This window comes from Grammomys surdaster, unplaced genomic scaffold (assembly GCF_004785775.1).
Source record: "Grammomys surdaster isolate TR1022 unplaced genomic scaffold, NIH_TR_1.0 267, whole genome shotgun sequence".
NCBI classification, from domain to species: domain Eukaryota; kingdom Metazoa; phylum Chordata; class Mammalia; order Rodentia; family Muridae; genus Grammomys; species Grammomys surdaster.
In genome coordinates, this window is record NW_021604708.1 from 4,021,899 (window position 1) to 4,091,884 (window position 69,986).

A 69,986-nucleotide genomic window follows, 5' to 3' on the forward strand; every position below is an offset into this window, starting at 1 on the left:
AAGTGGCTGTATGGGATTTCTTTCTTGCTCACAACATTGCAGAAATGTGAGTTCGTTCTTGTTTATTGAACATGTAGATGAGAGACACATTTTCTCAATGTCTCCCACTGAGCATGCCAGCATTCAGCCAGAAGCCCGTCCCTGTGAATCAGAATAAGGGGGCTGAAAATCACATAACCAAGGGTCAGAAATTCATGAATATTTATCATCAATGAATAATCCCCTAAAGAGAGACTTAGAAATAGAGAAAAGGCACAATCTGTCCAGTAGAAGAAAACAAAACAGAGCATCAGAAGGAGGACACTTTTAGCAGCTCTCAGCTCAGGGGGAGTTCTGTAGAGAAGCTTGGAGTTCTGAAGGTAGAGGACATTCTGGTGGTGCTTGTAGAGAAGAAATACCATGTAGCCACTGGCCCCTCCCATGGCACCCTGAAACACTGCATCTCTCAGGACCATGAGGATGAGAAAAATCCATTTTATTTCCTGGCTTTCTAGCACAAAATAACAATAGTTGTAGCCATTCCTAAGCTGTGACATATTCAGATCTGTACTTTTCATGGAGTGGATTAGGTTCACACTTATTAAAGCATTGAGTATCCAAAAGAATGAGAAGAATGGAAGGATGTGCCATGCAGACTTTGGCCTGAGCCTGCTCCACCCAGATGCTCTGGGACTGATGATGATGGCCTGGACCACAGTGAGGAGACTGCTGGTGCAGAGGGAGAGGCCACAGGCCACCCTCTCCAGGTACACAATGATCTTACAGCCTATGTCATCCAGGAAGTTTTTTAAACCAAAAGCTGTTATTGTCTTTCGAAATCCTTTTGCAAGAAGGATTAGGATGTTTATAAAAGCCAAGTGGATGAGAATGAGGTGTACGGGTTTCTTCTCAGCACCTTCTAATAAACTGAACAAATAATTCACAGAAACAGAAATATTTCCCAGGATGCCAATCATAGTCATGAAGAGAAAAATTGTTTCCTTAATAAACTGTAAACCCATTTCTACTTACTAGGTTGAAAAATTTGTGTCTAAGACGTAAAGACTTTTTCAAGAAAGCGTCAGTAATGCTAGACTTGGATCTAAACAGTACATTTTACATAATAACATTTTCTGGCATGCAAGATACAGTGGTGGACACACGTAATGTTGCAGAAGAGGTCCCTTAAACTCCTTCTTTCCCTGGAGACTCTAGAATATTGTGTGTGCTCAGACAGATGAGTTTGGTAACTGGTATTCAAATCTAAAATTTTAAAGGAGAATTTTTTTTTAGTTGTACACTATAAAAATTGACTTGTTCCTCTCTCTGTCTCTCTCTCTTTCTCTCTCTCTCAGTCTCTCTTTATGTTTGGGGGGGCAAGTGTGTGTGTGTGTGTGTGTGTGTGTGTGTGTCCATGGGTCTGTCTGTCTGCATGCATGGATTATCCTTGTAAGCTCTCATCATAGCTAAATTGAATACCAAGTTTCTCTAAATGAAATTTCTTCTTCTGTTCCTCATTCTAGTTCATCATATTTCCCCACCTAATTTCCAAAGCCCAAGGCTCATCCTGACCCTGTCTGTTTTCTCCACATTACCCACAGACACTGGGAAATCCTGTGTACCTGTAGCATCTCTCAGATCTGGTAACCTTACCTTTTACACTGTCTCCTTCATCCTATATTCTTTTCTTATTTTCTTCTTGATTAGTATAACTATTTCTATATCATTTTAATTTAAAGCTTTATAACTTCAATTTCTACATCTTATTTTTAAAGCTTTTATATTAAACATTCTATTATTTCATCCTATGTAAGAGTTCACTAGATATTTTTTAAGGTAGTCCTCAATATCAATTTATATTGAATAACTTATCCAGACAGGGCCCAATAGTTAAAGCTGAGTCATCAAAAGATGTCCTGGAAAAGACTGTTGTGTGAAAATATCATGTAAGTGCCAGGTTGCAACCAGTGAAGGTGTCTGGCAGAACCTTAGGTGCTTTCTAGGAGAGAGGGTAGCAGAGCTATGATCCCAGTGGATGGTTTCAGGGAATCTGTGACCCAAGTGAGTGATCAGGGGATCAAAGGGAGCAAGGAACAGCTCTGGACCAGGGGATGATGACTAAGTAGACGGGAGACAGAATTAATGAGGTGTTAGGTGCTGCCATGGGATGAGTCCAATTTTGTAGTTCTCAATATGGCTGCATGCAGCACAGTAGGTTGTTCCATGCTCTCCTTCCTGCTAAGCTCACACAGTTACTTTAAATGTCTATGTCCTGATGATAGCACACATAACCTGCATTAATTCAGCTTTGTGCCCAGGTTTGGGTCCAGATAACCTCCTGACTAGAAATGTCAATTGCTTCCTTTCAACTGCTCCTCTGACAAAGAGGTAATTATCACATGTATCAGTATATCCTAGAAATCACAGTACCATCCTACATATCTACATATAATAAAATATGCTTCAGACATTAGTAGCAAGCTCATCAGCCTTAGTTAACATATTTATAAGTGTTAAATGTTCAAAGATTAGAATCTGTAACAATCCCTGATATCAATTCACCTCAAATCCTGATGAAAACTATTAACATTTTCTGATTGTTTAATGCTTGCTTTCCTGGGGATTCCTACTTTTCTAGTCCTCTATTCTTATTTTGACACTTTAAACTGTATTTGACACCAGATTCTGATCTTTTGTTAAGTGATTCCTGTCTCACTGACATGGACTGTAGAGGGAGGTCGAGGTAACTCATCTTCAGCATTATCTTGGAAAATGCTATATAAAATTAAATTAAAATACAGGATAGACTTTGTGTAGATAGACAGATGAGCCTGTAATGTGTCTAAGCCCCAAGAGCCTTAGGCAGGCTATATCCATCCAAACTGCTTTTCTAAAAATTAAATGATCAAGAACAAAACAGATTTTTTGCTCTTTGCTGCTTAGCACTAGGATAAAGTTAACATGAATTGATTCAGGCTGTACTGGGTCACAGCCTGAATCCTTTATAGCAGGAATTCTCAACATGGTAACCATAAGTGTTACACTTAATAGTTTATACTTCCACATAGCCAGCAGGCATACAATGACTAAAGTTGATATAGCTAGTTATAATATCATGTGGTAGCATTGAGAGATTTTTAAGGATGGACATAGAAGGAAAACTTTCCATTTAAGAGTTACAAATTTGAGCCTGGAGAGATGGCTCAGTGATTAAGAGCACTGACTACTCTTCCAGATGTCCTGAGTTCAAATCCCAGCAACCACATGGTGGCTCACAACCATCCGTAATGAGATTGGATGCCCTCTTCTGGTGTGTCTGAAGACAGCTACAGTGTACTCATGAATAAAATAAATAAATAAATCTTAAAAAAAGAGAGTTACAAATTTATTGTAAAAGAAAACATGTATCAATACTTCAAAAGTAGAAATATATAAACATTAAACTTTAAAATATCAAAAGAGAAAAATATAAGCTTTATAAACATTAGTCACACTGTTAAGGCACAATGCTGACAAACATGGAAGCAAAGAAAAAGGAGAGAATTTGTTTTTGTTTGGGGGTTTGTTTGTTTCATCTTGTTAGTTTTGAGCAGCAGTCTCCCTAAGTAAACCAGAGTAGCCTTGAAGATAATTGTCTTCCCTCAGACTCTCTAGTGCTGGCATTACATGAGTGAATTATTATTGTCTCAATTTTTTATAGACATTTGAAAATCTTCTGTATCTTATTGACTCCTTTTTTTTTTAAAAGATAACCTTAGGCAAAGACCCACTCAGAGCTCTGTCATGACACTAGTCTGAGGATGACTAGCAATCCCTCAGCATTTCTGTCCCATTTCTATATCTTGAGGAGTTCATCTCCTATGATCTTTTTGGACCCAAGGATCAGCCTTTTCAGGGCCAGAAGGAAAGTGGAGGGTGCAAGGCTCACAGAGTCTCTCAACTACTCCCTGTCTGAGACTTCAGCTTAATGGATCTCTCCATGGCACAGCTGAGGGGATCTAAGGTCTCACCTCCATGTACTCACCTGGACCTCTGTGGTGCAGTCAGGCTCTGGAACAGCTCTGGGAAGATGACACTTGCCAGGTCATATTTGTACTGTCTAGATCTGTGGGGCTCTTGGCTGCCATCAGGTACTCCAGACTTCAGGTTTCATGTTGTCACAGTGTCAGAGGTAAGGAAGGCCACTGCAGGGCCTTAGTCCCTGAAGTACAGCTTCCCTCTCTCCCACAATTACAACATCTGTTTTGCTCTGAAGTTATTTCCAGCTTAATTAGCATTTAATTATTTTGAAAGGAAGGATGTGAGGTGAGAAAATTAATTACTAACCAAGTTGCTGTGTACTTAGCTTCCTGTATCTCCTAACTGGTAGATGAGCCAAAGTGGCAGCCTGTTACCTGACAGGGCACTGGGTTTCGACATACAGACCAAGTCTCTTTCTTCTCTTTCTTAAATGCTTTGCTAAACAGAAATATAATAAATGGTTCTCAGAACCCTAGGATCCTACTTCCTGTGCAAATCCCAAACATGGAGCAGAGCAAGTTTAGAGTCCATTGTTCTACCTATATCCGTCAGTAATGAAGGGTTTTGCTGTAATTGATTGTGTCAAACCTGCAGACTAAGTATCTTATGGGACTGGAAATATGACTGTGTCCCTGACAATCCTTACTTATCACAAACCTTCAAAATCATTTCTAAAACTTATATGTGCTCAAGACTTCCCGATACTTTTCATTTTAGCTCCTAGGAGGCCCTTCCTATTGCAGATGCAAAATGACAAAATAAATGTGTATGCAGGGCTGAGCTTAGAGGTGTTGACATCATCATCTTGTTCTTGAGGAGAAGGCACTACTAGGTTTCCTGGGGAGATTAGTTTGAGGTCACTGGCTTCTTTCTCTTCTATGCATGATGGTGTCTCCACATATGTGGGTGAAGCTGACACATAGTAGCCATTGGAAATGCTTCTGCTACAAACGAAACGTAAGTTTTGAGGAAGCTAGGATGTTCATAGCCTCTGTTAAATGTGGAAATCTGGGTGGAGGGAAACTCAATTGTACCTTGTATAGGAAATAAATAGAAATTTAAAAATGAGACTGGTTGGCACAAAGGGCCTTATGGAAATCTCCAAATGTCCCATACAGTTCCCAAGACTATAGGTTGCTTCAGAAACTGAAAGCAAGTCCTCCTTGCAGAAGACAATACCTACAGAACTCATTGAATTCCTTCGTCCCTCTGTTTTAATGTATTTGGTCTAGGAAGCTACTCTGCATCCTCTCAGAAGAAAAACATAAACACCAAGAGAGCCACAAACTTTTAATCTATAATGGTAACCAAGAACCTGAGACTCAATAACCCAAGGACAGAGGGTAGAGCTTAATAACTCTAAAAACAATGAATGTATGCAAATATAAAAAGTTGAAAAGGTTGCTTCACAAAAGCAGCCAACTGGAGAATAAGATTTCTATATCACTATAATTAGGTAAGATCTCTCTTAGCTCAAGGCTCTGAGTCATCAAGATTATTGTCTAAGAATAAACATACAATTAAGTGGCTGTATGGGATTTCTTTCTTGCTCACAACATTGCAGAAATGGAATGAAGAGTAAGTGATAAAAATGACTCCTAATGATATTCTACTGTACTCACAGATCATTGCCTTGCTCAGCTTTTAGCACAGAAGCTTCCATAGAAAGTCCCATGGCCAGATATTAAGCAGAGAGTGAGGCCCTGAAGCAATCAGCCCTAAATTGGATATCCCCATCAAATACCTTCCCTCAGAGCTCAGGGAACCCCAAAGAGGAGAATGTGAAAAGAGCACTAGAGCCAGAAGAAATGGAGGACACCAAGGAAAAGAGAATCTCTAAATCAATCTGAGGAAAGCTTGCATGAGTTCACAATGACTTTAGGAGCATCCACAGGGACTGCACGAGTCTCGTACTTCTCTGACTAGGTTACTCAATAAAAGACAAAAATAAATATGTAAGAGAGACCTTCATGTAGTTTCCATCCAGGAAGAGGTCTGTAGAGAAAAGTGATCTCCCACAGACAGAAAACATACTAAAGAGTCCCTGGTAACCTCTTATTTGTCCCAAAAGCTGACCTCATATAAAGGATATTCTCTTGTAGCACAGTGGCATTTAAGATGAACAAACCCTGGCTGAAGAGATGGCTCAGTGGTTAAAGTGGCTTGCTACCAAGTGTGAGTGCTACCTCAGTTAAATGCCTGATGGAGTGGCCACTTCACTGTAATTCCAGCCTCAGAAGGCAGAGATAGGCTATTGTTTCAAGTTTGGTAGTAAGATTAGCCATTTTGCTATGCTTTGTCTGACTGAAATATTCTGCATCAATATTGTGGAAGATGAAGGATAATTCCTGATATTCACTTCAGTCTTATGCATGCAGATAAGCACAAATGTGCACGTACACCACCTTACATACACATGTGCTTACCTGCTTGAAAACACACTTGAGTGTGAGTGTGTGCATGCACACACACACATTCAAAACCTACACATATGTTTGAAACCTATACACACATGAAAAACTTCAAAAGATTTCATTAAAGCCGCTGCTTCCTTAAGGAAACTAGGAAACAAGCTGACAAAGCAAATGGATTTATTTATGGTTTGACAAATCCAGGGGAAAAAAAGACTCTCTCCCCACTTCTCTGTAGCAAGGTTACAATTTTATAACAGAAAGAGTATCTAGGAAAGTTCTGGTGTCATCAGTGCTTGCTCTCTGGGAAGGCAAGTTTCTCCTCTGACAGTAGGACTTCAGCCTGACTCCTCCTCAGGGATAGAACTGACTCATGGGCAAATATTAATCTTTGCATTTATTGATTCAATACTCTGATTATGAAAAGGAGGGAACAATGTCTCTCTTTAGAATATCTGCTCTCCCTCCAGGACAGTTGCATCCTGACACCTCTTTCCCTGTTGGTCTCATGCTTATGACTCCAGGGAGAGCCCATGGCAAATAGAAGGTGCTGAGAACTTCCTTGACCTGATAACCGTGGAAGTACACTCAGGGGATATGAATGTGGACAATCATTAGTATTTATTTATTTATTTATTTATTTATTTATTTATTTATTTATGTCTAGCTTCCTGACAATGTGGTCATCTCCAGTCTTTTTCCCAAGTAAGCAAGAGATCCAAAGCCACATGATGAGCACAGTGCAGAGGGTGGTGGGTATTTGTACTTTCATCTTTCTAGACCCCTCAAGTAGGTCTTTCATTGTCAAGGATCAACTGTAAAAAAATAACAATGCAAAGCAATTTTTAAAGGGCTTGATTACCTCAATGACTATGCTGGAACGTTAGGGAATTGCAATTTATTCTATACATACTTTTAGTTCACAAAGGAACAGGTATAAACAGTAACTAATGCATTTGTCAGTGTGCCCTTCATCCTTTATCGACATCCTTGCTGATCAAGACAAAGGGGCTGAGAACAGCAGAGCCACGGTTTAGAAATATCTAACATTCAGTGTTGTAGAAGTGTGTATCAAGGTAGTGACATGTTTTAGGTTTAAGAGCTAAAGGATGACACTGAGGTGGATTATCTTTTCATGGTTAGATGTTTATCAGAAGCATTATTAACACTAGGCGCAGACAGCAGCATGCAGGGACTCTGAAGAGAGATCAGGCCCATAAAGCGTATGAAGACTCTGATTAGACTTTTTATACAAAGAGAGATGGGAAAGAGACTGAAAAGTTTTCTTTCTTACTTACTTTCATTCTCTCTTCCTTTCTTCCCTCTATTTCCTCCTTCCTTCCTTCCTTTCTTTCTTCCTTTCTTTCTTTCTTTCTTTCATTCTTTCTTTCTTTCCTTTTTTTTTTTTTTTGATGTTGTTGTTTCAATTGGCTTTTGCTAGGGTGAAGCAGGGTTAGTCATTACTGAGGATTCATAGAGAAGGTACACAAGAACATAGAAAAATAATCTACTCTATTTCTAGAACTTGACTATAGGAATTGTCACAGTTTGGCCAAAATGGAGAAGCATTACAAAATAGGATAGCCATGGTGAACAGTTAGAACTCATGTAAGAGGATGAAGTGAAACTTACTTGATAAGGAAACAGGTCATGAGAATGAGAACACTGTGCAGCTTTGACATCTGATCTGGGACTGCTGGGACAGAGGACACAACTAGGATGTCTATACAGGAAGGGAACCATTGACCTTCATATGAACCAGTACATAGTACATTGACTGACTGGGCAAACCCATGAGACTCTAAAAGATTATGCCACAGAGAAGAGAGAGGGAGGAAGACAAAGTGAAGAGAGAGAGAAGAAGAAGAGGGAAGAGGGTACAGGTTGAGGGGAAGGGGAAAGATTGGGGAAAGAAAGAGGAGAGAGGAGCGGGGAGGGGAGGGGAGGAAGGAGGGAAGGAGAGGGGAGAAGGGAGGGGAGGGGAAGAGAGGAGAGGAGAGAAGAGAAGAGGAGAGGAGAGGAGAGGAGAGGAGAGGAGAGGAGAGGAGAGGAGAGGAGAGGAGAGGAGGGAAACTCCTCACCTCGCTATCTGTGAGGATGGCACCGAGGACAGGAAGTTAGGTCCCTGACAGGCAGACAGATGAGGGCCAGTAATAGATAATAGAGAATGCAAACATCCAATCCAGAGACAAAGGCTTTAAGGCCTGGCAGGCTTTTTCTCCTACCAGGAGGAGCCCCTGCCTGTGACTGGTCTCAGAAGCTTAGTGTTGGATTAGGACATATTTACACTACAGTTGTGGGCCTATCAGTTTTCCTTTCTTCATTCAAATTAAACAAGCTGAAATTAAGGCATGAAAACCCCACCAAGACCCTTAGAACACCCGACCCTCAAGCAGAACTGGTCTTTGGCTTCCCAAGTCATCTCCCCACCTCTGTTTTACAGAAGCTCCTTCTCTGTGTCCAACTCACTGTGTGTAGGCTCATCCCTAACAAAAGCCTTCCTTCATTCTCTCTGGTTTCTGTCTTCCATATTTGATATTTTTTTTGCCTGCCTGTTCATGTTTTAACTGGCAGAGAAAATGAATTCAATCAATACTCCCAGACAGTAATGTGATGACTAAAGTGACCCCATTTTATGCTAGGCATTCCTCATGTTACCTATTAGTTTGTCTCTAACTCTAGTTCCTAGTAGATAAGTTCCAGTGTCCTAAGTGACCCCCTCCACCCCCCTAAATTTACAGCTGTAACCGTGTACTTGTTATAACATAACTGACTGTCTTTTGACTTCTTTAACATGCTTATGCAGACATTCAAGGACTATTCTGAGGTCTCCTTGACTACATAAACTTGGCAGAGCAGAAGAGTTCTTAGTTTGCTTACGGAGAAGCGCAAGGTTTTCCTGTGTTTTCGCCTTTAAATATCCTTCCCTCACCTGCCTTCATGTGGCAGGCTCAAGTTTGGCTCAAAGATTGTTGTTCTACTAGCAGCTTTGATAAATTACAGTCCTATTGCTTACAAACTCCGTAACAGTAACAGTAGCATAGTACAATACCCATACTACATTGCAACGCCAGATCTATCTGATCATGCTACTGAATGCTGTGATATAGTAGAGAGATCTGGAGCTCATCAAGTTCCAAAAGAAAAATAAATAGGCAAGGCTACATTGTCCGGTAGTCTGTGGTTGAAGCTTTCTCCAAGGACAGTCCTGGGACTGATGGTGACAGCAGGGACCATGCCAAGTTGACAGGCAGAACAGGTGGAAAAGTTCAGAGACATCTTTTCCAGGTAAACTATGCTTTCACAAACATATCTAGGATTTTCTGAAAGAAAAAGAAACTGTAGTCACATCTCTGACCCACTGAGTACACAGAGATTGAGAGCAAAATTGTGCTTCTCTTGGACAGGGAGATGGGGAGTAGGTGAGCTGTTGGTCATAGGTACAAGGTTGCCCTCAGGTAGAGTAATTCCACAGATGTAGTGCACACATGGTGCTGTGGCATGCACTGGGAATTCACTGAGATGTCAAGGGCTCTCACTTTACCCAGAAAATGAGAAGAAAGGACATGGATATATTAATTCAGCTCATCTGGGAGATTTCAGAATCGATCAAAGCCATATCTATTGAAGGCTAATTATATATCACTTTTATTTTTAATAACACACGAGGAAGTACAGACAGCAAATCACTTTGGACAGTAATGTTCCATGAGACACTGACCTCTCATTCTCACCCACATTGCCCACTTCATAAGAAAGATGGTGAAACACACTGTAAACACACACTTCATGGTTAGAGAGAGATGGTGAGACCCCTTTTTTATTCGGTTCTTGAGCCTGTAAGCCTCACCTGTTGGAGTAATCTCACCATAGCTGTCTCTCAGTGGAGGCCACAACTGGCACTTAGTTCACAGACAGTGCCTCAGTAGTCCTAATGTGGCTCCAGAAGCCTGGACGCTTCCTAGAGAGCCCATGGTTCTGATCTCAGCAATGGAATCATCCCCAGAAGCAGGAACACAGCAAATCAACTCAGTGACAAGAGGGAAGATCAAACAAGCACAAGACAAGACAGTCTTCCCTCTGACACATACTTTTGGCCTGGGTTCTTACCATTAGGGACCATCCACAATCGGGTGGTTCTTCCTGCATCGATCAAGACAGAACTCTAAGTGAGGCTCCTTACTCACGCAATTCAAATTTGTGACATGTTGACATAAAATCTAAACATACTAGTAGTCTTTAATCTATATTATAAAACATTAAGATCTAGTTTATCTTAGCAAAGAGCAATATTTCAGAGACCCATAGCCTAGCCTAGCTCTTGCTTTAGTATATAGAGTCTCACTCTTGGACCAGGAAAGGAGCTCAGACAGCTTGCCTTGGGTCCTCTCCTGGCACAGCTCAGCTGCAGAGAGAGCCGTTCAACCCTGCTTCTTGAAAGAACTGTTTGGGTTTTTCCGTTTATCTTGGGGAGAAACTGCAGTGAGCTGATGGGCAGCTTTGGTGAACACCCCTTCCTGGCTCTGCATCCCTTCAGGAAAGGCACTCACACAGCTCAGAGCAGTGAGGAGTTCTCTGCGATGCAGTACAGTGTCTTGAGAATATGGGGTCCATGAAATTTCTGGACTCTCTCAGTCCTCCATGTTTGTCAGCACCAATGTCCTGCTGCTTGGCTTTGCCAAGCAGATTCCCAATGTTTCTATGGTTTCCTTGTATAAGGACTAATAGGGTGTTCCTGCACAGCATAAGGGAAGACAATCTGAGATTCAGGGGACAAGGAGGCCTAGGAAACACTGGGATGTTCAGTACAGGCCATAGGTAGTGACCTGGAGCCACAGCTGAAAGCTTGACTGTTAATGATCTGTCAAAGAGATATTTACACATCAGTGTGCCAGTAAGGCCTAGCCAGGAGCATGTTCTCCAGTCCTGCCATGACACCATGTGAGAGAAGTTGTTTCCCAGGCTCTATTGTGTTACTTTAAGGTCTTACCTGGTTATAACTGTCCCTCTGCATTAACATTAGATTTTTCAGCTGTTTTGGAACCTGGCTCTGTCATACAATTATTGATCCCATGTAGCAGGATATTTATCTGCTACATTGTATATAGCAGTAGAGCTCAGTGATTGGACAGTAGAAGAGGAGGAGGAGCTGGGAGAAGAAAAGAGGAAGAAAAGGAGAAAGGGGAGATGTAGCAACTGTGGAGGAAGATAGATGGTCCAAAGCAGTTTATATCTAAAAGTTAGATATTGGGTAACAATTCTAATTGTGTGGACATCTTGTTGAACATTTTCATATTGAACATTTTCAAATATATAAATCTATTGGATAATCTTTAAGCATTAAGAATCTTTATTCTACAGGGTACCTCTGGTATGGCAGATATTGTCTAGGGCTCAACCAAGCTTTGTGGGGGCAGCATGATGGATTGGCAGAGCCAGCCTCCATGCTGGCATCTTATGGGTGCCAAGGCTGGTGCTTCTAGCAAGCTGGAGCCTCAGTCTGCAGCTTCCCATGGCAGCTTCCTGAAAACAAGCTGGACCAGACCGAGCACTGTTTTATAAATATCTCCCATTTCAACCCCACGTGTCCTCCAGTGACTTCACTTGTATCACTGTTGTCTTCATTCTGCCCTGCGAGCTCAGCTCAGAGAAGTCACCTCCTCACCTCCACCTACTCAATTTTGCTCTCATGCTCTGGCCTTGATTTCTAACAGAAAATTACCTAAGTAATATCTTCAGTGCTATTAACAAGCAAAAAGTCACATGGCAAGAATAGTGAAATGGGAAAATGGTAAGAATCTGCTGTTCACCTGTCTAGAAACCCTGTACTTAAGAATGTATGGTGACAGACTTAAGAAAATAAATGTGCCTTTTGGCTGGGGTAGACACCTAGCTGGTCTGCTTCCCTGAAGATACCATATCCTGACCCATCCTAGAGGAAACACTACACTCAGAGCAGCAGGTAAGAACCCTCCACCAAACCAGAAGCCCTAAAGCTGCAGCTGGGAGCACAGCTCACTCAGGACCCATTAACCATCAAAATCCCATCTTGCCGAATACCACTCCCCTTTCCCCCTCTGCTTGGTCCTTGTTGCTGAGCCCTACTCCTAGCTGGTCTGCTCCTGTAAAGATACCATATCCTGACCCATTCTAGAGGAACCACTGTACTCAGAGCAGCAGAGAATTTACTGCACTCAGAGCAGTTGAGGAAGCTGGACTCCCAGGAGTTCTAACATGCCCAGGATCATAGCTCTGCACCTGATCCGACAACAGTCAGAAGAAGCTGGGCTCCCAGAAAATCTAAAATGCCCGGGATCATAGGATTTCAGGATCCCAGAGGAAGCCTGAGTCCCAGCAGCTCTTCTACCCAGGAGCTCAGGGTCACAGGATCACAGAGACGGGTGGGATAGGAGGAGTTCTGGCACAAGCAAGATAACAGGAGAGACAGGCTCCAGTCAAAGACAGTGAGTAGAGGTAGCACTAGAGATAACCAGATCATGAAAGGCAAGTGCAAGAACATAGGCAACAGAAACGAAGGTTACTTGGCATCATCAGAACCCAATTCGACCACCATAGCAAGTCCTAGACACCTAATCACACCAGAAAAGCAGGATTCAGATTTAAAATCACTTCTCATGATGATGATAGAGGACTTAAAGAAGGACATAAACAATTCCATTTAAGAAATACAGGAGAAAACAGGTACACACGTAGAAGCCCTTAAAGAGGAAACACAAGAATCCCTTAAAGAATTACAGGGGAAAAACCCAAACAGGTGAAGAAAGTAAACAAAACCATTCAGGTTCTAAAAATGGAAATAGAAACAATAAAGAAATCTCAAAGGGAGACTACCCTGGAGATAGAAAATCTAGGAATGAGATCAGGAGTCATAGATGCAAGCAAGCATCACCAACAGAATACAAGGGATAAAAGAGAGAATCTAAGGTACAGAAGATACCATGGAAAACATTGACACAATTGTCAAAGAAAATACAAAATGCACAAAGCTCCTAACCCAAAACATCCAGGAAATCTAGGGCACAATAAGAAAACCAAATCTAGGGATAATAGGTATAGATGAGAGTAAAGAGTCCCAAATTAAAGGGCCAGTAAATATATTCCACAAAATTATAGAGGAAAACTTTCCTAACCTAAAGAGAGAGATGCCCATGAACATACAAGAAGCCTACAGAATTCCAAATAGACTAGATCAGAAAAGAAATTCATCCCATCACATAATAATCAAAACATCAAATGCCCAAAACAAAGAAAAAATATTAAAAGCAATAAGGGAAAAAGGTCAAGTAACATATAAAGGCAGATCTATAAGAATTCTCACCAGAGACTATAAAAGCCAGAAGACTCTGAACTGATATAATACAGACCCTAAGAGAACACAAATGCCAGCCCAGACTACTATACCCAGCAAAACTCTCAATCACTATAGATGGAGAAACCAAGATATTCCATGACAAAACCAAATTTACACAGTATCTTCCCACAAATCCAGCCCTATAAAGGATAATCGATGGAAAACTCCAACACAAGGAGGAAAACTACAACATAGAAAAAGCAAGAAAGTAATCTTCCCACAAACCCGAAAGAAGATAGTTACACAAACATAATTACACCTCTAATAACTAAAATAACAGGAAAAAACAATCACTTTTCCTTAATATCTCTTAACATCAATGGACTCAATTCCCCAATAGAAAGATGTAGACTAACAGACTGGATATGTAAAGAGGACCCAGAATTTTGCTGCATACAGGAAACAGACCTCAGTGGCAAAGACAGACACTACCTCAGAGTAAAGAGCTGGAAAACAATTTTCCAAGCAAATGGTCCCAAGAAACAAGCTGGAGTATCTATTCTAATTTTGAATAAAATTGACTTTCAACCAAAAGTTATCAAAAAAGATAAGGAAGGACGGTTCATGCTCATCAAAAAAAAAAAAATCTACCAAAATGAACTCTCAATTCTGAATATCTATGCTCCAAATGCAAGGACACCCACATTCATAAAAGAAACTTTACTAAAATTCAAAGCACACATTGCACCTCATACAATAATAGTGGGGTATTTCAACACCCCACTCTCATCAGTAGACAGATAGTGGAAACAGAAACTAAACTGAGACACAGTAGAATTAACAGAAGTTATGAACCAAATGGATTTAACGGATATCTATAAAACATTTCATCCTAAAACAAAAGAATATACCTTTTTCTCAGCATCTCATGGTACCTTCTCCAAAATAGATCATATAATTGGTCACAAAACAAGCCTCAACCAGATATAAAAAGATTGAAATAATCCCTTGTATCTTATCATATCACCATGGACTAAGGCTGGTCTTCAATAATAACAAAAAAAAAAATGGAAAGCCCACAAACACGTGGAAACTGAACAATGCTCTTCTCAATGACAACTTGGTCAAGGAAGAAATTAAGAAAGAAATTAAAGACTTTTTAGAATTTAATGAAAATGATGGTTCATCATACATATTATTTAAAAAAAAAACTTCAAGTCTCAGTAGAAAGAAGTCAAAAAAGATCTCAGAAGATGGAAAGATCTCCCAAGCTCATGGATTGGCAGGATTAATATAGTAAAAATGACTATCTTGCCAAAAGCAATCTACAGATTCGATGCGATCCCCATCAAAATTCCAACTCAATTCTTCATAGAGTTAGAAAGGCCAATTTGCAAATTCATCTGGAATACCAAAAAGCTCAGGATAGTGAAAACTATTCTCAACAATAAAAGAATTTCTGAGGGAATCACTATTCCTGACCTCAAGCTGTATTACAGAGAAATAGTGATAAAAACTGCATGGTATTGGTACAAAGACAGGCAGGTAGATTAATGGAACAGAACTGATGACCCAGAAATGAACCCACATACCTATGGTCACTTAATCTTTGACAAAGGAGCTAAAGATATCCAGTGGAAAAAGGACAGCATTTTCAACAAATGGTGCTGGTTCAACTGGCAGTCAGCATGTAGGAGAATGAAAATCTGTCCATTCTTATCTCCTTGTACAAAGCTTAAGTCCAAGTGGATCAAGGACTTCCACATAAAACCAGATACACTGAAAGTAATAGAAGAAAAAATGGGGAAGAGCCTCAAACACATGGGCATAGGGGGAAAGTTCCAGAACAGAACACCAATGGCTTATGCTCTAAGATCAAGAATTGACAAATGGGACCTCATAAGATTGCAAAGCTTCTATAAGGCAAAGGACACTGTCAATAGGACAAAAAGGCAACCAGCAGATTGTGAAAAGAGCTTTACCAACCTTACATCTGATAGAGGGTTAATATCTAATATATATAAAGAACTTAAGAAGTTAGACTCCAGAGAACCAAATAAACCTATTTAAAAGTGGGGTACAGAGATAAACAAAGAATTCTCAACTGAGGAATATCAAATGATTGAGAAGCACCTAAAAAAAAAAATGTTCAACATCCTTAGTCATCAGAGAAATGCATATCAAAACAACCCTGAGATTCACTGGTCAGAATGGCTAAGATCAAAAACTCAGGCGATAGCAGATGCTGGTGAGGATGTGGAGAAAAAGGAACAATCCTCCACTGTTGGTGGGAATGCAAGCTGGTACAACCACTCTGGAAATCATTCTGGTGGTTCCTCAGAAAATTGGACATAATGTAACCTGAAGATCCAGCTATATCACTCTTGGGAATATAACCAAAAGGTACTCTAACATATAAAAAGGACATATGCTCTACTATGTTCATAGCAGTCTTTTTTATAATAGCCAGAAGCTATGAAGAGCCTAGATGTCCTTCAACAGAGGAATGGATACAGAAAATGTGATATATTTTCACAATGGAGTGCTACTCAGCTATTTGTAAAACTGTGGAAGGATATCTTGATTCTTGACTGGGCATGGGCTTTGAACCCCAAGTCCCATGGAGAAACGGCAAGTGTTTGGCCACGCCTCCAGAATCCAGGCTCCCAAATGGGGTCTAGACTTCCATTTAACCTGCACCTTGGAGTCATGTTTGGCTAAGCAGCCCCTCCCAGAGAGGTTTGCATCACCATCCACACACAGGTAGAGGGCGTGACTACAGGCTTCAATCTGTAGATTTCCGTATTCATGAGTTACCTAAATGCCGGAGGTCGTAGCTAAATTAAGTTATTCCTTTTCCCAGCCCCTCCTCCTTTCCCCCTCCCTATTTAAGCCAGCTTCCCTCCTGGCTTAAATTGGGAAGTGTGCATCTAGACCATCTATCACACACCATGAACAATATAACTCTTGGAACTCTGGATTTCCTGTGTTATTGGGCCTGTCGCTGTGGAAAGCTACCCTGTGTTCCGCCACCGGGACCCACAGCTATTAAAAACAATGACTTTATGAAACTCTTAGGCAACTTTATGAAACTCTTAGTTTCTTTGGAACTAGAAAATATCCTGAGTGAGGTAACCCAATCATGAAAGAACGCACATGGTGTGCACTCACTGGGAAGTGGATATTAGCCCAAAAGCTCAGAATACCCTAGATACAATTCACAGACCACATGAAGCTCAAGAAGAAGGAAAACCAAAGTGTGGATACTTCGGTCCTTCATAGAAGGGGAAGCAAAATACCCATGGGAGGAGGTACAGAGACAAAATGTGGAGCAAAGACTGAAGGAAAGGCCATCCAGAGAGTACCCCACTTTAGGATCCATCCCATATACAGTTACCAAACCCAGGCACTATTGTGGATGCCAAGAAGTACTTGCTGGAAGGAGCTTGATATAGTTGTCTCCTGAGAGAATCTAGCAGAACCTAACAAATACAGAGGTGGAGGCTTACAGCCAACCTTTGGACTCAGCACGGAGTTCCCAATGAAGGAATTAGAGAAAAGACTGTAGGAGCTGAACAGGTTTGCAACCCCATAGGAGAAACAACAATATCAACCAACCACAGCCCCCAGAGCTCCCAGGGAGTAAACCACCAACCAAAGAGTAAACATGAGTAACCCATGGCTCCAGCCACATATGTAGTAGAGGATGGCCTTGTCAGGCATCATTGGGAGGAGAGGCCCTTGGTCCTGTGAAGGCTGAATGCCCCAGTGTAGGGGAATGCCAGGATGGGGAAGCAGGAGTGGATGGATGGGTGGGGGAACATCTTAATAGAAGCAGGTGGAGGAGGAATGGAATAGGGAGTTTTCAGAGGAGAAACCAAGAAAGAGGATAACATTTGAAATGTAAATAAAGAAAACATCTAATAAAAAGTATTTCTAACTTTTCAGGCTTTTAAACATATGCTGTGAATCTTCAGTTATTTCCCATTTGGGGAAAGGAGTTTTCCATTTGGGCATAATGATGATGGGACTATATATTCTATTTTCTGATGGTTGCAGTCTAAAGATTTTTACCAGAGCTACACACGTGGCCTTTGAAATTACATAGAAAAAGGAGTCAGTTCATCATTCTCTTCTTCATGGTCATATGTTTTATAACTTCTAAACTATGATATTCCAAGAACAAACTGTCATTATTAACTATAATACTCTTGGTTATTTTACTTTATCCACATAATATACATTCATAACTTTACATATTAAGATATGATTTCAATGAAAGTAAGAAATTTATTATCTCTTTAAAAATATTTTGTTCTTCCAAAAAAATGCCAAGTGGATGAGAATAAGGTCTATGGGCCTTTTCTCAGTTCCCAAGGCAGAAGTGTACATATAGGTCACAAATACTAGGATATTTCCTACAATTTCAGGTCCAGCTAGAGAAGGGAAGACTATTGCCTGTGTAATGTTACTCCACTTCATCTTCTGACTTTATACACAACATTAAGAAAAATCATTTGAGAAACACACATAATACTTTCTCTCCTTATTCTGATGAAAAGAATGGTTTAAACTATGTAAACATATATGGTTCTTTACTTTATGATACCTGATCATTGTTTGTTGTGGCTGTTCTCTTTTGTTTTGTTTTGATTTGATTTTGTTGTTGTTTGTTTGCCTTTTTTCCATTCCCATGGGAATGATTATGGCTACAATCAGATCATAAACCTGATAGTTTTCTGCCTTTTATGATGAATCTTCATCCCTCAAATTCATATGACCATGCTCTTCCCAGACAGAAGCTAAATGTATGGCATCACTTGGGCAGTTTTCAAAACAACACAGTCCTGAGCATTGGCCTGGCGGGCTCCTTCCTCTTTCTTCATCTCATCTAGTGTGAGCTCAGGCTACTGGACTGTGCTGTTCTTCATCCTAATCCTCTTCACTGCCTCATATGCAACCAATCATTCAAATGATGTTGAACTCATAAAAAGCTTGCAGCTTCTCAGAAAGTTATGCTTGGACAAGTGAACCAATTTCTCTAGGAAGATGATATGGTATCTTTTCTTCCCAAGACCTTTGATCATAAATTATACAGACTTAGTGTTAGTGACTTAGAGTATGAAAGTCTAGATCACTGGCCTCAAGATGGGACTAACTGTGATTAAAAACTGTGCTCCCCATCTTCATGGGTAGAACCATGCTGTAGGTAATTTCCTTTTAAGTCTTATTAACTCTGGTTTTACTCTTTCTTCTGGGGACATTTCCTCCAACAAAACTCTAGGAAAACTGTTCTTGTAAAGTCTTAACAAAGGCATGTCTTCCTGATTGTTTTAAGTTTATTTCAGGCTAGTAATGTTCTCAGTCAAAAATCTCTTCAGCTTGTCAGTCCTCCCCAATATCTTACACCAGGAGTGTAATCATTTTATAAATGGTTTCTTTTTTTCTGTTTCTTTACTTTTTATTCCAGCAAAAATAAGCCTTTGAAGGAGAAATGTATTCAATTTTGTTTTACTCTTCACAAAACACACAGAACATCACATGACAGCCTTAATTTCTATCTGTCCTCCACAATTTGACATCTTATCTACATAAAAATCAGTTCTGAATTACTTTGAAACTCTCCCAAAGGCATGGTGACATTGGTGCTTACAGTTCCACAGGGATATTTGTTATATTATCCAGGGCTGATCTTTGTCCTTCCCTCATGTCTCATAGCACCTGCTTAAAGTTTTATCACTTAAGCTTTCCCTGTCCTCAGAAGGCCATGTTGCCTATGTATCTTCTCCCTTCCTTTACTGGGCAGTGAACAGGCCTCAGAGATACTGGTTTGTATGTAGTCTGTAAATATTAGCATAGTGCCTGCTCAAAAGTTTTAAGTTTCTCAAGGAAACTGTTGGTTTTAAAACCATTTTAATCACAGAGATGTTCTGACAAAGCAATTGAGGAACATTTGAGTTGGACACTTTTATGATGATTAATAAAGCTCAGTATCCCAAAGAAGTCTATTCACCTTGGATGCCACATTTGGTAAGTATCTAGCACTTTCTCATTTGTGCAATAATGTGAGCTTCCACCTTTCAACCAATTTAGCGATGGACATGGGCTTATCCATTGTTGGGAGCCGACTCTTAGCCGAAAGTGGCTATCATCTTTACAGCCATCTCGAGCCATATACCCTGACAAGAGACTTGTTTCAACAGCCTGCAATAGCTGAGCGCACTCTGATAAACATCTTGTTACACTGTTTAGTGCCCCCAGCTGCCAGGTGCTCCTGGTATCCATGGCTACAAGGCACGTGACGTAGTGGCTTCAGTTGAGATTGTCCACGAGGGCAAGTCACGTGGTAAAGGGTATAAATACCCAGGATTTCCCTTCTATAGGGGAGTAGAGAAGTAGAGGAGTCGAGGAGGTAGAGGTAGAAAGTAGGAGGTAGTAAGTAGTAGGAGATAGTAGGAAATAGGAAGTAGAGGAAGGAGAGAGAAAGTGAGAGGTGTCAGGAGACTGAAGGAGTGAGAATATAGTAAGAAGAGAAGAGAATAAAGAAGACTTGAAGAGACTCCACCGGACTCTAGCTTGTATCTATCTTTTGCGTCTCTCGCCCCCTTTTTTCCCCTTCCTCCGTCCCCACTTTCTCTCTTGCTAGACCCTGACCTGCCGACCGGAGCAGCAGAACCGGCCGGCCTTTACAAAGTAACAGAACCTGACGGCCGTTACAAAAGAAACGGCCGTTACAATCCATCAAGTCAAGAAATTTATCAAAAAAGCTTGATTTTTCTCTTGAAATCTGTCTATATTAATCTAATTATAATTTAGTAGCTTTTCACATGTACCTAGGTGATCACTGAGATGCCAATAGCAAGATTTATAATGATAAACTTGTCTTGGATTTCCACCCTTGGCATAACTTAGTTGAATAAGCTGTACACACAAATGAAGAGAGGAAGAGTGGCAGAGACAGACATACACACAGACAGACAGACAGACAGACAAGCACGCACACCACACACACACACATATATATAAGATAAATACACAATACACACACACACACACATATATATATACATATATATAGATGTATATATATGTATATGTATATATATATATATATATATATATATATATATATATATATATAAAACCTTTAATAAGCTTTCTCAACCCTCACTTCTATAGTTCGTAAGAAATAACAAAGAGCAATCTGTGTGAAACTAATCAAGTCAGGATATTCTTTCAGACATGGATCATGAAACTTAGGGGTGCAATACATTGTCCAGATACATGAGAGAGAAAAGGCAGTAAACCTGAGGATTAAATTGCATAATCAACAAGCTCAAGCTTTGTACTATTCTGTCTGTTAAATGCTGTTTTTTCCTAGTTACTATATGCTGGACTTTGAACATTTTTATTGGCCTCTTTAAGACTCACTAATGTAGGGAAGGCACTTTGTACCATGCAGGTGTATTGTGAGGAGTCAGTGGAGCAGAGGCACATAGTACTTAGGACAGTGTCTGCCCAGTGTTAACATGCTCTAATAGCCATTGCTCTAGGATTTTGTGTCATGTCAGTTTCTCCCACAATTCTCTGTAACTGCACACTGTGTTATTTTCTGAATCAGGAGAGAGAAACTTTGGAAAAAAATAAAACCATAGGAAAGAATGGCAAAGTTCCCCATTCTGAGAAAGCTAAAGGACACCTGATATAAGATACTGTCAGGTAGAATGTTTTACTCCTGTGAGGACAAACACACAAACTGGAGAAACAGCAAAGGAAATCTTCTCTATACTCAAGCTGAAATTTCAGCCCATGTCTCCTGTACCTGTCTGAGCTGTAATGAGCATCTCTGGCTCAGAGCACCACACGCAGCTGCACTCTGCTCCCTCATGGACATGGAAACAATTCTGGATGGCAGGTGGGAAATGAGAGACTGCTTTTCTTCCTTTATCTTGTCACTTTCCTCTTTCATAGTGACAGAGAAACCCACACCCTCTCTTTAACCACCTCCCCTAACCATCCCTAACTCATACTGTCTCTCTAAATGTGAAAGGCAGTTTCAGTCCACTGTGACATGATGGGACACTCACTTGGGAAGTCTGTGCAGGGCTCAGGGCAGGTGTCCTCACGGCACAGACAGGCCCTGTTTATCATCCTTGAGCCCTGGGCTCACAGCAACTGTCACTGCTAATAGGATGTCACCAGCAGGAGTTTGGTTACTCCAGGGCAAAGGACTCCTTCTGCAATCTCTATCCTGGATGCCAGCTCTGTGCTTTCCCTGATGTCCTGTCATTTGCTGAGCCAGAAACTTTCTGCTCCTCACTATAATACCTGAGTTTCCTGGCTCCTGGGGATTTTCCCTCCTTTTACCATGAAATTAGGAACTGAATCAGTAGAACATCTGAGAAACTGAAATGTTTGCTCTTTGAATATTTTAAAATTCAATAGCACTATGTGAGAGAGGTGGTTGGTTAAGAGCAATTGTTGCTCCTGTAGAGAACCCATATTTGATTCTGGGCACACACACACATATGGTGGCTCACAAACATCTGTAACTCCAGTTCTAGGACATTCAATGCCTTCTTATGATCTCCATGGGCGTGAAGCATACATGGAACACACACACACACACACACACACACACTTCTATATGCAGACAAAACACACATAAGATGAATCAATCTAATAAAAAAATAAAAGTTTAAAAAAAAACTCATCTGTCCCCACCCCAATCTCCTGCCTGCCAGTCTATCAGCAGTCAGCTTGTGTCCTGTCCCTTGCTGGCCCTACTTTCTAGCCCACATCTCTGCCTGTATTTTCCAGAGGTCTGTTGGCACCATGGACAACCAGGTGAGATCTCTCACTCCAATCTCTTGCCTGCTGGGTCACCCTAGGGCATATCCAGTAATAATAACCAGTAATGAGTTTTTTGAGCTCCATTTCAAGACCCACACCTCTGCCTGCATTCCTGTAGACCTGCCAGCACCTGTGACAAGCAAATAGGATCCCCTCCCAGGCCCCCTGCCTTCCAGGTTCCCTGGGGCACACCCAACAGGGTTGAACTGCACCCTGTCCCCTGCACTGCATTTTCCAGCCCACAACTTTGTCTGCATTGCCAGAGGCCTACCTGTACCAGAGACAATCAGATAACTAAAGGACAGCATAAGAACATAATCACCAAGAGCCAGAGCAATGTGGCACCACCAGAAGACCCCGGCTATCCTACTACAGCAAGCCCTGAATATCCTAACATAGTAGAAGCACAGGTAAATTACCTTAAATTCAATCTTATGAGGGTAATAGAGGCCTTTAAAGAGGAAATTAATAAAAGTCCCTCAAAGAAAAACAGGAAAATACAATCAAACAGGTAAAGGAAGTGAATAAAACTGCTGAAGGACTGAAAATGAAAATAAAATCAATAAAGAAAATACAAACTGAGGGAATCCTGCAAACTGTAAACCTATGGAAGAGAACAGAAACTACAGATGCAAGTATCATTGACAGAATACAGAGATAGAGAGAATCTCAGGCATACATCAGTCCAAGAAAATGTTAAATTTAAAAACTTCTTTAAAAACAAAACATCCAGGAAATCTGGAACATGGTGAGAAGACCAAATCTAAGAATCATAAGAATAGAAAAAGAAGATTCCAATATCCAAGGCCCAGAAAATATTTTTGACAAAATCATGTAAGAAAATATCCGCAACCTAAGAAAAAAAAAATAGAGATGCCCATAAACATACAAGATTACAAAACACCAATTAGACTGAGTCAGAAAAGAAACCCCTCCTACCACATAATAACCAAAACACTAAATGTGCAGAACAAAGAAACAATATTAAAAGCTACAAGAGGAAAAGGTCAAATAACATATAAAGGCAGACCTATCAGAATTACATCCAACGTCTCAACAGATACTCTAAAAGCAAGAAAGGTCTGAGAAGATGTTATGCAGTCCCTAAGAGACCACAGAGGCCAACCCAGACTGTTAGACCAAGCAAAGCTATCAATCACCATAGATAGAGAAAACAAGATATTCCACAACAAATCCAAATTTAAACAATATCTATCCATAAATCCAGCCCTAAAGAACTTAATAGAAGAAAAACTCCAACCTAAGGAAGTTAACAATATCCAAAAATACACAGAAAATAAATAATTCCCCAACAAAACCAAAAGAAGGGAAGCACACACAACAACCACCTCAAAATAACAGGAATTAACAATCATTGGTCATTGATAGCTTTAAACATCAATGGACTCAACTCCCCAATAAAAAGACACAGACTAACAGAATGGACGTTAAAACAGGATCAATCATTCTGCTATCAAGAAACACATCTCAGAAAGAAGAAAATAAAAATAGATATTACTTCAGAGTAAAGAGCTGGGGAAAGATTTTCCAAGCAGCAAGCTGGAGTGACCATTCAAATATCTAATAAAATAGCTTCCAACCAAAATTAACTCAAAGATATGGAGAAGTGTTGGGGTATGGTTTTGTACACAGAGTATTCAGATGCTGCATTTTATGCCCAGATATCTGTTTGTGGTCTTCATGATGTCATGGTGTTGTAGAAAATAATCTCAATCAGGGTTTCTACCCTGCCTTTGAACAATCAATTCTCAGAAAAATAAGACACACAAGTTTTATATTTATAATAAGCCTTAATAGCACAAGAGCTGGACAGATAGATACCCTCTACGCTATTAGAACCTATTTCTCCACCAATAACCCTAAATTGTAATTTGCCATGTTCTGCCTGGGCTGCTCTAAACTTCAATTGGCCAGTCCTCATGGTCATGCTTTCACGACTCATCTAAACCATGGCATCTTTCTTCTCTGCATCATCTCTCTCTCCTCCTCACGGTTCTCCTCAGACACCAAGCCTAGGAACCCCATCCCTGCCTATCACAATTCTGCCCAGCTATAGGCTGTAAGTATCTTTAATAATCACTTTCTGAATAACTTTTAAGCATATTATTTAGTAATAATAATAGATCATTGAATACTACAACCAATGGCTATCTGCAAGCTTACATAGTGTCACTTGAATCTACATATGGAGCCTGTCATCCCTGGGGGCAACCAGGCCTTGGGGGGCCAGTATTTAGCATCACAATACATAGCAAAACCAAACCTCAATAATTCCTCCTTTTAAGTCCAATAAAAGGCTTTTTTCTTTCAAAAGTAATACAAGTTAATAGTCAGATAGTCAAACTCATAGTCATATATAGTAACTTAGTTAACTACAATAAAATGTTTTAAAGGTTATTCAGATACTAAATACCTAAGAATAAACAATGTTTTGACAATTCAGATAAATAAATGGTCTTCAAACCTCAGAGATCCCTAGAATATGGCATTTAAAATTATTTCATTATTAAAAGATCTTTTAACTATGATACAGGTCTGCTCCTGACAATACCCCCATTCTACTTCAAAGAAGATGATGCATTTAAAAACCTTCATAGTTGTGTCAAGCTAGCCACTTGGGAAAATGTCCTAAATTTATCTTCAGACAAAATGATATCCAAAAGGGACAGATGGGTGCAGGGTAGTCAACTTCCAAGCTATGCCAAGTCAGGGTAAGCAAGTTCTTCATAATTCCAGTTTCATATAAGGTCTGTCAGATATTCTGGGCCAGAAGGCTGAAGATAGATGCTCTAATGTTATAGAGAATATTGGGGACACTCCAGAAAGTCACCTGTGCCTGTCATTTCTATAATTTTTAGAAGCTGCATCCCACACTTCCTGCAAACTCAAGTAATATTTATTCTTTCTCAGGTCTCTGATTGGATTGAAGAATAGATAGTATTACTACAAGCTTAAATTGTTTAGGATTTAAGAAAATGTTCTAGGTCTAAGAAGATGTTTTTAGGTTAGTAATACAATTAATATAGAAAATGATCAGTTTAAAAAACTGTCATAGCAGCCATTAAAAGGACTGGAACCAAACCTTGATTCTTAAAATGAGTTGCATAGGCATAAAACATATACAAGAGTTGAACCATACATATGTAACATGTTACATGTTGTAACAAAATTAATCTTAAATTTTTATCAATATACAAAGATTTATACATGTGAAAAGCTTTAAATATCAATATGCAAAATTCTGAACCAATGTAATAATATAACCTCAAATTTGGATCAAAATATAAAGATATGTATTAATGTAAGATTATGGCTATAAATGTTTTTGGTTCAAGAGTAGATTCAATAATCTACCCCTGTTTGTCTAATTTCTTGTAGTACTTCTTTTTAACTCCCTTACCTAAGCAAGAAAGAAGGATTGTGAAGAGGAAAGGAAATATAGAAATCCCTGAGTCTATGTTCCCTATTTAGTTTCCTCCCCATCCCAGACTATAATTATTTGTAAATCATCTCTCAAATTGACAATTTACAAAATGACAAAAACCATCCATGCCAAGTTAAGGGACTGGGATGCCGGTCTTCTTGTAAGTGCTTCCTGCTGACAAAGGGCAAAGAATTCCTATTTGGAGACCCTAAAGGAAATTGGAAAAATAGTTAAGTCAAAAGAACACTAGCTGGCATCATTTGTTGTCTAGTCTCTATTTGCTTCAGCCCCCCCACACACACACACACAGCTCCTCCCACAGAGAGGTCTATGGCCATCAGTCACATAGGAATAGTGCCTCAGGTTCTCCCACATGTAGATGAGGTTTCTCCAAGCTCTCAGACAAAGCCAATAGGGGTTATCTGCTGCCAGACCCTAACCCACCCCAAAACTGTATATAAGGACCCTATTCAGGAGAAGTAAAGGTGTGCAAGAATCATCCCGTTGTCTGAGAGTTTCTGTCACAAGAGCTGTAACACTTGGGGAAGAGGTCTGATTTCCCTAGCTGCCTTCTGGACCCTCTCCTCCTCACCAGCCAGCCAGCACACCACCGGCACAGCAAGAGCTGTTACACTGGGAAAGAGATCTGCTCTCCTCCCTGATAGCTAGCTGGCACCTCACTTGCACAGCCCAGACTAGCTCAGCACAGAGAAACGGGTGCCAGGCTGGAGATTGTCATGGAACGCCCTCTGGAATGGACCTACACACAATCAGCACTACCCTCTGGTGCAGCACTCTCCTGTCATTGAAGAAGACAGAAAAATAAAGATACTTGAGGTGATAAGGCCCAACCCTTAAGTAATGGAAGAAAACCAAGTGTTCCCAAACAGCTGTTACCAGCTTGTAAGAATGTACTAGTCACTGATAACAGAATGAGTTATTCTTCCCAGGTCAAAAAAGTACCTTTCTGGATGTGCGGTCCCTCCTTGCTGTCTGAACAAATGATATCAATTTGAAGGATAGCATCCCTTTACCTGTTACACAATCACTTAACTGCAAGGCTCAGAATCCCCAGCTTGTGCATTTCCTATATATAAACCCCAAGCCCCTAGACCCAAGAGTCACATTCCTAACCTGCTGAGCAAGGGGACTTGCATCCCAGATTCGAACTCCAATAAAGAGATTCTTGTGCTCTTGCATCAGAGTTGTGGTCCCTATGGACTCCTCAGGATCTCCTTGGGCATAACAATTGAGGTAACCCAGACCCATGGTATGTTCTCACTTATAAGTGGATATTAACCATAAAGGACAGGATAACTCTGGTATAATCCATAGGCAATAGAAGCTAAGTAATAAGGAAGGCCCAGAGGAAAATGCTTGAATCTCACTTAGAGGGGAAATAAAATAGTCATCAGAGGGAAGGGACTAGTTGGAAGAAGGGGTAAGGATAGGAGCAGGGATTGATACACTCACTCATAGACACAGTGGAAGCACACACAAGACCTGCACAGGATTCAGCCAGATGGAGTCCTAACACTGAGGGAAGGAAGTTATAACAGTAACAAGAAACTACTATCAAATAATACCTGCTGTCAATGGGGAAAGCAGTTTTCTACCCAAATTGTCACTGGGTGACCTCAGCCATGCTCCAGGGCAACCCCACATTTTTCTTTCTGTTATTGTTGTTTAGACTTCCTTTTCTTCATATCTTTTCTTTTGTTCTGTTCTGTTCTCTTCTCTTCTGTTCTGTTCTGTTTTGTGGGGAGAAGAGCATAAGAGAGCGAACATAAAGTTGGATGTGGAGAATGTGGGAAGAGTTGGGGGAAGGAAGTGACATTATCAACATCTAATAAATGTGAAAAACTGAAGTAAGAAAATGAAAAAATAACATCAGACAAATATAAACAACTCAGGTAAAGCACTCAGCAGAGCAACAGCAGGCATTCTAAGTAGTGCTAAGAGTACAGAAGCTACCAGAGTCTCCTCATCTCTTTGCCATTAAACATGACACTTCAGAGAGCCCTCAGTTGTAGTATTCAATGATCTATTATTATTACTAAATAATATCCTTAAAAGTTATTCAGAAACTGATAATTTTGTATTATCAGAAATGTCTTTCAAAGCAATTATTGGTTTAATGGATACATAGAGAAAAAGAGGCCATACTGAAGTTAAGTCCAAAGGGCCAGTTCCCCTCAGGCACTGTTCATCACCCTTCTCCTTACTCACAGACACTGCAATTAGGATCATAAAGTTTCTGGGTTCAGCAAATGACAGAGCACCAGGGAGAAGGCAGAGCTGCCCTCAGGGATGGAGACAGAAGAGCCTTTTCCTCTGAGGAAGCCAAACTCCTGGTGGGGACATCCTGACACCTCGCTTGAGCACAAGGACTTGAGGTTGATAAACAGGGCTTGGCTGTGCTGTGAGGACACCCACCCTGAGCCCTGCACAGACTGCACAGGTGAGTGCTGCCATGTCATGGGGAATGGGGCTCCTTTAACATTGAAAGAAATCTGTGGAGGGTTGATGTGTGGGAGGGAAGGATGTGGCTTTCTTGTTACTCTGAGAGGGGACAGTGGCAGGATTCAGGGAGAAGATTGTCTATCATTTCCTAAATGCAATCCAGAATTGTCTGATTGTCCACAAGGACAGTGTGTAGGGTCACTAGGGGTAATCTGCTCCTTACACAGGACAGGCAGGGGCAGGACATAGGGCACCTGCAGTGCAACCTGGAACAGGAAGGTTTTGCTTCTACAGCATCTCTTGGATGCTTAACTTCTGCTGACTTCACTCTTTTGTTCATGGGGTGCTCTATCTTTCTCTATGGTGATTTCATTTATACTAATTTCTCATTTTCTAGATCAAATGTGAACCATAAACTATGAGAGTTGTAAATGAAACATACATGAGGCTAAGTACTGATAGTGACTACTGAAAATGGATGCTTAGTGCATAGTGGGAACTTCACTAGGAACTGTTCATGTCAGTTCATTGACTCTCTAAATTATAACTGTATCACATAAAAGCATACTTTACATATGAAAAGTACTTTTTAAAGAAGCCAAATAAATATGATCAAAGTGATGAATATATGAATTGGAAACCCAGAATTTTAATTAATATTGGGTAGTCACAGAAGGTGTTCTTGTGAATCCTGAACTTTCTATTTCTAAACCTTGAACATCAGTCAGCATTGTGGAATATGTATAACACTCCACCACATCCTTTGTGGCAAAATCCCTCATTGAACTGGTTGAACACAGACTAAATTGATTGATTCCAACATGGTTGAAGTAAGAAGCTTGTGAAAGATGATTAAAATGTACATAAATGAACTCAAGAGCCGGCTGAGTGAGCATTCACTGCTCTTGCAGAGTTCTGTGATTAAATTATCAACTCTCACTACAGCTAACAACCACATGCAACTCCTGTTTCAGGGATCCAAGGCTGTATTCTGACTCTGCAAGCACCAAGTACACAGAGGTGCCTAGAAATACATGCACATAAAATAACCATACATACAGCAATGACTAAAATTAACATAAATAGAATACAATATAAATGTCTCTCTGACATTTTCTGGAATTGAAGTAAATGAATAATTTTCCCAATCCAGAAATGGCACTACTCAGGAAACAAAGACAGCTTCCAAATTTCTTTTTTCTTTTTTATTGGATATCTCTTTGTTTATATTTCAGATGTTATCCCCTTTCCCAATTTCCCTCCCCATAAACCCCCTATACCATCCCTGCTCCTCCTTTTTGTTTTTATACCATTTTAATTTCATGCAAGATATTTTAATATATATTACTGGTATCTCAAGGAACCAAGAGGTATATCTTTAAAAATACACTATCATAAAAGATCATTACAAACATAAGGCAACTGAAAATTATCCACAATGATAAATGTGTTTAAAGATAGCCCATGATAATCATTAGATCTCTGGCAAATGTACTTCCCCTGTGCATGCAAAGAAACAAGGGAGACATAATTGAATGAGTATTCCAAATGGAATAGACCTTTCAGAACTTTAAGGGAAAGAGAACAACCAGCATATCTTTCCTGAATAACCTTTCAGTTTACCTCCGTGATTTTTATAGGATAGTACAACAATAACACTCAGTGAATTATTCATAACCTGTTTTTAAAGTATCCATTAACAGGATGTATTCAAAGTAACTAACACACTAAAGCATCTCTCAGCTCTCCTCAGCACCAAGGGCCTGATATGAGCAGACTAACAGACAACACAGTCCTGAGGGTTCAAAGATATTGTAGGAGACTCATGTGTGAGCTGTGGACAGCACTGAGCTATGAAGGATCATGGCTGGAATCAGATCAGGAAGAAAACACCACATGTACCCTTGTCACACGATGGAGTGCCAGTGTTACATTGCTCAGGAGATGTAAGTGATTGGCAAATAAATTTGGTGAGCAGGAGGGAATGCTCAAAAGTAGCAGACAAATAGAATTATAGACACCACATAAAACTATTTATGATTGATGAAAATAGGGTCAAAATAAATACACTTAGGGTTTAATCCTTATTTTAACTTTAAAGAAAAAAAAAACAAAAAACAAAAACAGAAAACGGATATCATGTGTAAAATTACCCAAATCGGTATGAGGTTATAAGTCAGTTGTTTGTCATCTGTAGGAAATAGCATTACTGCATGATACAGTCACTGATTTAATGAAGCTTGGAAATCAAAGTGATTGAAAATGCCTGTTTTGAGTCCAGAAGAGCAATGCCAAAGTTGAGAGCTGAGAACTGATGATTCCTTGAAAGAAGTTTCTTAGGGAATGGTCAGGAAAAGCACATGAATAGTGTGGAAGTGGTACCTTGAATATGATCCCATATATAAGATGATAGGAAATAAAATTAATTATACCATCCCACTCAAGAAAAAGATATGGACTGTCATATCTAATTAATCTATGTCTTATTTATAGCAAGGTCAATTCAGAGTTGGAGACAAAGAAAAGCAACATGACTTTCCTTGGAAAGCAACCCCATTGGGGCAAGTATATTCTTTTAGAAGACTTACAATTTGTTATTGGCTCAATATTTTCTAGAAGGATGAGTGTGCATGGGATGGAAAAAAACATCTGAGAAGAGAAGAATCTAGGTTGATACTCAATATCATGATGTAGAAGCTTGGTGAGCCTGTCCTTTCTTTGGATGTTCTCATGGGAAAGATTTAGAGATGGAGGATATAAAGAACTCGCTTCTGAGAAGGCTGAGAAGGCATCAGCATGGTGCCCATATTCAATTATCATTATCAACTCCATCTCAGTGGAAACAAGAACAGAAGGTCCAAGAACAAAATCAGACATCTGTAAGCAAAGAACTCTGTGCATTTACATAATGCACTGTTCATTTCACTAAAGAAAACAGAAAACCCACATGCATGAACTGTATCATATTTACTTCCTAGTGTTTATCAAGGTTTTTCTAGTTTTAGCCATGAAGATAATTTGGAGTGACCTCATCCAGAGAATAATTTTCTTGTCACTTATTGCACTTGGAGTTTTAGGAAACATCATCTTATTTGTGAGACATGTGAATACTTTCATCATGGGTCCTGAGAACAAAAATATCGATGTTATTCTCATCCATTTGGCTGTCGTAAACACAATCATTATTTATTGCATAGGGGTCAGGAACATAGTCACAATTTTTTATATCAGAAACTTCCTAGGTGATGTTGGTTGTAAAACTATAGTTTATCTAGAAAGGGTTGCTCGAGGCCTATCCATCTGCACCACCAGTCTCCTCAGTGTGCTCCAGGCTGTCACCATCAGTCCCAGGACCACACTTTGGAGAAAGCTCAAGCCACACATATCATGGCATGTGCTTGCCTTTCTCCTCCTCTTTTGGATCTTTAATTCCTTGATAAGCACCAACTTGCTGCACTATATCACAGCAGGCAGTAGTGTGAACAGGTCTGAAGTTGGGATGTTTCCTGGGTATTGCTATATGCTGCCATCCAGACACACAGTTAAGTGGCTGTTCCTCTCTCTCATGGCTCTTCGTGATGTCATTTTCCAGGGTCTCATGGGCTGTAGCAGTGGGTCCATGGCTCTCCATCTGTATAAGCATTACAAGCGTGTCCTCTACCTTCACACCTCAAGGTCTGCAAACAATTCTAGGCCAGAAATGAGAGCCACCAAGAGGGTTCTTGCTCTCATGACCTGTTTCCTTTTCTTTTATTGGGCAGATTTTATTTTCTCTTTCTACATAGGTTCCACAGTGACAGATGATTCCACAATACTAAATATTAAAGCATTTTTAGTACTTAGTTATGCTGGTCTCAGCCCCTTTGTCCTGATCATCGGGAATATCTGTGTTCCTAAGCCTTGCTGTATCCTCTGAGAAATAAGATATTCCTTTCATACCCAGTTCTTTATAAACTAAAGCTATATACACTTGCACGGCATTGCTTTTTCATTCTAATGTGTCACAGCAATACATTGAGATTGTATATATTATTTTTTTTACGGACAGCTTTGTCTTAGAAAATTGAAGACTGGTTCAAGCTCTAGGGAATGGACAAGGATGCTCACACTCCCGCCATCCCACCATTCCTACCATGCAGTTTAGCTTGCTGTATCCTTCATCAGATAAAGCAGGAAGGCATGCAGTCACCTGACATTAGAATTTTATTTTTCTCCATGCTAGATTTTATGCTTTTAAGGACATACAAGTTTCTTCTGTCTTCTTGTTCCATCTAATGTACTTCCATGATCACAAATTCCTCTATTGATTTACAAACCAGCTGCTATGAGGCAGAGGCTGCTCAAACCAATGAGCAGGAGAGCAAGTGAAGTAGAGCAATGTCAGGAAGCATTCTTTATCTGAAGGTCTCTTATAAATTGGAGATGACCAAGGAAAGAAGCTACTTGATTGTAGCTAGTAAGTGCTTGGCATTGCTGAATACAAAGCACTAAAGAACAAACATTGTAAGACAATTCCAAACACATTCAAAACATTGAAATGTGGTCATGAAATATATAGGAAAGCAAGGAGAAACATCATCTTTTAGAGAATGCCATCACAGTTTGGAATACAAGCTCTATTGAAAACCTCACTCCAGAATACAATGCTGTATAAAAACAGCTCAGGAACATTGTGCCCCAGTTACTGGCCCTCAATCATTAGGGCTTACACAGACAATGGGGCATTCTCTAGCTCACCCTGCCCCTACATGCCAGCCACACTCTCAGAATTAAGGTATCTAGCTTCCTGATAGTTTCACTGGCTCATGAGATTCAGCTGTGGATATAGGGACAGCAGTCTCAGCCCCTATGTTCTGATCACCAGAGATGTCCCTGTTCTTAACGTTTTGCATGCTCAAAGAGCATGAAAAGAGGTTTGTAGAAATTACATCAAAGAGGTGTGTAGAAATTACATTCTATAGCTATTCTCTATGAGCAAAAGGTTTGCATATTGTAAACAGTTTTACATGATGAATATTAGAGGTGGGGGACATAATGTTTGCTTTGTAGCACAGACTGATCTGGAAGTCTGTATGTAGCACAAGCTGGTCTTCAGCTGCTTCCGCATCACAAATGCTGAGACTACAGCATTCACCACCCACTTACCATTTGCCTTGCCATTGTAATATATCTCAACATTGAATTAAATTTTATAAAAATAGATTTCCTTTTATTAAGAAGTCTGACAATATGCAGTCTTAAGTTCTTTTCAAGGTTTCTAGGCAGGTAGAAAATGGATTCTTACTACTTTCCCATTCCAAGATCCCTGTCATGTGACTTTTAGCATATGGTTAGAACTGGGAAAAATATTGGAGGTAGGGCTTCTATAGAAAATAAGTATTTCCTTTTTCCCCAGAGCCAGAGTAGGAAAGCAAGATAGGGTAGATGGAGGTGGGAAGATGACCCTTATCTGAGGTGAGCTTGCAGGGCAGAGTGAAGGCAACAGTGAGACTAACCAAATCACCACAACCAAGCAAATTTAATCAACAATTGTTTGATGTTGCTAAGTTTCAAAATCAAAGAAAACTGGTGTGGATGCTGTGGGGAAATTATAACACACTTGCCTTAAAGTAGCACCACAAGAATCTCTGGCAAATGAGCTCTCTTGAATGATGTCATCATGTCTGGAGACAAAGCCTCACTGGCACACGGATGAGTAAATACCTCGCTGACAGACTGTTTACAATGGAGCTTCCATCACTCTTCCAATCACTCACCGTGATCTATAAAGAACATCCCAGTGTTCTTGAGATCTCTGCTCCTCTCCTCCCTGGAATCTCAGATTGTATCATCCCTGATGCTGCCCTGGTGTAGCCTGTTGAGATGCAGACAAGGGGACTGCAGTGCTGAGGGATCACTAGGTGTACTCGAGTTGGCACAGCTGGACAAGCTGCAAGACACTGGAGGCATTGATAACTTCACAGCCTCAGGATTGGAAGAATCTGGAGGATCCAGAAAGTGCCCAGACCTCACAGTCCTCAAGACACAGCACTGCAGTCATCCCAGGGAGACTCCTGACTGCTCTGAGCTGTGTGAGTGCTATTCCTGAAGGGATGCAGGGCTGTGAAGGCCTGTTCACCAAAGCTGCCCATCAGCTCACTGCATTTCCTCCCCAGGATAAACAGAAAAACCCAAATAGACTTTGCTGAGAGCAGAGGTGAACTGCTCTCTGCAGCTAAGCAATGTGCATGGAGGGGTGCCAAGGTTGCCGACCTCCTTCCCTGGTCAAAGAGAGAGACTAAAGCAGACTAAAGTGAGAGATTGGCCAGGCTGAGGGTCTCTGAAATAGTGCCCTTTGCTAAGATAAACTAGTTTCTTAATGCTTTACAATATAAATTTAAGGTCACTGTTGTAGTTAGTTTCTTAGGGGATGGGTGAGGACAGGAGGAGCCCTGTCTGTTCTGGAACTAGTTGTGTAGACCAGGCTAGCCTCTAACTCACAGAGATCTGAGTGCCTCTGCTTCCTAGAGTGTGTGATTAAAGATGTATGCCACTATGGCAAGCTATGAGTAGTTTTTATGTCATCTTGTCATGAATCACCTGAGTAGGAAGCCTCACCTGCATAGTTCTTCTGTCTTGATTTGTGAAGTCCCAACCTGATTGTGGTTGGCCCTTAGTGGTAAGAACCCTGGCTAAAGGCCTGTGTCAGAGGGAAGACCAGCCTGCCTCCTAATTGTGCATCCTGCCCTCCTGTCTCTGAGTGGATTTGCTCTACTGCTGCTGCTGGGGCTGATTCTTTTGCTAAGAGCACAGAGTTTTCAGGAAGAACATTGGGACTACTGAGGCCCGTGCTGTGCACTAACTCAGTTAAGGCTCACCAGCTATGATGAGCCTACTCTAACTGCTAAGGTTAACAGGCTCAAAGACTGTGTAAAGGCCTTGGTTCTCCTCTTCACTGTGATTTTACTGTGCTCTGATGTTCTAACGTATCAAATCATTAAGGTAATCCAGGCTTTTTATAATAGGTTTGTTTTTAAAACCTGAACTAGACAATCTAGGACCTTACTTGAGAAATCTAGAAAGATTGACAGATTATTTTATTTTTTTCACATTTCTTTTACATACATTTGCACAATGATTTATTTTATTTTGCAAATAACTAAGTAGACATATTAGAGGAAAGGACACCTAATCTGTCATTTTTTGAAGAAATAAAAAGTTCAGCTTTAATCTCAACAGAAAGTATTTCTCACAGTACCTTTTTCTTTTAAGTTGATATAATTTTGTTTTACTTTTTTCATGAGAAGACTTTACTCATAATTTTGTCTGTCCTGAAACTCACTATGTAGACCAGGCTGGCCTGAAACTCACAGAGATTTCTGGGATTAAAGATATGAACCAGTACACCCAGAATATCCCTCAGAATATCTTAATACTTAATATTTTCAAGACCATGTGTCAGTACTGAAATCAAATACATAGCAGTAGGAGCAAGATAAAAGATGGCTGGAGATGTCTGCATGTGTATGTGTGTGTGTGCACGTGTGTTTGTGTGTGTGTGTGTGTGTGTGAGTGTAGTAGTCTCAGGATACTCTGAGTACATTGAAATATGCTTACAGAGCAAAGAACATAATGAATAACCCTAACCATAATGAAGTTAACCAGAAACTCACCAAAAAAGCTCTTATTAAGGAGCACACAGAAGAGATAGTGCGTTTGAAGTAAGATCCTGCAGCAGCTTGTGAGAAAGACGGAGTGTACATCTCTGAAGAAAGTTTTAGAGCCATGGATGGGAAAGTAACTGTTCAGGAGGAACAAATTGTTGAGTTGGTTGAAAAAAAAATTCAGTGTTCTTGAGGAGGAGCTGAGTAAGGCTGAGCTATTTATGGATAGTAAGAACCAACTTGACCAGTGTAAATCTGACCTCCAAACCAAGACACAGGAACAAAATTACAACTTGTTTAAGAGGAATATGTCTCTTTAGCCTTGGAAAGAACAGAGAAGAAGCTTCATGATACAGCCAGCAAGTTGCTTAACACAGTTAAGGAAACCACCAGGGATGTGTCTGGTATACATTCTAAACTGGACTGTAAGAGAGCAATCAATGAGCACAATACTGAAGCTCAGAAGAGCTTTGGCAAAAACCTCAACAGTCTGTTTAATAATAAGGAAGAATCGATTATGAATGACAGTAACCTGATCATTGAAAAAATAAGAGGACACACAGCAAAACAAACCACCATACTAATCGTTCATAAGGGACTGTTTGGTAACCTGATGTCTTATAGTGTCTCTGCATTCAACACCATTACTATGGCAGCACTTGAATCTCTCGTGTCTATTCCAGAAAATGTCAGCTCGAGTTTCTCAGATTTCTGATAAGATATTGGAAGAGCAATCCTTAGCAGCACAAAGTAAAACTGTGCTGCAAGGATTGATTGATGAACTCGTGACTGACCTTTTCACTTCCCTGAAGACCATCATAGCCCCTGGTATGGTCTCCATCTTGATCATAAATAGACAACTACAGCATATTTTCAGGGCTTCATCAACAGTGGCTGAAAAGGTAGAAGATCAAAAAAGAGAAGCAGACAGTTTTCTCAGTGTATTGTGTAACAATTTACATGAACTCCAAGAAAACAGTTTCTTACTTGGTTGAATCACAAAAGCTTTATTGAAACATAACTCAAGACTTGAAGACAATAAAGGAAAAAAGCTTCACAACATCCATTTACAAACTCCTTTAAGTTCTGAAGTTCTTCCTTCCTCTTGCTTAAGCAGGATGCCCACTGATCAGAAAAATGAACTGTACTTGTGTTCAGGGTCCCACACCTCCTTCTGATGTCTTGGGATACAGTTTCCAGGTTGCTGCTGAGTGAACTGCAGAGTCTTCCAGACACTTCAACCAACTGTGTGCCTTCTTGGTTAAAGTGTCTGAGTTCTTGTAATAATCTATCAGATTCAGCAAGAATTTTCTTACTGTGAACTGTTGTTTTGTTGATTATATCAGTAGATTTCTGCTCTGTATTTTCTTGAATACTGTTCAGTGGTTTCTGGATGTTTTCATACTTCTTCTCCAAAGCACAGAATCTCACTGACCACCTATTGCTTAATTGGCAAAGTTCATGAGAATGGTTCATGAGAACCACACTTTAACAAAGAATGCACACAGTTGGTTGAAGTGTCTGGAGGACTCTGCAGTTCACTCAGCAGCAACCTAGAAACTGTATCCCAAGACATCAGAAGGAGGTGTGGGACCCTAAACACAAGTACAGTTCATTTTTCTGATCAGTGGGCATCCTGCTTAAGCAAGAGGAAGGAAGAACTTCAGAACTTAAAGGAGTTTGTAAATGGATGTTGTGAAGCTTCAAGTTCAGAGATCATTGAAAAAATAAGAGGACACACAGCAGTTATTGAGAACTAGCACAACTCCTTTGTTGTTCAGATAACTTCTGATGAAGAAAACTTTAAAGCGGGAAGCCTGGAGCTTGATGAAACTATAAAACTGGTTTAACAAAGCTTAATTGCTTTCTGCAACTGGATCTGAAACTAGATATCCCAACAGGTATGACACCAGAGAGGAAATATTATTTATATTCATCAACACTTGTGAGAACTGAACTATGGGAACAACTCCTTGATCAGCTGCAAAAGAAACAGCCCAAGCCACTAATGATGCTAAACTGCTCAGAAACCAGCAAAGAGACGAGTCAGGACATGATATACATTTATAATATCCAGCCCATCATATTTGGTAATTAGATAAATTATTCTATCATCTATCCTAACTTAAAGAGTTTATAATGCTCTTTGCCCCATCTACTGCGAGAATGAAGACCATTCTCAGCAATCAGACTGTCGACATTCCGGAAAATGTCGACATCACTCTGAAGGGGCGCACCGTCATTGTGAAGGGCCCAAGGGGAACTCTGAGGAGGGACTTCAATCACATCAATGTAGACCTGAGTCTTCTTGGAAAGAAAAAAAAAAAGGCTCCGGGTTGACAAATGGTGGGGTAACAGAAAAGAACTGGCCACTGTCAGAACCGTCTGCAGTCATGTTCAGAACATGATCAAGGGTGTTACACTGGGCTTCCGTTACAAGATGAGATCTGTGTACGCTCACTTCCCCATCAAAATCGTTATTTGGGAGAATGGGTTTTTGGTTGAAATCTGAAACATCTTAGGTGAAAAATACATCCAAAGAACCCTTCGGACAGGTGTTGCTTGTTCTGTCTCCCAAGCCCAGAAGAATGAATTAATCCTTGAAGGAAATGATATTGAACTTGTTTCAAATTCAGCGGCTCTGATTCAGCAAGCTACAACAGTTAAAAACAAAGATATCAGAAAGTTTTTGGATGGTATCTATGTGTCTGAGAAGGGAACCATGTAGCAGGCTGATGAGTGAGGCCTCAGATTCCTAGCTCCAGAAACAAGATCCTGATCACAAGTACAATTTGGGCAATAAAGGACTTATATATTGAAAAAAAAGAGTTTATAATGCTGTGCCTCAATCTTCTTTAATTTATATTAACATCTAAAAACCATCCTTTGAAATCTAGAACATTTTCTTTAACACTAAACAACTTAAGTTCAGTTATGAGACTATAACTAGTCCTCAACCCCCCAAATCTGACATTTGGGAAGGGATAAAATATTACTGAATATGTAGAAAGCACAAAGACATAACTTCCAAAACTTATCAATTTTCAGAGACAGGTGACTGCCTGGACAGACCCCAATATTCCTCATAACATTGGAGCATCTGTCTTCAGCCTTCTGGCCCAGACCATCTGACAGACATTAAATGAAGCAGGAATTATGAAGGACTAGCTTACTCTGTGTTGGCAGAGCTTAGCAATTGTCCTTTGCGGACAGCATTCTGACTGTAGATGAAATTAGGTCATTTCTTGTGCAGTGGCTAACTTGTCACAATTGAAACAACTCTGTATGGAGATATCGATGCTCAATCTCCTTCCTTGAAGTGGGATCAGGGTACTCTCAGGACCAGACATGTCTCGTAGTCAAAAGATCTATTAATAATGAAATTTTATATTAAATATTAATAATGAAATTTTAAATGTCATATTCTGTGGATCTCTGATGCTTTTGAAGATCATCTATCTATATATAGCATAACATTGTCAAACATTAAATATTTTTAGCTATTCACTATTTGAATAAATATGGAAACATTTTATTGTAATTAATTACATTAGAATCTAAACAACAATGAGTTTAACTTTCTATTAACTTGCGTTACTTAATATCTTAAACAGGTTGTAATAGCAGCTATTAAAAGGACTGTATCTAAGCCTTGCATTCTGAAATGCACAGACACAATGCCTAAGAGTAACAGAATTAATTTTAAATTTTGTGTCAATATACAAAGATTTATGCCAGTGAAAACATTAAACCTGTATCAATATATAAATCCTGTACCACTGTAAGAAAATATAACTTCAATTCTGCATCAAAATATAAAGATTTGTATCAATGTAAGATTACAGCTATAAAATGCTATATTTAAGAGTAAATTTAATAATCCATTCCCATTTGTCTAATCTCTATCATATTACTCTAACATATTTTTTTCTTTTCAACCCCTTTCTCTTTACTGAAGAAAGAATGATAGAGAAAAAGAAAGGAAAGATAGAAAACCCCTAGTCGTAACAAAATCTAATCAGATACATTATCATAAGTTATCTATGGAGGACCACGAGACTCAAGATGAGGTGGTTACTCTTTTTAGGGTGTTCCCAAAACCCATCTCACCCAACCTAAAAGAGGGGACTTCTGCCCCTAGACCAAGCAGAAAGGGGCCACCCAGAACCCCCTCTGACAGGTGACCTGAATTCTTGCTTAGGCTGCGAGGTTAAGCAATGCAAGGCAATACCAATAAAAGTTAAAAGTATCTCTCCGGGTTCCCTGAGGGACAAGCCTGACTGCATAGGGGTTGATGTCAAAAGTATCCCCTCTCCAGGAAAAAGACATCAGGACGGCTATGGCCCTCATGCCTCACTGGACAACAACAGGGAGACTGGAGCCACTACAAAGTCCCCTTCAATTACTGGAGGTCAGGCCTCTATCCCCGCCTTCGCAAGATTAGAATCGCCACAGCCCTTTTATACTTAGAGAAGGGAGGAGATGTAAGGGGCAGCCCTGCTTATACACTGAAGGCCTAAAATCAGCAATAGGCCTGTCATACATGTATAGTAACACCAAGTCTTGGGTCTCTGTGGATAAACACTGAAACAGATGACTATAAGCTAATGTAAACATGCAGCTTTTGTGGAAATTTATCAGTCTGAGTAGTCATAGACCTTGTAAATAGGTAGCCTCTGCAGATAATACCAACTTAGATAAGGACAAGTGAATCATAGGCAGAGTCATAGTGACCTGTCCCCTGAACCTTCACCCAGCTGCTACCCTGTTCTAAAAGATATCTGTACTCCCCCTGAACACCCACACTCTGGTGTCATCCCCTTCCCCATATCCTGCCTTTTTGTGTTTATAACCCCTGTATGAATAAGTAAAAATTATAATTTGATTTAATATATATGTATATAAGAAATCCCCTAGTCTAAACTCTCTTTAGTTTCCTCCCTATCCCAAGCTATAATTATTTCCAAATTATACCTTAAAATGACAACATATCTATAATTCATAAAATAACCAAAACCAGACACCCAAACCCAAGGGACTGGGGAGACAATTTTCCAAAACTGCTCAGTTGGAATGAAGAATTCCTTTTTCTAAGGAGTAGGGAGGGGCAAAATATTAGAAAAAAATATGGTTAGACTTAAGAAAACTACCTGTAGTATTTGTTGTTCAATCTCTGTATTCTTAGATAGTTCAGGGCTTACCTGAAGTCCTGACGTCTGAAAGGCTGGATGAACCAAGGTTATTGGTGCTCAGCAGCCATTCCTGAAGCTGTTCTGGAAGTAAGTCTCTGGAAACAACATCAGATGAGGCAGGATCAGGCAAAAAGCTGGAACAGAAGGTCATTTCAGCATCTCCAGGGGTGAATTTTCTCAAAGCTCCATTTTGGTATTTCATTCTATAATATATGAATCTTACTACCAATATTTAGTTCTATAAAGGTATTTGTATGGAAGAATGTACAAGGTCCACAGATCAGTTAAGGATGAATTTTTGCTCCTTGTTTGAGCAGTTGAAAGACAATTTAAGCCAATCCCAATTAAATGTTTTTATTCTAAGCGTTGCTGTGGTCATGGCGTCTCTTCACAGAAATATAGATACCCTTCATCAAAAAGAAAAAGAAAAGTCTTCCTTTGCAGCAGATAGAGGCTACTAACAAGATCTAAAACTGGACAAAACACATAGAATAGGAGACAATGGGTTTCCCATCTCCAGCTAGTACATCCACAATACATCCCGCACACCTAAGGCTCAAGGAACTTTGCAGAAGAAGGGGCAAAAAGATTGTAAAAAGTCAGATGATAAGCACTCCTGCTGAGAGGTAGTGTCTACTAAACATGACAGCGATATTATACTTATGAATCCTCAAAAATAGGGTTGCCTACTCAATCACACCAGTAGCCTGCCAGCATGGATGGAGCTGGGGAAATTTCTCAAAAGGTATCGCCATAGATGAAGAGCTACATGTAATAGAGAAGCAGGAATGGAAATTGTGGAAGTATGAAATTCTCAAAGAAAGTTTTTAAAAGAGAGTAGAGGAGATCAAGGGAAAGGAGGCTCAATGGCCTGGGAGGCTCCTGGCAGAGATGTGGGCCCAGACTAGATCCTAGAGGAGATCCTCTGAAAACTTATAACAAAACTAACCAAAAAAAAAATGTGGACCAATGTCTTCAAATCACAGTGCATTAGTAGCACACTGCTTTACATATGGGACAATCTACTCATTAAATACCACTTTTGGAGTTTGCATGGGATTGGAACTCAATGGTATCCTCAGAGGACGCTTAGATGTGTTGGGGCCTATAAACACATGGATGGGCACTGGAGTAGAAGGCTCTAGTCTTGAAATGAAGAATGGGTTGGGGATTCACAGCACTCATGAACAGGGTTCAGAGCTGCCAGCAACATGGGTGCTTCTCCAGGTCCTCAGAAAGCTGCCTCTTGTTTTCCACTACAGGAGGCAGTTTGTGCAAAATTCACAAAGTGAAGTGAAAAGAGCATCAAAAAAAGTGTGAGGGGACCTGTGTACTAAGTACTGGACCAAGTTAGGATCCAGCTGAGATATCATTATTGACAAAGTCAGCTACATGTCCCAGGCACCTGTCAGGGCTAGGAGAAGGGTAACACACTTCATTAGGGGACAGTTACATGTCCCTAGTACTTTTTGAGTGGGAGGAGGGTTGCATGCTCCTCCTTAGATATAGTGCTGTCTCCCAAGCGACAATCAAATGAAACTGTGCATTTGTTAACTTCCTCCAAAGCCTTTTCTTGACTGGTAATGTGGGTGTGTCTACAAATAAGGTCCCCCTCTGACCCATACCACATCAGTAGCTGTCCTTCCAAGGTTGTTACATCTATGAGACATCATCAGCTGTCCTGTCTCACTCTCAGCTCTCCATACGCTGCACATACTTGCCCATCTGACTTGTCCTCCTCTATCAGGTTCTTCCCCAGCTACCACCTGGATGAGAAGGACCAAGAACCCCAGCACAGGTGTAGAGAAACGAGAGAGTCCAGTATGGAAACTTCAGTTATTGTTTGCTGTCAAATTTCACACACATCTATGAATGCAATTGAACCCTAATTAATACTGAGGAGATTCCTGAAACAGAGTAATGAAGTAACTGTGGAGGGAGAGGGATGGCTGTCCTTCAAGGACAAATCCTTTAGAGACATCTTTCTTGGTGACAGCATTGTAACTGTGACAACTGAGGTCCCAGAGACAAGTTATAATGACCAAGGCTCCACACACTAAGGTACAAATGCAGTTCCAGGAGGCTCACCTTACAGGTCAAACTCAGAACCTGACTGCACCACAGCTGCCAAGGTGAGTAGACCTGGAGCTCTCTGATTTATACAAGTGTCAAATAAACTTAGGCCAAGTAAATTTACCATGAAAGCAAAAATGTTCATCTCTTTTGTAGTATGCCAGGAAGTCACGAGAAGATTTGAAAGACTTAAGACCTTCCCTCTACTGCCTATATCTAAATTTATGTGGCTGGGGTTGGGGGAGAGGGAGAGAGAGAGAGAGAGAGAGAGAGAGAGAGAGAGAGAGAGAGAGATCATTTCCACCACCTATCGCCCCATCATTGCTTGAACATCTTTCCAAGTCCAAGATTATGTATCTTTAGAGAGCTCTGAGGTTTTGTCATAGGTCCTCATCATATGCTTATCTGGAAAACAGAAAGATGTCTTGAGTTTCTGGCCAGAACTCAGTTTGTTTTTGAACTTAATTTGCACCTGAATCATGGCTCTGTTGCCTGAATTAGTTATATATATTTTTTCACCTGATGTTTGGTGTATAACAATGTTTTGAATGGACTTTCACTTTTTATTGTTTTCCAAAGTCCCATGTACATTGTGTTTAAACTGAAGGTATTATTTGTGCATCCACCTCCAACATCTCCCTGTCTCTATACATAATTAGTACACATATAAAACTCAGCTTCACTTATTATATACCTGTTTCTTATGGGCTCCGTTGTCAAAAAGTTGTTCTTTTGAGAATTCTTACAGTTCTGTCTAGCTGTTTGTTTAGTATCATTTTACCCTCAAATGTATTAAACAAACAGCCTGGCAGAACAGTAAGAATTTAAGAATGATACCTCCCTTAAATTCAGCCCAGTACTGTGTCTAAGGAACTCTAATCTTATACTTATTTGAGGCTCCAGAGCCTGGGATGGCTGACATGTGTTGTTCAAATGGCATATCATGCATATATCTGAAAGCAAAGTTTCTCTTCTAAAACAGTTTGCTGTAGTGTTCCAAAAATGAATGGGAAAGTCAGGCTGCAGATCAGTGGTGGGGTGCTTGTCTCAAATGTGTGAAACCTGAGAGTCAACCCCTAGGGCTGCCAAAAAGAAAAGAAACTAAGAAAACATGTATGGCAATCCTTGCCCCTCTCTCTTCTGACATTCTTCATTTTTATTCCATGGTAATGAAAAAGTAACTTGTTATATATCTCAAGTTAATAATAAATATAATTCTGGGCTATGGATTGTTGGTAAGATGAGAGAGCTGAAAAAAATTGTAACTCTTAGAGAGGCAGGAAAAACTAAAAAACAAGATAATATTTGATTAGTACATGAGGCATTGAGGTATATGAAATGACAAAATATTCATTCTACAGTCCAGATGCTTTACTTAAAATGGAAGTGTTAGTTAATGCTGGTAAACCTCATTACATAAAAGATACTGCACTGATGCAGCCCTTACTCTCCTCATTGGTCAGAAAAAACAAAGATCAAAATGCAGTAATTGATGTACCAGAAGCCAGGGGCTACCTACTAACAAGCAGGGTGGGAGCTGTGTTGCCAGAAACCCTCAGGACAGAATCTGAGGCACTTTTTTAATAATGAGAAGGCAATAAAGGCCTTGGAGGCCATGGAGGTGACGTCAGCCACTCATCTGTGTTCCTCAAAGTGGATTTTGCTAGTTCTCACCTGAGGTCAAAAAATGATTTGGAGTGACCTCATCCAGCAGATAATCTTCCTTTCTCTTATTGGACTTGGAATCTTAGGAAACATCCTTATATTTGTGAGACATGTGCATACATTTATCATGAGTTCTGAGAAAAAAAAACTATAGACCTTATCTTTACTCAGCTGCTGTTTTCAAATGTAATCATTATTTGTACTTCAGGGGTTAGATATACAGCCACAGAACTTCATTTCAAAAATGTTCTGGGTTGTGGGACTGCGTAAGGGTATCCTGGGTCATGGTTGATCAGGTGCCTAGAACCCCAAGATTCTGCGTGGAATTCTGCGTGAGAACCAGCAGGAGTTCAGTCCCCCCCATCATCCAGGATCCTGAAAAGCAGTCAAGGTCTCCATAGAGTCACATAGGCCAGGCTATAGGCCTCAGGCCCTAGGGATTTACATATTAATGAAGGCCAGAGGGCAGAGCAAATTAAACATGCCTCCCACAGATCCTCCCCCAATCCTCCCCCTTTCTCCCTCCCTATATAACTCGGGACTGCCCTGAGTTTTGGGGGGTACACCTAGATCCATCTATTATCCGCCATGACAATAAACCTTTTTAGAACCAAGGACTTCCTCGTGTTACTGGGGCCTGCCACCGCCAAGGCCCTCAGGCTGCTGGAACTTCTTCTTCCCTAATGTGGGACCCACCATGGCAGCGGAAGCCCCTCCAGGGCTTGTGCTGCTGTGGTGGCCTTCTTAAATTTTCCCCACACTGGGTGATGTGGGCTATACAATTGTGGTTTATCTGAAAAGAGTGTCCCAGAGCCTTCCATCTGCACCACCTGTCTCCTCAGCATGTTCCAGGCTGTCCCCATCAGTTCCAGAACTTCTTTGTGGAGAAAGTTCAAACCACAGAAAGCATGGCAAGTTCTTCCATGTTTCCTTCTCCTTTAAGTCTTTAATGTTCTCATAAGCTCCAACTTGCTTCATCGTATCACAGTGGGCAGCAGTTTGTATAGATCTAGCACTGGTGTGTATGAGGGGCATTGCTATATGCTGCCATCTAGGTATATAGTTAAGTAGCTTTTCCTCTCTCTTTCTCTCTTGACTCTTCATGTTGTTGAGACAGAAAACAGCCAACATTTCTCACAGTACAAGCTCTAGTGCTATGTTTAGTAACAACACTCCCTCCCACACATACATTTGGCACAGCCAACACTCCTTGCCCTCTTCCACCTCCTCACACACACCCCTGGCACAGTCAACACTCCCTCTGGCACAGTTGTCTCCTGTCCTTAGAGAAAGCAGAAAATTAATTTCCCTGAGATGATAAGACCTCTACCCTTAAGCTATGGGACAGAGTTAACCAAGCTTTCCCAGCAGTCAAAACAGACAAAACAGCTGTAGCCAGCTTGTAGTAACAGGAAAGAATACACTGGTCACTGATAACAGAATGATTTACTTCTTCCCAGATCAAAAAGGTCCCTTTCCAGATGTGTAGTCCCTCCTTGGTGTCTGAACAAACATTATCAATTTGAAGGTTAACATTCCTTTACCCCTTACCCAATCATGTAACACCAAGGCTCAGAAACCCCAGCCTGCACATATAAACCCCAGCTTTCCCTATATAAACCCCAATCCTCTAGACCTGGGTGGTTGCATTCATAACCTGCCAAGCAGGGGGGAGTTGTGTCCCAGGTTCAAACTCAAATAAACAGACTCTCGTGTACTTGCACCAGCATCGTAGTCCCTGGCAGTCTCCTAGGGGTCTTAAGAATTGGGCATAACAATATCTCATAGGCTAGAGTAGTGGATCCATGGCTCTACATCTGTATAAACATCACAAGCATGTCCTCTACCTTCACAGCTCCAGGTTTACAAATAATTCCAGCTACATTCAGCTCAGAAATCTGAGCTACATGGATTATCTTTCTTATGACCTGTTTCCTCTTCTATTACTTGGAAGACTTCATTTTCCTCTTCTATATTGGTTGTATCTTGACTCTTGACTCCATAATACTAAATATTAAAATATTTCTAGTAATTTGTAGGAGGCCTTCATGATTCGCCATTACAAGGTGGCACCGGCTGGTCAGGCCGTTTGAGTAAACAAGCCTTTTGCGCATGTGCTGGCTGCTTGGATCACGCCACTTTTCTTATGCTAATGAAGCATTGCCTTGTGCTCCAATCACATACTTACACGCTGACTGTTAGAGTATATAGGTCACGCTACTTACTCGCTCAGGGTCCTTTGCAAGAGCTATAGCTGAAATAAAGATCTGCAGAAGAATCCTGTTGTTGCCGTGTCTTCCTTGCTGGCGAGGTGGGCGCGCACGACAAGTGATGCCGAAACCCAGGAACCTGATACCATCGGGCACATGCAAGGACCCCTCTGAGAAGAGGAGGATTCAGAACTGCAGAGTCTCCAAGAGGTATGCTTCCTTTTGGGGTAGATCCTTGGCTGGTCACAATCGTTCTTCCTTTCGTTTTCTTATTGGCTCTCATTATCGGCTTTTGTCTGAATTGTCATCGTTCAGAAAAGCTGTGTATTTGTTGGGAGTAAATGCTCATAAGTCGCAGGTAGATAACTGCATGTGGTTTTTATTTAAAAAGCAGTATGGGGGCCAGTGCCTCCGCCCCAATGATTCAACCACTTCAGATTATCCTGGAGGAGAGGGGGTTACGACTCTCCAAAGACACATTGAAGGGCTTCGTTAGGGAGGTTGACAGAGTAGCGTTGTGGTTTGCCCCAACAGGGCCATTGACTCTGCCCAGTTGGGACAAGCTCGGAAAGGATATAGGAAGAGAGCCCGAAGAGGGAAAGCTTAAACCAGGAACTAGACCTATTTGGAAACTCATCAGGGCCTGCATACAGGATAAGAAGTGTGAGAGTGCCATAAAGGAAGGACAGAGGATCATACAAGAACATCAGGACAGCTTATCAGAAATGGAGACGCAAAGGGTCGGTACAAAAAAGAAAGAGAAAGTAAAGAAAAGGGATCCCAAAGTGCTGACACAAGCCAAGAGCCAGTCCGTAGAGGCAGAAGGAGGAGGAAGGATGACCTCCAAGTCTGGGCCTGAAAATAAGTTAGAACTCCTTTATTCACCACTATCAGAACTGGGATAATTAAGTCCGTGGGACGCGGCTATTTTGCTCTACTCTTTAGATAAAGAGAGAGCAGGCAAGTTCGTGGTGTAGCGAACCAAAAGTGAATCTTTGGAAGGAATTTAGTTATGGGCGCTGCTCAGTCGCACCCAATTTTTTTGCTCTTCAGGAGCTGTTTTTATCAAGGAGTTTTAAGACAAAAAGCTCAACTCTGTTAACATTTTTGAATGAATGTGATACCATTGCACCCTGGTTCGAGGTATCAGGAAATTTTACAGTATCCTGCTGGGATAAGCTCAGCAGAGACCCTGACTTTGCTCAGGAACAGGGAACTTTGCAAAAGTTAGTGAGAAGCTGTTTGGAAGATCAGAAATGCTGTAAGGTAGTTGAAGAGGGACAAACGACCTTGGAAATGTTGCAGAAGCAGAGATCGGAGAGGGCTGTAAGTGAGAAGGGAGGCCTCAGCTCCTCCAGCTTATCTTGAAGCTGCGCAGGCTCCTCTGCCTACTCAGCCTGCCAAGGTCGTCATTAGCATACTTTCCTCTGAAAAGCTAAGCGCTGCCAAAGAGTTGTTGGCTGAGCAGATAAGGACACTATCATGCTAGCTTGGCTCATAGTAAGCGGGGCAGTGGTACTTCGCTGCCCCCGACTTCAGAGTGGCAGGGGTCCTAGTAGGGCAGTGCAGAGAAGTAAGCTAGAGTAGTAAATGGAAACCTGAATCTTTTTTTTAGAAAAATAGAAAATTACTCTGAGGTAAAATGTTTAAATCACTTTTGATCTTTAAGCTTATCTCTATGGTAGAGCTTCTGTCCTAAAGCTAAGAGTAGAAGCAGGATTATAAAGCATCCATTGCCTGTGGCATGGAGCATGGACTTGCCACAGAACTGAAGCCACAGGGAAGGACACCATGGGAGAATCCAGGGACTGTTAGTGTTGTGTGCTTCCTGATGACCCTACCTGGTAAGATGTCTGTCATCAGCTCTGTCAGTTTCCACTGCCAGCTCTGAGCCTGCAGCCCCACCTCCATTGGGTTGGGGACAGGCCTAGGATACCAGCTAGTGGCACCTGTGCACAAGAACTACATCTGTAAACAGTGGGAGAAAGCCAGGGGCTAGCAGTGACTGACAGGAAGCCTGCCAACCTTGTGTGTGTTGGAAGTGGGGCACATCTTAGCTGGAGATGGCTGACAGTGGCCTGTAGTTCTCTAGAGGGGAGGAAAATGGTTACATTCACAAGTTTGCATCTGCAGATATCCTTAAATCAAGGAAAAGGAGGTTTCTGCATGATCTGCGTGCTATTAATCAGCAAATGCAGATCATGGGCCCAGTACAGCGAGGGTTGCCACTTTTATCATCTTTGCCAGCCTCCTAGCCTATAATAGTAATAGATATTAAGGATTGTTTTTTCTCCATCCACCTGTGTACCAAGGATAGTGAAAGGTTTGCATTCACCATTCCATCATGTAATCATGAAGAACCTGGTAGGAGATTTGAATGGGTAGTCTTACCTCAGGGCATGGCAAATAGCCCTACTATGTGTCAACTCTATGTGGGAGAGGCCATTGCCCCCCTGAGAAGAAAGTTTCCAGCTTTGAGATGTATTCACTATATAGATGATATCTTACTAGCAGCTAAAAGTGAGCAAGTTTTAGATCTAGCCTACAGAGAACTGATTAAGTTACTGGAAAGGAGAGGATTGTTTATCGCCCCTGAAAAGTTTCAAAAGGAGAGCATAATCAATTACTTAGGAGCACGCATTGGGCCTGTAAGTATATCTCCTCAAAAGATTGAGTTGAGGAAAGATAAGTTGAAGACCTTAAATGATTTTCAAAAATTATTAGAGGATATTAATTGGATAAGAAGTTATTTAAAGTTGCCAAATTATGAATTAAAGCCCCTATATTATATTTTGATAGGTGATTCAGCACTTGATTCCCCTAGGGAATTGACAGCAGAGGCTAGAGTAGCTTTGCAAAAGGTTGAGGAGAGACTTCAGAGTGCCTTCTGCAACGATGGCAAGACCATCAGCCTATTTTTTTATGCATCTTTGCCACTGCCACTGCCTCGGCTCTTGCCTTGTCCAGTTCCATACAAACTGCAGAGACCTTGAAAAACTTATCGTCCAGTGTGGCTACTGCCCTGGATGTGCAAGCTTCCATCAATTCTCAAATAAAGGGAGGATTGATGCTGGTCAATCAGAGAATTGACCTAGTACAGGAACAAGTGGATATCCTCTGGCAACTGGCACAGCTAGGATGTGAATGGAAAATGACCAGTCTGTGCGTTACTTCTATACAGTATCGTAATTTTACCCATGCAGCAAATGTCTCTAAAACTCTGTCACAGTTCTTATTACAGAATTGGAGCTTGGAATTCAAAGAAACCCTGAGGAAGTTGAGATTCGCAATAGTCCATGTTAATTCCACGAGAGTGGACCTATCTCTGGCTACAGGACTGACTTCGTGGATTACACCAGTGATGGATCAAATGTATAAAAAATGTTGAATGTGGGCTCACAGGAGCGGTATGCTGTTTAATCACATGCCACTTTTGTGCTAAATCTGAGCCAGCAGGAAAAGGGCATTTCTCTAGCATTAATTCAGAAAGATGTATTTTTCTTTTATTAGAAAAGAAAGGCTTAGTCCCAGCTGTAAGGCAACATTTTCTCTTAAGGGACTACTCTGTTGCTGGGGAGTGACCTCTCCTAGACTGATGCTTTTCTCCTTGACAGCTGCATTTCCATTGAATTTTACACTCTGCTTTACTACAAAAGGCCCAGCTCAAACGAATTGACTATGACAAGGGTTTAGCCTTATGTGTACTAAGGACACTCAGCCTTCCTACTGCCGTACTGTGGCAAGAGGGTCCACTTCTTTGGATTCATCTACATTCATCACCCAGTAAAACGGTGGAACACTATCCAACATCGGTGGCTAAGATTGCTATGAAAGGAGTCAAGTTAGCTATTGCTCATTTTGGGTTGGAACCACAAACTCTAATCACCCCATATACGGTCAATCAGGTTCAAGTCTTATGTGCTACAGTAGATGCCTGGGCAGTGCTCCTGTGTTCTTACTCTGGACTCATTGATAATCATTTGCCCAAACATCCCTTATTACAATTCCTCACCATGCATCCAATCATATTTCCTGTGATTACCAAAGCGGCACCCATCCCAGGGGCTACGGATGTATATACCAATGGCTCTAAGACTGGACTAGGGTGTTATGTAGTAGATGAGAAGCTGGTGACAATGCAGTTCCAACCCAACGCACCACAATTGGTTGAATGTTTAATAGTAAAAAGGGTGTTTGATGTTCCATCATTTGGCAAGCTGCAATATGTTCATACCTCAATAGATACTTGTTCTGGGGTGGTGTTCGCTACACCCCTATCTGGAGAAAAGACCATCCATGTCATTTCCCATTGCTTAGAAGCCTGGGTGGCATGGGGAAAACCTATGGTGCTGAAAACGGATAATGGTCCGGCCTATACTTCCAAGGCTTTTGCACAATTTTGCCAACAGATGCAAATTTCACATGTGACAGGCTTGCCTTACAATTCCCAAGGGCAAAGAATTGTGGAACATGCTCATCGCACGATAAAAATGTATCTAGAAAAACAAAAGGGGGAATGGGACCTTGGATCTCCAAGATCCCGAATATCTTTAGTCTTATTTACTCGTAATTTTTTAAATTTGGATGTGCATGGCCGAAACCCGGCCGATAGGCATGGACAATGGCCACAACCCCCACAGGAGCAGGCGAGATGGAAGGATGTGTTGACTAATCAATGGAAGGGCCTGGATCCAATATTAATAAGATCCAGGGGAGCTGTCTGTGTTTTTCCGCAGGACAAAACTAACCCAATCTGGGTTCCAGCGAGGCTGGTGTGGATCGTGAAGAAAGACCCAAATGAAGAACGAGATGATGAAGTTGACGATGATTCTTCCACTTTTGCTAGTTAATCAGAGAGTTGATCTTATTCAAGCTAAGCTAGAGGAGGTAATTGACATCTTACAACTCAGCTGTGTTAGTCATTCAAAACACCTGTGCATCATCCCTCTAAAGTATGATAGCAGTTCCTTTAATCAAAGTAGATTATTGTCAGACTATCTAAAGGGTAATTGGTCTTTAAAGACAGAAGAGTTACAGAAGCACCTGATTTTCAAGATCACAGTTTTGAATGGTACTAGAGTAGAACCTATGACTTTTGGAGATTTTACTTCTTGGCTTACCTCTGTTTTCTCTTATTTTAAAGAATGGATAGGTGTAGGTTTATTTGGAGCTGGTGTGATTTTTGGCCTTGTGCTTTTGCTATGACTTATTTGTAAGATCAGATGGCAGCGGCAGCATGATAAGGTCGTCATCACTCAGGCTCTGACCGCCATTGAACAAGGCACATCTCCCCAGGTTTGGATGAGCCTGTTGCTAAAGGAATAACAGCCTCGAACTTCAGTTCTTGCACCTCTTGGGGTTCAGTCCCATTGCACAAGAGAGAATGAGTCGAGCTGCCATAGTTTTTCTCAGACCAGCTGCCATTGGTCCCACCGACGGGAATAGGTTGACACCATAAGCCAGAGGCACACCACGAGCTGTGAGTTTACCCCATGATGGGCATTGCGAGTGGCCACGACCTGGGTGCACATTCTCTTGCTCAGAGAATGCCAGGTGTGAGTGCAACCCTCGTCGCCTAAGACAGGGAGCTCACCATTCATTTGGTGCTGGCTATGGAGGCACGTCAACTAGCCTAAGACACGGGACATTGGCCAACGCCTGTCATTTATTTAATAAAAAAGGGGGAGATGTAGGAGGCCTTCGTGATTCGCCATTACAAGATGGCGCCGGCTGGTCAGGCCGTTTGAGTAAACAAGCCTTTTGCGCATGTGCTGGCTGCTTGGATCACGCCACTTTTCTTATGCTAATGAAGCATTGCCTTGTGCTCCAATCACATACTTACACGCTGACTGTTAGAGTATATAGGTCACGCTACTTACTCGCTCAGGGTCCTTTGCAAGAGCTATAGCTGAAATAAAGATCTGCAGAAGAATCCTGTTGTTGCCGTGTCTTCCTTGCTGGCGAGGTGGGCGTGCACGACAGTAATTGGCTATGATGATCTCAGCCCTTTTGTCCCTTTCCACCTGATTGGCTGTTGGCACTAGTCAAGGAAACAGCTTTCTGTACTAACCTCTCCAGTAACTAAAGGTTTATAGGCACTTAGACTTTACCCAGAAAAAAAAATCTATTTCCAGAACAATTGCTACTGTTTTCTGAGAGTAAAAAGCTGTACAGAATGCTTGCGAAAAAATATAGCAAAACAAAGATCACCAGAAAACCACATTCAAGAACATAAGCACAATAGTTACAAATTACATATGAGTAAATAAGAACCTATGGTCTACAGTGACAGTCTACCATGCTCTAATATGTCTCATTACTAAAGTGGATTATAGTTGATTAAATCCACTGATATGATTAATCTCATAAAGACAAAAACATTTATTTCATTAGAGTCATAAATATACTTGACATTTTTCAATGGCCAGCCATTAAAAAAATAAAACATTCTGGAAATTCAAATGAGGATTTTCACAGCTTGATATGATACAATTACAGAGAACCTGTAGGTGAGGTTGTATTCCATCCTGACATACGACACTCCTCTAAATATAGAAATAGATTCACATGTTTACAATGACCATTTGTTTCTATTCCAATATGAAAAAGAGTAAGAGAATAAATGGTTCACTATCCTCATTTAATATGACTGTGATTGTAAAACAAAAATCACAGTGAAAAATAAATGCATCACGTTCAGATTTGGCTGATCTAAAGCCAATTGAACATGATTATATGTTGACTATAAAAGGAATGAAATTTTTTACTAAATACTTAAAAATGGTTAAAACCACTGCTGTTCTTACATAGGACAGGAATCTGAGTCTCCTCATCCACGTTGCAGGCCGCATCTGTCTATAACTCCAGTCTCTGGAAATCCAATACCTATCCTTCTGTCCTCCTTTGGTATCAGGTCCACACACTACATGAAGGTAAAACACTCATACACATAAAGTAAAAATAAATCTTTAAAAATAAGAAAATAAGCCAGGAGGTGGTGACACACACCTTTAATCCCAGCCACTTGAGAGGCAGAGGCAGGTGGATTTCTGAGTTCAAGGCCAGCCTGGTCTACAGAGTGAGTTCCAGGACAGCCAGGGCTACACAGAGAAACCCTGTCTCGAGAAAAAAAAAAAAAAAAAAGAATGAACACACCACAGATCAAACACTTGCAAGATGTCTCCATAGACAGCTACAAACAACCCTGGATTTGTAGGATGGGTTGAAAGAGGGCCTTTTTTGTAGAAAGGAAATCTCAGCATGTTTAAGTCACTCCTCTTCCTACAAATGACACAGAAGTCCCAGACGATGGTGAGGAAGATAACAAGGACCTGGGCAGTCAATGCAGAGCATGTTCCCAGTGGTGAAGAAGGCTTCGGTGATTTTCATAGCAATGACTTCTGAGGTCCTCCTGAACTTGACCCTCCCTAGCAGAGAAGGATCTTTGTTGGTGCTGGGTCTGTCACACAAGCCACTTGCATGGTGTTAATGAATGAGACACCATGGAGGTTGGGACTGGACAAAGGCACATGAGGAGAAGAAAAGGTCCTGGGGTCCATTCAGTAATGTCTGGTGTCCAGGGGAACAAACCTTTGCTGCCATATTGGTGACCACATGACAATGCATGACAGTGAAAAGGCATGGAGCCAAGTGTAAGCACAGGCTGTGTACAGTTCAAGCAGCTCTGGGGTTATGAGAGACTGACTCTTCATGGTCTCTGGACCAGAGTGCAGGCACTTGTAAGAATCTGAGGTCCAGGGCTAAAAGGTGAAGCTGTGTGCTACAGTAGATCCTCAGACATGGACCTACTTCAGCCACACAGCCTGCTCTGGAGACTGAGATGCACAGGGCTGTGATGGCTCTCAATTGAGAACATGGCTACTTTAGGCTAGAAGCAGCTCCCTCTCCTAAAATCCCTTATGAGTCTTGTCAGAAAAAAAAACTGCAGCCATGTCACCCATCTGGGGCCTCAGTGGGAATGAGTACTAGTTAAACATCACTGTCACGAGGTGCCAGTGTCCTCTGTGGAGTGAGCACTGTGGACTCTGAGGCTCTCTACAGAAAGTCTCTATCTTTCTTTCAGTTTTTTATGGGCCCCACACATCTCCTGATCTCTTAGGGATTCTTATCTCACCAGCAATCATTTCTCTGTGGAAAGTCTTCAGTGTTTTCTTCTCTTAGCTACTTCAGATTCTTTAATGGGCCCCTGAGTGCCTTCTGGTCTAACATGGCTGTGAACACATCTTATGAACTGCTACACACTCATCAGCCTGCAGAGGCCCTCACTCATTTCTTCTAAACTCTTTATTAAACCTACTAAAAATTAAATATCCCCTTATGTATCCACAATACAGCTGCAAAAGCCAGAAAACCCCACAGGTTAGAGACCTCACAGGTTTCCCTGCAAGGGACAGCATGCATTTCGCCACTAGGCTCCTGACATGAGGCCAAAGACCTCCATTGATCCACGCCTTTCAGGTATGTAGGACAATGTTCATACTAGCTCCTCCAAAAGTAGAGGGTGTGACTACAGGCCACAGAGCCTCAAGACAGATCTCCATATTAATGAGATATCTAAGGGTCAGAGGATTGTAGCCAATTAAGCATTCCTTCCCAGACCCTCCTCCTTGCAAAAGGTATTTAACCTCAGGCCCGACCTGAGAATCGGGATATAGTTTTCATCCATTTTCCACCATGACAATAAATATCTTAAGATCATAACCTATTTCTCTTCCTTGGGACCCACTGTTGGAAGCCATGGAGAAGGTTTTCAACTACCAAGCCTCTGTCTAATCTCCCAATGACGATCTCTCCAGCCACAGAGGCCCAGTCACTCAAGCAGGTAAGCCAAGACTGCCATGACCCAGCCAAACAAATAGCCCCAACCAAGAGTCTCATCCCCGCAGGACACAGCCAGAGCTCATCCTTCCCCCTCTCGGAGCCTGAGATCCCAAGGGCCTGAAAACCAAACAGTTCTCAGACGCCTTTTGGTGCATGGTCCCCCAACTCAAGAGCTCCAGCCCCCACAGGACCTCAGACTGTGTTCTCCCACCCCAAACAGAGTCCTGCGGTTTCCCATAGCTCTATGTCCACTCGGCGCCAGCATGGAGTGAATACAAATTCCCACACCTCTGTCCCTCTGAGCCTCTACCCTACCCACTTGGGGGGTGGGGGGGCAGACACAGGATCCACAATTCAACACAACAGGACCCATGCACATTACAACCCCACATCTTACCTCACAGTCAAGAGCCTGGATGTTTGGTAGTTTACCTCACAGTCAAGAGCCTAGATGTTTGGTAGTGTTATGGGTATTGGTTAATTGGCAAGCTCAGCAACTTGACACTACATTCTCTATAGTATTCTGCATGTCTCTGAAAGTCACCTTAGACTGTCTCACTGGTGTCAGCCATCCATCTCACTCCCATGTGAGTGACTCTATGGATTGTTCTGAGAATAGGTTTTGCTAAGGAGGTGAGTAATATTAGCTTACCTTCAGTTGTTTGCCACCAGCCCTCTGAACACCAGATCATGGGCTGATTTTTTTGTTTGTTTGTTTGTTTTGAGACAGAGTTTCTCTGTGTAGCCCTGGCTGACCTGAAACTCACTCTGTAGACCAGGCTAGCCTCAAACTCTCAAACTCAGAAATCCGCCTGCCTCTGCCTCCCAAGTGCTGGGATTAAAGGCGTGCGCCACCACTGCCCGGCCTCATGGGCTGATTCTTAGCCCATTTGATCTCCTCTTCCGTAAAGACTGGACATTCCGGCAGGCTGAGGTTAGATGGCTCAGACAGGACTGCAGCCAGCACGGAGGCAGCTGTTTCTTCCAGGGCTACCTCCTTAGCAGCTTTGTCAGCTAAGCTGTTACCTCTAGCCACTGGCATTGTTCCTTTTTGATGGCCTGGACAATGTATGATTGCCATTCTCTTTGGCAACCAGAGGGCTTTGAGTAGCTGTAGAATTTCATCTTTGTTTTTGATAGTTTTTCCTTCTGCAATTAGGAGTCCTCTCTCCTGGTAAATAGCTCCATGTACATGAGCATTTGCAAATGCATATCGGCTGTTCATGTAAATGTTAACAGCCAGTCCTTTCCCTCATGATGAGGGTCTGGGTTAGCACCATCAGCTCAGCCCTTTGAGCTGAAGTACCTGGGGAAGAGACTGAGCTCAGATTACCTCCATTTCTGTGGCTACCACTACTCCTGCCTTCCTCTGATCCTCTCGAATGAAACTGCTTCCATCTGTAAACCAAGTCTGCTCTACCCTGGTAGAGAGGAGTCTTTTAAATCGGGTTGGGTACTATGTACCTGGGCCAAGATTTTGCTGCATTTGTGGAGCAGATGGTCCAAAGCAGGGTCAGGGAGAAGGGTCACAGAATTTAAGGAAACAGGCAGCTTGAAGATAACTCATTCAGGGTTAATGAGTAGAATCTGATAATGCATCATTCGGACATTCTGAGCCACTGATCAGGCAGCTGGTTGAGCACACTTTCAATTGCATGGGGGGGGATGAAGTAGTTACAACTAAATTCTGTCCCAAAATTAATTTATCCACATCCTTAACCAGTAACGCTATAGCCACAATAATACACAGTCAAGGTGGCCATCCTCCTGCCACTGGGTCTAATTTCTTTGACAAATAAGCCACTGGCCATTTCAATGACTCCAAAGTTTGAGTCAGGACCCCTTTGTCTATTCCTTTATGTTCATCAACATACAGATGAAATGGCTTAGTCATGTCTGGTAGCCCCAAAGCAGGGGCTGACAGCGGGGCCTGCTTTACTCTCTCAAAGGCCCTTTGCTGTCCCTGAGTCCAAACAAAGTCTTTGGCTTCCTTGATGGCTTCATGTAAAGGTTTGGCTATTTCAGCAAAGCCTGCAGACTCCAAGAACTCTCTTACCTGTCTTGGGCTCTGAGGGTCAGGGATGTTGAGGACAGTCTCTTTTCTCACTGTAGAAAGCCATTGCTGGCCCTCTTTCAGAATATAACTGAGATAGGTGACTTCAGTCTTTCAGAACTGTGCTTTTTTGGTAGATGCCCAATATCTCATGTTCCCCAGAGCCTATAGGAGATTCTACATCCCCTTTTTGCAACCTGCTTTGGTTTCTGCTATAAGTAACAGGTCATCTACATACTAAAGAAGGGTTGTATCTGGGTTATTAGCCCAGTACTCACCAAACTCTCATGTAAAGCTTCATCAAAAATAGTGGATGAATTCTTGTAGCCATGAGGCAGGCAGATCCAGGTGAGTTGCCCATTAATGCCTCTTTTGGGATCAAGCCATTCAAAGGCAAAATATTTCTGGCTTTTGGGAGCCAAGGGTAAGCTGAAGAAAGCATCTTTAAGTCAAAAACAGAATACTATTTCTGATCCGGTGACAACAAATTTAGTAAGGTATAAGGCTTAGGCACCATGGGGTATATGTCCATTACTCTGCAGTTAACTCCCCATAGGTCCTAGGCAATAGTCATTGGATTTTGGCTTCTTCACAGACTATAGTGGAATGTTCCAGGCTGGGTGACATGGCCTGAGAACTTCCAGGGCCAGCAGTTTTCAGATACAGGGGTGATCCCCTTCTGTGCATCTTGTAACAAGAGATATTGGCCAACTCATACTGATACAGGGGTGATCCCCTTCTGTGCATCTTGTAACAAGAGATATTGGCCAACTCATACTGGATCTGCCTCCAGTTTAAGCTCTACAAACACAGGGGGTCGATATTTTGCCAAGCCCATGCCTCCAGTTTCTGCCCATGCCTGGGGAAACTTTGTCAATCAAACATCTAAATCTTGTTCTGTGGTGGCTGGTGACTCATATAGTTTATACTCAGTCTCAGAGGTTGTTAAGTGTCGTCCCTGGATCAGACCACTGTTCTGATCCATTGACCCAGACTTCCCCCACATTTAAAATGAATTTGGGCCCTAATTTTAGCAAGGAGATCTCTCTCCAGTATGGGGTAGGAACATTCTGGGATGACTATGAATGAATGGGTTACCCATTCCATTCCCAAATCCACTGTTCTTCGGGTAGTCCATGAATACTGTCTGGTACCTGTGACCCTTGGACCCAGTACTTCTTAGTAGACAGTGGCCCTTCAGCCTTTACAAATACTGAATGTTTAGCTCCAGTATCTACCAGGAATTCTAGAGACTTCCTCTCCACTCTAAGAGTTTCCCTGGTCTGAACCTTGACTCCTTCGATCTTCTTCAGTGACCACAGTCTTAATCTCTGGCTTTCTCTTTGGGCATTCTCTAGCCCAATGTCCTTCCTCCTTACAATAGGCACATTGGTTCTTACTTAAGATTGGTTGATGACCTCCTCTAGGCTCTTTCCCTTCAGCAATATTCCAGAGCTGGTGTTTCCTCTCTCCCTGATCTGGATTATTATTGGCCAGAAGGACTTTGGCCAGATCTCTGTTTAATATCTTCCCTGTCTTAATCTTTTCATCCTTAGTTTCCCTATTATGGTACACCTTCTCTACAACCTCCACTAAATCCCTCAATGACTTCTCCCGTAATTTTCTAACTTCTGTAACTTCCTTCTAATATCTGATGCTGACTGATGTATAAATGCCAGCGCTACTGTGTTAAAATTTTCTGCCTCCTCAGGGTCTAAGGTGCATATAATGGCGGAAAGCATCCATAACTCTGCTGGGCTTTCATTTTCCTTCTGCCTGACATCATAAACCTTAGCCAAATTTGTGGGTCGCTGAGCAGCTACCTTGAGACCGGCCATTAGAGATTGGCAATAGACTCAGAGACATTACCTACCTTCACCCATATTGTAGTCCCAAGCTGGTCTCCTGAGGGGAAATCCATCATCCATGTCAACAGGGTTCTGGGTTGGAGTACCATTAGCTCCAGGAATGTTCTATGACCATCTCTAACATATCTGATGCCCTCTTCTGGCATGTAAGTGTACATGCAGACAGAGCACTTGTACATATAAATAATTAATACATAAATAAATAATTTTTTAAAAAGGAATTGTGGTTCATATCTGTAATCCTCAGAACTTGAAGAGTGAAGCAGGAGGATTACTGTGACTTCACTACCAGCCTGGGCTACATAGTGAGTTTTAGGTCAGCCATGATCACATAACAAGACCCCACCCCAAGAAAATCCTAGAACACCCCAAAAGCAAAACAAAAATCAATACAAATCAAAACAATTACATCTTAACTACATCAACATTAGCATCTTTCAGAGCCAAAGACTTTTCTTCTACTGCCTTTTATTTGGTAATTTCAAATATATTTTATCTTCTCCCACAGATATCATTTAAGATACAAGGTATCCCATAAATCAAGAAAAAATGGAATTCTTGAGATAGAAAAGTAAATCTGTTCCATTGTATAGATCAGAGATGTCTTTTATATACCAGAAGCAAGCTATGATGTAAAATATACCTTACAGATACATACCATTTCTGTTATTTTCCTCAAACTCTACTTGCAAGATCCCACATTTTCTGCCCATGAAATTAGAAATGGTTTTGAATTTTAAAATTCTTAAAAATTTTTGTATTGTATTTATAAAGTAACAAATGAGCTCAAAATGTATCCATATGGAATGATACTGAAGGGTATTTTTATTTAATAAAATGTGAAAATAATAGAATGTAGTAAAATTATCAATTAGATTTTCTCTCCATCATTTACAATTATAAATATCTGTAAGAATTATGTTTGAGGAAAACTAGGTAAACAAAAGTTTAATAAGTTGGGTTTTTTTACCGCTCTGACTTTATTTTCAAAAGAATATGAGGAAGCTGAAGAGAGAAGTCAGCAGTAAAGAGTATGTACTGCTCTTGAAAAACACCCATGTTTAATCCAACAATCCCACTAGGATGGGAAAGGAAATCAGAATGTTAGAGACATTGCACTCCTACGATTAGTCACAAAAACATTCACTGTTCACATGGATTCAGCCTAAGTGTCTGTCAATAGATCAGTAACCACACTGTCATATATAAACTGAATGAAGTATTATTCATCCATAAAAAGAAAGAAATTATAAGGGTTTAGATAAGAATTGAAGTGAGGGACTATAGGAGCGGAGGAGATGGAGAGAGGATCAACCAAAACCTAGCAGGTATTAAAAAGCCATAATGAAGCCAACTATTTCCCATGCTGAAATAAAAAACTGAGACAGATAGACAAATGGATAAAAAATAAACACCAAAAAGGAGATAATTTATAACATGAATAAAAGGCAAAGCAATCAATCCATGAGAGAAATAAAAACGGCTCTTAATAGCATAAGAAGGAGGAGGTGGAGGAGGCAGTGGAGGAGGAGGATGAAGAGGAGGAGACAGAGGAAGAAGAGAATGCAGAAGAGGAGGAGGAGAAGAAGGATGAGGGGGAAAGGAAGGGGAGGAGGGAGAGGGTGAGGACAGCAAGGAGATAAAGAAACAACAATAATCCTGGCATTTGGAGCAATATGAAGAACCAGGAAGCCTGGAGACTCACAGGTTTTGGGAGATACTGGTCAAAGGACTTGGTCATATGTCAACGGTACAGAGCTTGCTGAGAATCCAGAAGGAAGAGTATGAGTTCAACCTCAAAAACAAGGAAAAAATTATTAGACAAAAGAAATGTACTCAAGACATCAATTAAGCAACACTGTGACTGTGATTGCTATCATTAATAATCATGTATTACATATATATTTGCGTGTATATAATTTATATATACTTAAAATATATATAATTTATGTGTATGATTGTTTTACTGGCATGTATGTATGTGGTCGATGTGCATTTCTGCAACCAACAGAAGTCAGAAGAGGGCATTGGATCCCCTGGAACTGGAGGTACAGATGATTGACAGCTGCTACATGTGTATTAAAAGCTGAATGTGGATTTCATGGAAAAGCAGTAAATTTTCCTAACCCCTAAGCCATTGTTCTAGCCCCATAACTCACTGTATTCTTGACAATGCTTAGTAGATTTTAAGTATTCCTACTACAGAAAAAAATTGGAAAGTATGTTAGATAATGCCTCCATTAATGACTGGAGTTAGCCATTCCATTTTGTATTCATATTTCAAAAGAGCTGGCCTTGGTAATATACACTTGTATCATTTGGAGGCTAAGATAAAAAACTTACAAGTTTGAGGCCAGCCTGAGTTATCTAGCAAGACCATCTCTCAGTAAATATATAAATATAATAAAAAGAAACAATGAAAAATCAACATATCTAGTGGTTGGAAGAATATATTCATAAACCATGTGGTTAAGGTTTAGTATCACAGGCTGGAGAGATGGTTCAGTAGTTTAAAGCAGAGGCTGCTCTTTCAGAGGACCCAAGTTTGATTCTCAGCCTCACAAACATCTTTAACTCCAGTTCTAGGTTATCTGACACTCTTCTGTCACCTCCTGCACACCATGGTCCTAGAAACCTGACTGAGGGCATCATTGGGATAAAGGACAGACACACAGACTCACAGACAGAATAGCTGATATTAGGTGGGTTGTGAGCACTCTGTTGAGTAGCATAAACTGTACAGCAACTTGAAACCTAAGCATATTTTTATGTACAGGGCAGGAGGAAGGGATAGCTAGACTCTGTAGAAAAAGTAAGAAGTTTCTGTGGTTAGTCTGCAGCTATAGACATCCAGGAAGAGGAACCTACAGTAGTTGATAAGATTTTGAACACACTAGTCAATCATTTGTAAATACTCAAACTTGCACAAACTGCCAAACATTCCTTCTCAGACCAGAAGAACAGCTTTGCCAATTCCAAGCCTGGCCTGTACAAGGAAAATATTGCCATTACCATAGATCTGAGGCATTCTGATGAGTAAAGAAGTGTGAGAAAGATGTCTATTCTAGAACTTAGACACATGCTAAGTATCTGCAGTTACTGATAAGGAGAAGAATATCAGCAAGTTTTTAGTCAGAATAGAAATAGGATGAAATTCCTAAGAATCATATTTAGAAAATATTAGGTTACATAGGAATAAGAAAACAGACACAAGAACTCTAACCTAAAACAACATAGTTAAATTAAACTGCTGACATCTGCTTTTGCAAAACACTTGCCCCATCCTCTTTTCTAGAAACTGTAAATCTGTTCTTCCTTGAGAAGGGACCACCACCAGTATCCACTTAGTGTCTTAAAAGTTACTATCACTGTGATGAAACACCGTGGTCAGAAGCAACTTGTGGAGGAAAAGACTTATTTCAATCACAGTTCCATACAATTGTTCATCACAAAAGGATGAGGACCAGAACTGCAGGGCAGGAACCTGGAGGCAGGAGCTGATGCAGAGGCCATGGATGGGTGCTGCTTACTGGCTTGCTCCTCAATCCTTACTCAGTCTGCTTTCTTATAGAACCCAGGTCCACCAGCCCAGGAATGGCACCACCCACAGTGGATCCAGCCCTCCTTCATCAATCATTAAAAGAAAATGTCCTACAGCTGGATCTTATGGAGGCATTTTCTCAATTGAGGTTCCCTCCTTTCAGATGACTTTACTTGATGCCACGTTGACATAAAACTATAGCTACAATATGCATAAAGGTGCAATAAATGACACTCACTCTCAGTGGCCACCAACAGATACCTAATTAGAATTAATTCCCAGTCAACAAGGAGGGAAATCATGACTGGTGCTATATACATAGCCAGCTTGCCAGGGAATACTGAGGTGTGGACCTTAGAAAAGAATCCACTAGAACCACTTTGTTAGATCAACATAATCTGTCACTACATTAAAAATCTTATCCTCTCTAACAATCGGACCAGGGGGCTAGGGTGGGGGTAGGGGGCAGTCTTGACTCTGTTGCCTGCCATTGGATCCCCTTTCCCTACCTTGACTGCCTAGTGGGGCCTCAGTGGGAGAAGATGCCCTTAGTCCTGCCACAACTTGATGTCCCAGGGCAGGGTAATATCCAAGGGGGGCTTAAAGGGAGGGGTAATAGGAGGAGGGATGTGTGAGGGTGGGACTTGGGGACTGCAATTGGGATGCAAAGTAAATAAATAAATAAATAAATAAATCTTATCTTTATACTCACAGGTCAGTGCAGGTAAATTGAAGAAGCTTCTTTGATGAAGAAATTATCTTTACAGCAAATGGGAGCAATCACAAAACAAAGAAAAACAAAACAAAAGCAAGGCAGAGATCAACGGGTTGTGGGAAGTCCAGCCCCAACCAACATCACATAGCTTCTGCATCTGGTCTCAGTGGAAGAAGGGGCAGATAGCAGCTCATTGAATAACAACAAAAAGTGTGATGGAGATCAGCTGGCAAGATGGCTCCATTAGTAAAGGGTTTAAGCTTTAGGGCCTGAGTAGAGTCCAGAGCCCTTCCTTTCGGTTGTTGTTGTTGCTTTAATGCGTTTTGTTTTTGTAAAGCATACAACATGTGCTTGAAATCCCAGTGCTGGGGGCGTGGGGAGAGACAGGTGGACCTGAAGGTCACTGCAGCCTACCCTGCTTAGCAAGTTCCAAGTCCCAGTGCAAAAAGACCCTATCTCTAAAACAAAGGTGGACTGTTCCTAAGGAACAACACCGAAGTTGTCCTCTAGTCGCCTTATGAATGCCAACATAAGTGCAGCTTCACACACATAAACAAACACAGAAATGGGAACAAATGAAGAAGTACACGCCTGTAATCCCAGCTCTAGGCTGGCTGATCACAAGTTACAGGCCAGAAAGACCCTGTCTATAAATTAATAAATTATTTTAACTCCAAATAGTGAAAATCTTTGCCGCTACTAACGGAAAATAAGACCACTTACACATATTTTGAAGCAACTGAAAGTTTAGAACGTGCAATTAGTTAGCTTTGTTCAGAATTTTTAAATTTACATTTAAAGTGAGAAGCAAAGTATAAGAAAAGGAGCTAAGAAAAAGGGAGAAAGGTCAAGAACGCTCCACGAAGAAAATTACTTGTTGGAAGAGAGCAGAGAATAGGTTCTTCTTCGTGCAAAACAAATCACTAAGACTGAACCCAGAGAGCAGGACCCTGGGACCCTGCTGAGCTGGGGCAGGACTGTGGAACCAAGGGGTCATGCAACAAAGCCACAACGTAAAGGCTCTTCAAGGGAAAAAGAAAACAACTATTCTTTGTGATTCTTAAATTCACAAAAACAAGCACAAAGATGTTGGTGCACCCTTAAGGAAAAGAATTCTGACTGAACACAGGCACCGGTTCCTCCCCGCTCCCCCGACCCCATCCCCTAATGTTCAGCGGTGACTGATTTGTCAGGACTCGGTGAGAAGTCTTTCTGACCCGTTCCTTCCGTTTTCAGGTTTAAGGATAGGGGTGATCAGCTACTAATTTACCTCTTCTGACCCTGACCTATAGACATAATTTCCTGTTCACCTTTGCTTGGTGCTTTCCTCTGAAATCTCCATTCTCTTCCTTAGAAAACTTGCTTTCCGATGTTAGAAAAGTCATCCTATGTGATAAAAGCCTTCTTGCTTTTCGATAGGACTTAAGTGCAGTTCACAGCACCCATGTCTTGTGGCATAACAACCGGTAACTCCAGCTCCAGAGGATCCCACACCCTTTTTTTTTTTTTTTTTTGCCTTCTCAGGTATCCACACGCACATGCATGTATACCCCCCACATTTACACTCATAAAAATAAAAAAATGAATAAATAAATATAAATAAATGTTAGAAAGGAGGGAGGGAGGAAGGAAAGGAGGGATAGTGGGACTGAGGGAGAAAGAGAGGGAGGAAGCAAGGAAGGAAGGAAGGAAGGAAGGAAGGAAGGAAGGAAGGAAGGAAGGAAACACAGAGGGAGTTCTGTGGCTCCAGCACTGGGAAGCCTGAAGCACGGGGCTGTCACGAGTTTGAGTTCTGCCCAGGCTACATCCTGTCTCAACAAAACAAAAAGCAATGCAAAATAACATTTTGCTTTTAACTCATTTTCAAGGGGACATTTAAGGCTGGATTAGTCAGTAATTCCTATTTATGTTTGTCTATTTCTATTCATTATTCATTTCCTATCACAAACAAAAACATCTGAAGTAGTAATTTCCACCTCTTTCCTTTCCAGAATTATCCTCCCTCTCCCTCCTTTCGTCTCCCTCCTCTGCCTGTTCCTCTCTTCACGCGTGCGTGCGTGTGTGTGTGTGTGTGTGTGTGTGTGTGCATGTGTGTGTTCATGCTTTCTCAAGCACCACGTTCCTTGGAAAATCAAATGCGGGCTAGACAAGCCAGAAATCAAGGTCCCTCTAGTGCCGATGGCCAAGGATCAAGTCCTAGTAAACAGAAAATAGAGCGGATCCTGAGTGCTATCTACTCTGATCCAGCGACCACTATCTCCCGGGAACTAGCTCCCGGGAGATGTGCGGAGAGTCACCCGGATGGAAACCGGCACGCGTCATAGGCTCCAGGGGGCGCTGTCGGCCAGCGAGGCCAGGCCCACCTCTGTCACGCCCCTTGCCACGCCCACCACCGTCTCCCGCACCGCCACATCCCCCAACCTCTACTGGGAGGGACCGCCCAGGATGCTCCTTCCCGACGTTCCTATGCAGATGACTACTTTTCTGAAGGCAGCCAAAGCACGCACATCCCAGTTCCTTTTGTGTTGCAGCTGCTGTTGGGGTTTTTCGACCCTCACATTTTCTTCCTTTCTAGATCTCTATTCACAAGCCCTGTGTCCAAGACAGCCCCCAGTGAGCGCTACATTGTGGCCAGGCACCTTAAAATCTGGCCCAGCCACCTGGCGCTCTTAATATGTCCTGACGAGGTGGCCGAGTGGTTAAGGCGATGGACTGCTAATCCATTGTGCTCTGCACGCGTGGGTTCGAATCCCATCCTCGTCGATTTGGGTCTTTTATTTAAAAACGAAGATCTATATGTAGTTGTAAATTCAAGTCTAGATAGAGATTTATACATAACTATGAACCCAGTTTGCTTAGTCCAGGCCGATACTTACTAACCTTACTAAGCTCTGTTTGGCTTACAACCACTGTTGTTGACTTGGTGCCGCCTGTTGCTCGGGTGTGAGTGAAGTGCCTGCCTGGCTTGATCGATTTAGTGCAGCTTCTCTTGGTGAATTCCTTCTTGGCCACTGTAAGAAAAACTAACAAATTAAGGCGAGAATAGAGAGAAAAGAAAGAAAAAGAAAAAGGATCCAGATGAAGCTGCAGTTTTTTACTCTTTACATTCATTTTGGCATTTTCATTCACATGTATATACCAGTCCTTCTTCTTAAAATCAACACTACCATGAACACTGAAAACACACACACACGAGAACCATCACAGCAGACTGGAATCATTACTGCTAATATACTTTGTACATAGTGAAACATAGTCTATGTTTTCACGTGTATTTTGGATCTACTAAGAATGGTTAGAATCTTGCAAATTCCATTTTCTAATCATGCTTTCATTTACTATCAATTTATCAGTCTTTAGGATTACTAACTCCCCTTACTCCAGGCTGAGAAAACATCTTGTTAGAACAATCAAAAAGAATGTAAAAACAGATAAGTTGGGGGAGACGCTGCCTTGAAACAGAGTCTCCTGGTCACAGTATGGATGCTCACCAGCTGTGGTTACCTGCGCAAGATCAAAGCACCTAAAAATACCAGCACAGATTGGGGAGGGGACCACAGAGGCTGCAGCCCCAGCTGATGACTGACTGCCCGGGGAGAGTCACAATTTTTTGGATGGGAGTGGCCACTACGTTGCCCATTCCCCAGTGGATGAGCCACAACCATGTGTATATAGGGAATAAATTAAATCAAAGGGTAAATAAATATTTTTTTTAAGAAATCATGAAGATGGAAAGCACAAGTATGGGAGAGGAGGGGATATTTCTGAGGAAATTTAGATGGGGGAGTGGGATCAAGATACATTGTATGCATGTATGAAATTTTCAAAAAACAAACAAACATCATTTTAAAAAACTACTAACTGCAAAATTATTAATCATAAACTTTAAAAAAATACACTAAAATTTATGCTAATATAAAATAGCCATGTAATTATCTCAGAACGTCTATTTCTTTGCATTTATGAAATTCCTGTTTTACAAAATAGGCTTATATTTAATTTTTAGAGATTTTGTTGTTGTTGTTGTTGTTGTTGTTGTTGTTGTTGTTTGGTTGGTTGGTTGTTGTTCTGAGATTAGATCTCTCTACATAGCCCCTGCAGTCCTGGCATTCACTGTGGTAGAACAACTTGGCCTTGGGCTTACCTCTGCCTCCAGCTTAAAGATGAGTGTGATCACACACAGCAGACTTTTCTTTTTATGTTTTGGTTTTAAAACACTACACAGGCCAAACAGTTTACAAACAGAGATTAAGCAGTCTCAAGGCAAGCACCTGGCTAACCATCACAAAGGCATCTAGATACTCCTCGAAGCTAGCCACTAACCCAACTTAAACTTTCCTCATTTATTTACAGTTTCTTTTTGGCTTTTTTTTTTTTTTTTTTTGAGACAGGGTTTCATTATCGAACCTTGGGGTTTTGTAGACCAGGCTGACCTTAACTCAGAGATTTGCCTGCCTCTGCCTCCTGGGTGCTGACATTAAAGGCGTGCGCCACCATCGCAGCCACCACCACCACCACCACCACCACTCAGATCTTTACATTTTCTTATCATCAATTTATCATTCTTAAATATTAATGCTTATCCATCTCCATAATTTACATAACTAGAACCTCACTGTTTAAAATATTTATTGTCTCCCAATTTCTGACGACCAGAATGGTAAAAACAGAGTAGCCTAGCTGTCCGTTAATGTCTCAGCTCCCCGCACAAAGCTACACCTGAGACACCAGCAGAAGTGTTAGCTGTGTTATGGCTGGAGCACAGAAGGGTTGGCTTTGTCGTAATCACTGACCCGGTTTTTGACAGGATGTTGGGTATTCTAGACAGCTGTGGTCTGGAGGCCACCCCCATTGATGCTCATTTGAGTTCTGTGCAGCTTACAATGTAGTGGCTTGTTTCATAAGAGCAAGCAAGCTGTAAAACACAGAGAGAGGGACAACAATCACTTTCACTCATGACCTAACTTAGGAAGTAACAGGCTGTAAGGGTCCATAATTCACCAAAGAATGATACCCCAGACTCAAATAGTATGGAACAGCAAAGAGTGTTTATTCAGCAGAAATTCCTGGATGCAGAGGTCTCCCTATTTGAGAATGGAGACCCCTGGTGGACTCAAAGGCCCAGCTTTTATTGTCAGTTAGGGGAATTCCAGGGAGGGGTATGTCCCCTTTTACCTTGATCAATCAGCTGTCTCTAAGTGCCTGATTGATTCTATGATTGGTTAGGCTCTGGAGACTTCCCAGGGTGGTAACTTACTTACTCATTCTAGCTACCTATTCTTGCTTCAGGCCAGATGACAAGGTGTCTTCGGATTGGCTGCCCAAGGCTGTTGCTGGCTGACCACAGGTTGCTGGATCCAGGTTCTCAGTTCTGAGAAACAGAAACTTAGGCCTAGTCTACCAAACTTCCAATTTGCAGCCTGTCATGGAGTCAACCTGGCTCTGGCTAACTCAGTCCTCTCAAGGCTATCATGTCCAGTGGATTTTATTCTTGGAAGTACTTAAAGCTGTCTAACCCCAATCTGTGAGATTATACAAGGGGCTAGTATAGTGGTTCTCTACCTTCCTAATATTGTGGGGTCCACTTAGATCTAACACAACTCAAACACCAGATCAATGCAGAAAAGTTTATTGTAATCAGGCCACTACTGATGGATCAGAGCCACAGAACAGACTTGAGAGCTGAACTGAGACACCTGGGG

At 41.3% G+C, this 69,986-nt stretch overlaps 2 protein-coding genes, 1 non-coding gene and 3 pseudogenes across 3 annotated transcripts; 5 read left to right on the forward strand and 1 right to left on the reverse strand.

Annotated features, from left to right (window-relative positions):
• Positions 1-62: 62 nt before the first annotated feature.
• Positions 63-1,107, reverse strand: LOC114628304 (putative vomeronasal receptor-like protein 4). The gene is made up of 2 exons (XM_028776269.1): positions 1,038-1,107; positions 63-1,006 (listed from the first exon to the last, which is right to left on the reverse strand). Exon 2 carries the CDS (start codon positions 999-1,001, stop codon positions 63-65), a length of 939 nt encoding a protein of 312 aa, XP_028632102.1. The 5' UTR covers positions 1,002-1,006; positions 1,038-1,107.
• Positions 1,108-31,319: 30,212 nt separating this feature from the next.
• LOC114628370 (putative vomeronasal receptor-like protein 4) lies at positions 31,320-32,399 on the forward strand. Its single transcript, XM_028776344.1, has one exon. The coding sequence runs from the start codon at positions 31,431-31,433 to the stop codon at positions 32,397-32,399; it is 969 nt and encodes a 322-aa protein (XP_028632177.1). The 5' UTR covers positions 31,320-31,430.
• Positions 32,400-33,907: 1,508 nt separating this feature from the next.
• Positions 33,908-38,224, forward strand: LOC114628371 (annotated as a pseudogene).
• A 61-nt stretch (positions 38,225-38,285) lies between these two features.
• LOC114628292 lies at positions 38,286-38,869 on the forward strand (annotated as a pseudogene).
• A 6,209-nt stretch (positions 38,870-45,078) lies between these two features.
• Positions 45,079-52,116, forward strand: LOC114628372 (annotated as a pseudogene).
• Positions 52,117-66,965: 14,849 nt separating this feature from the next.
• On the forward strand, positions 66,966-67,047 carry Trnas-gcu. Its single transcript has one exon. It is a non-coding gene; the product is annotated as a tRNA-Ser (tRNA).
• The last annotated feature ends 2,939 nt before the right edge of the window (positions 67,048-69,986 follow it).

Bases quoted from the DNA above. Each gene is read 5' to 3' on its own strand.
- LOC114628370 (XM_028776344.1), top strand. From the start codon at position 31,431: ATGCATGAACTGTATCATATTTACTTCCTAGTGTTTATCAAGGTTTTT.
- LOC114628304 (XM_028776269.1), bottom strand. From the start codon at position 1,001: ATGGGTTTACAGTTTATTAAGGAAACAATTTTTCTCTTCATGACTATG.